Source organism: Aedes aegypti, chromosome 2 (assembly GCF_002204515.2).
Source record: "Aedes aegypti strain LVP_AGWG chromosome 2, AaegL5.0 Primary Assembly, whole genome shotgun sequence".
Classification (NCBI taxonomy): domain Eukaryota; kingdom Metazoa; phylum Arthropoda; class Insecta; order Diptera; family Culicidae; genus Aedes; species Aedes aegypti.
This window is the reverse complement of record NC_035108.1, coordinates 327,351,536-327,423,624: the sequence shown is the minus strand read 5'-3', so window position 1 is coordinate 327,423,624 and position 72,089 is coordinate 327,351,536. Positions and strand designations below refer to the sequence as shown.

General features: G+C 36.9%; 1 protein-coding gene across 1 annotated transcript; it reads left to right on the top strand.

The window, feature by feature from the left end:
• Positions 1 to 35,113: 35,113 nt before the first annotated feature.
• LOC5576637 (protein dimmed) lies at positions 35,114 to 57,618 on the top strand (the record flags this gene model as incomplete). The annotated part of the gene is made up of 3 exons (XM_021839608.1): positions 35,114 to 35,338; positions 51,467 to 51,733; positions 57,271 to 57,618. Coding segments are annotated over exons 1-3 (840 nt in total), but the record flags the coding sequence as incomplete, so codon positions are not given.
• Positions 57,619 to 72,089: the final 14,471 nt, after the last annotated feature.

Below are 72,089 nucleotides of genomic sequence, written 5' to 3'. Positions count from 1 at the left end.
CGTTAGTTCAATCTGTTTGCTCTTTCTTGGTTGATGAAGTCTTTAATCGTGCTCATTGCTCGGTGCTAAGGAATAGATAGAAAAGATGTTTGTTTGTTATTAGTTTCATTTTCATTCCAAAAGTTGAGAGCCTTAAAATGTATGAAAAGCAGCAATTTTGCTATAATTTTGTTCTATAAATATTAAAAATGGTGACTTCGTCCAAAACTTTTCTTAACCAAAAGAAGTAAAAAACTGAGAATGCGCAATTTTCCTCATGATTTTTTTTTTAATCTGGACCACCATGTGCCTTGAACTGCCACGACGACAAACTCCAGGAACCAATGGATGATGACAACAACGACATGATGATATGGCCGCTTTGCCGTTCTTGTGCCATCGCCGTCGTGTTGGATTCCTCCTCGGCGTTGTCGTTACCGGATCCGGAACAAGATCTCCTCTAGCGCGATGACGATGATGATAATGATAATGTTATACCGAATGAAGCACGGTGGTTTCCCACTTGAACCTCTTAACCTTTAACCGCGACAGTTAGCATATATTGGTTTTGCTGTTTGATTGGGTAACTTGTTGGGTTGCTATCGGAAGATCTAATTCAATGAAGCTTTCATTATTAAGAGAAAGAAAAACCAGCATGTTTCTCCTTTATATTTTTTTAGGTTGGATGTGAGCCCTCTCTTGCTCATCGCATCGTTGATGTCACTTTTTCATCTTATCAACTAGAGAGTATCCACTTCATATCGTACACGTGTTGTAGCCAATAAAAAATGTTTTATTTCCGCCAAACATTTCATGAAGCTTTACGCTTGTTGTGTTGAAGTAAATAAGGCTCAATAACACCATCCACACTGCCACAGAGAGCATTTAAATACTTTCGCGTATCGTGCGGTGCTGATGAGATCTCTGTAGTAGCCCACTCTGCCCATGTTCGCAAGGTCTACGTAAGCGCCATGGACAATTTCAACATTCTAAATACATTGTTGAGTATATAATTGCAGATACTATGTTTTTATATCGAGAGGGCGTTTCTTCTACCCTTCATCTAGATACTTGCGTAGGACAAGTATTCATTATATGTGGTTCAAACAACGACACTTCAGTGGCGCTTATGTCAACTATGCGAACATGGGTAGCTGCTCTGCTGGCGTGATGCGCCATCCTGCAGCCAGCCTATCATGATCTATCAAACAATTAAGAGGCAAACACCGCGGGTGTACATAATGAGTAAGCTCACCACATGAGTTCGCCAACAGATATGTTTGCTCTATGTTACTTGGAATTCGGTGTCGGCAGTCAAAGGCAGCAGCTTTTACTATGCCACGTGGTATTATCGATGAAACACGTGTTAAATGAATGAATGAATTTTCTTTATTTGAGAGACTTTCAGCCCTTGGCTGGTTCGTCTCTTCAACACGTGTTAGAGAAAATAGTTATTAAAGGTTAATAGGACTCACTAGTCTAATTTAAATCAAGTGATTCAGGATTTCGAAGCCATTCTCAATCAAGAGAACGTTTTCGACTATTCTTGGTGAGCTGATTATTTATAAATCAAAAACATGAATGCTTCTGGCGAGTATGTAGCTCTGTACATCCTTATAAAAAAGTTTATGGACAAAAGGTCGAAAGACAAAAGGTCGAAAGGACAAAAGGTCGAAAGACAAAAAGTCGAAAAGGATTTATTTGGTGGGAAATTTTTCCTTCTTTGAAAAAAGGTATTCGACCTTTTGTCCCTTCTTTTTTGTTCTTCGACCTTTTGTCCTTTCGAACTTTTGTCTTTCGATCTTCCGTCCTTTCGACCTTTTGTCTTTCGACCTTTTGTCATAGATTCGCCGCAGCTTCTAGTTATCGTCCAATCAGTTTGCTTTCCTCTATATCAGTGAACATTTTGGAAATTTTTTTACGGACAGTAGGGGAAAAGCACCAGTTTTCGACCCATTCATACGATTTTGGCCTACTTCGCATAGAAATCCGAAAATTGGCACAGAATTCTTGTAGGGGGTCGTCCATAAATGACGTAGCTTTTTAGGGGGGAGGGGGGGCTTCACGAATTTGTGACGATGTGTGACGAGGGGGAGGGAGGGGTCCTAGCTAGTGGACGTAGCATTTTGGATCACGCCGCTAAAATAAGAGGCGCTGAGAAAAAATGACATACATTTTTTTTTATCAAACTTCTTTTTTCATTGTTTGACTTATAATGTTGGGTTATAAAAGGATGATTCAGCTTCAAATCATTCATATGACAAGATTGAAAAAATTATAACAAAATTTTAGATTTTCTGTAGTGCAATATATTTATGTAATAAAAAATTAATTTATAAATAAAAAAATTAAAAGAAAAATAAATTAATAAAAAATCAAGGCTTTAACGACTTGGAAAACATTGTTTTAGTTTTATTCATATTTTCTGTTAGAGCTTATTTCTTTAAAAAAAAAAACATATGTTTGTTTTGGAAAATATTACATTCAAACAAGATATTCATTCCGTGAATTATGCTCTCAAGGTTGCAGAAGATCTCCACCCAATCAACTCATCGATTTGTTTTGATATATCAATGCTCTTGATGGAATAGCCTGAATAAAACTTGATGGAAAACCCTGGACAACAGATTCGAGTGTTATCGAAATTGTTCTATCATTCAATTTTCTTAATAACTCGGTAATTTGAAGGAAAATTATTTTTAGTATTTAATTGTATCGTTATAGGTTGTGTAAGATTATTTCAGTATGGGGAACGATAATGAAGTTAAGCTGAAATATCAATAAAGTTGAATTACTTGTACAATAATCGCTTAGATTTTCTGAACATTCCAAATATTTTAAGTGTAATCTTTTCTCCATCTGGCACCTGATTGATAAATGGATTTGAATTTGGATAATAATGACGAATATCAATTTCAAATCAAATATATCTTATCTTGATCATTTTCATTGAAATCTGTTTCCTAACAACGAATAATTAAAAAAACAATCCTCTAATATAACTAAATTTCTTTTCAACATATTAGAAAATCTATAATATCCCAACTCGTTACTGTTAGCTTCATCAATCCAATCAAAGATTTTTCCTTTTTTTCTATATTTTCATCTGTAAAATAATTGTTCATGGTAACAACAGCAAAAGTAATACAGTTTAGCCAACAACTTAAATAGGAAAGTTCATTTAAAACTGTTTACTTTTGAGCGCTACTGCAAATCGAACATTTATTCGTTAGATTATCCTTACGTTTCAGTCAGTAATTAATAGCAAAATCTGTATTGAACTTTTGAATTCCAATTTTTTGTTTTAACCCAATTGCTAAGGAAAACAAATAAAAAAATTTAGGGGGGGGGGTTGCTTGAAATGCTACGTATTTTCTAAGGGGGGGTATCAGCATTTGTGACGAAATGCTACGAGGGGGGAGGGGGTGTAAAAAATCAGTGAAAAAATGCTACGTCATTTATGGATGGCCCCTAGGTAGAAAATTAGTGTTTTTCCCAAATGATGGATTTTATGTCACTAATCGCTAATACCTAATAAGGTTTTCAGCCATTTGGCCAAATGCCGTTTAGAAGAACGCACAGTGGCGGGCCTTCATACAAAGGTCGGACAAAACCTCCAATACGTCCCAAATCGCTTTAAAATTGTAATCTAAGATTAAGTTATCTTGGATACCTGATATCATCCCATTGGAAATAACTGTCAAATTTAAAATTTGATTTTCTAGTGAAATTTGACCAAATTAATCTTTTTATCCAATTGAATAAATAGGGTATCATTGCAAACAAAAATTGGTTATAATGCAGGAATTTGTGTATAAACCTAAACTAGAGATACATATTTAAGTTCCTTGTAGTAATTTCAGTAAGGTTTTAAACACGTTATGATACATTTAACAGATTTCAATGATAAAATAGATAAATTATGAAGAGGAACAAGAAAAACTATTGCACGTCAGAAAGTATGGATGAATTTATCAAAATTTATAAGAGAGATTGTGAAAAACATTGTTTGCTACAAATTACAACTAAGTGTGTTAAAATGTATGTTATTATAGCCAAATCTAAAGCTTAAGATTACGCCTTCAAATGAAGCCTATTGAGCTTAAATCGGTTATGATTTCGTTAAGATACAGCTGTTTAAAGTTTGCTAGGTAAACGATAATTAAACTGAACTGAAAAAAAAAATTTGAAAAATATGGAGACACTTTCCCCAAGACACCATATATCCTAAACTGACGGTTTAGGCACAAACATTTTTGTCTCTTAGAAATGGCTATTGGTCCCATACGCAATGTCCTGATGAGTTATTGGTATATCTTCCAATATCTGTCAATTCCACAATTGATTGATCAACGCCTCAACGAAATCATAATCTCATAATTCTTATTGCCAGTAATCCCCAGAACAACCTTCTCCCGTTCAACGTATTCACGGTGTAATCGAACGCTTGTTCCATTTTTCTATTACCCCACAATGGAGAGAAAATTGAAAATGAGATAGTATAACTCGACCTCGCAGCAGCGTGACATCGATGTGATCATTCTGCAAATGCAACGCTAGAACAAGTGTGGTGAAGTGGAAAGCGCAATGATGAAGTAGTAGGAGAACAAAGTGTACAATGCGCCATCGGGGTGAAAAAATCTGGATAAAAAAAGCGTTTATTCAAAAACGTCATGTTTTTCGACGTTTTATGACCTTTCGAAATTTCTGACTCAGGTTTTATTTAACGTCGTTTTTTGATATAGAGCAAATTTTTTCCGTCGTTTTGTGAAATATCGCGTTTTTTTTTTACGCGGTATCGGCAACCGTGAGAGTAAATGATGTGGGGCAAAATGCCCATACTTGATTGCTCAGAAACCATAGGTAAAATTCGGAATATTCCGAAAAAATATTAAACTCAAACTAGATACAGATAAATAATGACGTATGCTTTTTTTTAATTCGACGATTGTTTTTAGTAATTACCAGCTTACTTATGCGACTTTCCCATAATTCATTTAGAATAAAATTTTTGTTGAAAATCACACTTAAAATGGATTTTTTCCGTATGAGGTGCCTATTACCCTGTATTCGCTTACAGTGCAATCGTAGCACTATGGAACGCCGCGTAAAAAACGTACTTGCTGATGGCGACAAAGTGAGATGTTTTATACCGTCCCCAGACACGCGACACCTACTTACTCCCTATCGAACCGAGGGGATTCATTATGAGGCAAATATTAATTTACCCGCACAGGATGTAACAGGAGATGATGTGATTTTCACTTTGCACTCTCGCTTGGCACATCGGCTAGCTGTAGTAATCGCGGGAAAAGGAATGAGATTCTGCCCCACAAATGGCCACGTGGATTGTGGTCTCGTTCCTCAATTTTTTTTTTCTTCACTCGAAGCGATTCAGCTCCGAGAATTATGATGACTGGGTTTAAAAGAGGAAAAAATGTGATTCTAATGTAAGTTGACACTTTATCAGCGACAAGGCGCCAATGGTTTATAGTATGGAGGAGCGCAACAGGAGAGAATTGATCAATGGTAGCATGAGGGGAGGAAGATAAGTAGATATAGAGAAAAAAAAGATTTCTATATTGTATCTGTTAGGGATGATAAAAACGAATGATTCTACTGACGGTCTGTATCAATTGAAAAAATACTATTGATTCAAATTCATGAATGACACTTTGACAAATACAGAAACTGCGTAAAAATCTTTGGAAAATTTTTTTGGTTTATTTAGTTTTAGTCATTTAATTCTACATCTATTAACTAGATATAACCTCGCCAATAATGTTTCGCCAATTCATTCGGTTCATGGCCGCTTCTCTCCATCCTCGACTGCGACCAACGCTCTCCAAATTCTGGGGCACCTGGTCAATCCTCCTCAATGTACTGCCAACAATATCCATATCATCCGCGAAGCAAACAAATTGGCTAGATCTTGTGAAAATCGTACCTCGGTTATTTAGCCCGGCTCTCCACATGACACCTTCTAGCGCGATGTTGAACAGCAGTCACGAAAGTCCATCACCCTGTCGAAGTTATCAGCGGGATTTGAACGAACTGGAATGTTCACCCGAAATCTTCACACTATTCTGCACACCGTCCAGGGTTTTAATCAATCCCCTGCGATTCGAAGTAGTGATTGGCAATACGGCGCCCCAGGATGAGCTATAGATGAAGTAGTAGCTTCTAGCTCCAAGAATTATGAATATATTTGGATATATATTTATTTGATAATAATATATTTTTTTCATACATTTTGAACTGATTCTCTAAATCAGGGCTGCCCAACGTACGGCCCGCGAAGGGTTCAAAGATTCTTCTCATATTTGGCCCGTTGACCTACAAACCCGAAGTTAGAACATATCAAAACTATTTAATTTCCAATTAAGGTTCAACTCAAAATTTTATTCAAATTCTTTTGTTTCCTTTAAATCTTTTTAGCTACTTAATTTTATGAATGATTCAAATTCTTAATCTCAAATTCAGTGTGTTTCAACAATGTTTCTATTATAACTTCCATTAAAAAAAATCAGCCTGAACAAAACTTATGTTTTCATACATAATTTCACTGAATCATAGCGTAATATTCTCACAGAATCCTGGAAATTAATTAAATTTTAATTTTTGGAAATTCAGATTCCTTGAAAGGATTAGAAAAAGACAGGATTTTTTAAGACTTCTGGACACGAACTTCACGGATAATATTGGCAAGATTCTTGCAGAATTTTCACTAGACTTTCATAGACTTCTAGCCTGGATTTTCAACGAAATCAAAACTATAATTTTGCTAGAACCTTAAGCGAATTTATAATACAATCTTGAGCAGCTTACTTTTGAAATACTTTTTAGTACTCTCAAAGATTTCAAGGTTGCATTTCGAAATGATTGTTGTGTGCGATTCCGAAGGAATCCTAGGCACGATTCTTGTAAAATCCTGGGCATTAGAACCAAGATTTTCAATCAGGATTTTGGCACATTTCGGATCGGATTCTTACAGAATTCGGAGTATGATTTTTATAAAATCTCAGGCATTATTTGCACAAAATCCAAAATGTTTGGGATAGATTCTTCAAAATATTCTGCAAGAGATTATTGAATAGTTTTGAAAGAAACTCTCACAATATCCAGCATAATGATTAGCAGGACTTATCTGTTTTTTTATTTCTTCAAATGAAATTTACTTGAATAACTGATTTTTGTCAGAATTTATGAACTTCATTTATTTACTTTTGTCAGACTTTATGCGAATAATTGTGTTTTTTTTTTAGTGTGGCCCGCGACCGAAATTGTTTCTGTGATTTGGCCCGCAGTTCAAAAAGGTTGGGCAGGCCTGCTCTAAATTATCATCCATTATGATGATTTTAAACGTTTTCACTGATAAACATAATTCAGGAGATAGTAGGGAAAAATGGTCCAAAATGCCACTTTAAGGATTTGTTTTGTTTTCTTGCAATAAGATTCACATTTGAAGGCCATTCGAAGTCTCAATAGTAACATTACAATATTTGCTAGATACCACAATGAAAACAGTTTTTTTTTTCACGGTTCTAAATCGTGTCAAAAAGTTGGTTGAAAATTGGGGGTGGCTCAAAATGACCAAATGGGTGGGGTAGAATGCCATTTAGTATTGAGATCGAAGAGTCAGCAATCATGCTTCCCCATCAGTTTATTCTGTGGCATGGAAATACTTATTCTTTAATAAAATCATCGGGAAAGCTTTCGACTTAGACAAAAAATTGAAAAATTGTGGAATTTCACCCCGAAGGATTGTAGCAGCTACTTTTGGTTAAACATATTTGAACATCGTTTGGCAAATTATACAAATTGAAACATGCATCATTCCTAGGATGCAATAAGTCGGGCCATTTTACTCCATCAGTGCGTATTGGACCATCTGAAGCTAAAAATTGTGACGTGCTGGAACATTTCTGAGAACGGCATCAGATTCAGCAACCCCAAATCTACTAGAGACACATAATTTGATTCTTGAGACACGCGAAAATGTCCTTTTTGTTACGCTGTGTAATGCTATTCATAGTGTTCAGTTTGTAGCATGAAGCTTCAAGTTTTCAGCTACTAAAACTTGATTGTTCAAGTTGATACAAACGAATGATGCGATTACCAAGTACTACGATGATTAACTAGTTCTGATTCTTAATGATTCACATTCGTTCCTTATGTTATATGAATGATATGTAGAATGATCCCATTAATTCCTGCAAGTACAAGTAATTTTTATTAAGGGTGCAATCCATGAAGCATAAGCAAAATGTTTCACAAGATCGTCAACAATTAAAATTTAAATTTCGTTAGAAGCATTATGGTTCTTGATAGTTTTGAGATGGCGTTAGGGTAGTTTATTTTCAGCCGATGAAGGATGCAATTTCTTTATACTGCGAGTTTATGACCAAAATTTATTTTATAAAGTTTATTTTGTAAGTTTACTATACATACGTATTGAAGTATGTATGTTTTATGGTTATTCAATTTTTGAATCCTATTTAGTTTTTGTTTTGTGTAGTAAAATATACAAACCAACTTTTGCAATAAAATAAACGCCATAAAATTAAAAACTTCTGATCAATTATGTTTATAAAACAACTATTTTCTACACTAAACTATCACAACTTTTTATGAAACATGACGATTTGATAGTTTTGTGGTGCTCCCAACAACTTTCCACCATACAGTGCACTGTGTTTTATTTTCTCGATTTCATGCGCTTTTTGAATGGCGCCCAAACCGTTGATTTTAGTGATATAGTTTGTTCGGAGAAGTTTCTTGGTATATTAAAGCGCAACTTTTGACGAAAAAAGTTTTGTCATCAATCCACCTAGCAGTGAGATAGAAAAACTATTTTTTCAAAACATTTAGATAGACATATGGTGTCTTCGGCAAAGTTGTAGAATTGGCAATTTGAAACAACTTTGTCGAAGACACAATTTTCCTATCTCTTATGCTTTTTGAGATATATGCCATTGTATGTGAATGGCCCCTAAAAATCATATTTTTTTTATCATAACTTTTTTCCAAGATTTTTAACATCTTTTGTAAAAAAAAAGCTAAGTAGGCCTTGACCGGCTGGATGGTCTTTTTTCTGCTTGTCATTTTTTTCCATTTTTCAGATACGATTTTTTCAAGAATTTCCAATTGTGAGGAATTACCTGTAAGGACCGGGTAGATTTGGTTGATCGGTGTTAAGCTTCTCCTAATAGCTGGTTGGTGTTGCAATATTTGGCGGTGTTTGAAGAAGTGAAAACAATTGGTCTTTCCGGTTTTTGTTGGTTTCATTTTGGCGTTTGTTAAGTATTCCTTTCTATTTATTTGTTATTTGATAAGTTTGTTTTTGTTATTAGTTGAATCCTCGTTCAATTTCCACTATGGAAATTGACGGAGGCTTACAAAATCCAGATACCGTAATCCGGGGTATCATTGAGCAGCGGGGTAACATTGTCGGAAGAACGTTCCAGGTGGTTGCTGAACAGTATACCAGGCTGAAACGTGAAGCAGATCGGGTTGGATTGAAGGTAAATACGTCGAAGACGAAATATCTGCTGGCTGGAGGAACCGAGCGCGATAGAGCTCGCATAGGCAGACGCGTGACGATCGACGGGGATGAGTTCGAGGTGGTGGACGAATTCGTCTACCTCGGATCATTGATAACGTCGGATAAAAACTGCAGCAGAGAAATTCGAAGACGTATCATCGCCGGAAGTCGTGCTTACTATGGACTCCACAAGACCTTGCGGTCTGGTAAACTTCACTTCCGTACTAAGTGTACCATGTATAAGACGCTAATAAGACCGGTAGTCCTCTATGGGCATGAGACGTGGACAATGCTCGAAGAGGACCTGCAAGCGCTAGGAGTTTTTGAACGACGTGTGCTTCGGACGATCTTCGGCGGAGTATGTGAGAACGGCGTATGGAGGAGAAGAATGAACCACGAGCTTGCGCAACTCTACGGTGAACCCAGTATCACGAAAGTCGCCAAAGCTGGAAGGGTACGATGGGCGGGACACGTTGTGAGAATGCCGGACAACAATCCCGCAAAAATGGTGTTCAACTTAAATCCGGCCGGTACAAGACGAAGGGGAGCGCAACGAGATAGGTGGTTTGACCAAGTGGAGCAGGATCTTGGAAGTGTGGGGCGATCGAGGAATTGGAGGTTAGCAGCAATGGACCGAGTTAGTTGGCGTAACATTGTGACGCAGGTCATGTCTTGAAGGACGTAGAGCCAGCAAAAGTAAAGTAAAGTAAGTAATGGTGCTTCTCTTTCTTATATTCATCAGCTGATAAAAGTGAAGATTTTTGAGAAAATTGCGTTCACCTTATGCGTAAATTTGGCAACTTTTCGAAACAATGATTTCAATAGTTAAGGATGACACTACCAAACATTCATGTCTCACATAAGTTCTCTAAATGATATGAGCAAGGAAAATGCGGTTCTTACTAAAAACGGCATCGCCGAAAACGATTCCGTTGTCAAAACTTGCATAAGTATGTTCAATTAGGCAACATTACCGATTTACTGTTAAGAATATAACTTTCCCTTAGGAAATTGCCTACCTTTAGGCGTATTACGTGGTTCGAGATATTTTTAATTTTAAAATAACTCAAAAAGTAAATGACTTGTAAGCATTTGGCCTTCATATTCGGCTTCAGGGGCCATGATTTTAGTAGGTAACGACATTTTCAATATTACCGAGCGTTGTTTACATAGGTGATCAATGTTACCCCATATCAGCTGAATAAAAAAATCACTTAAAACATTTTTTTAAACATGCTTAAACCTCTCAAAAAAACAAAATAAAGTGTATAGTCACGAGCTATAGGTGGCAGTACTTGTTTTAAAAATATAAAATTTGCAACTATTGCATTTTCGAACCAAATATTTAAGAAATATTCAAAAAAAATGATCAATGTTACCCCGGATTACGGTACTAATAATGATTGAGTACCGTAAAACGGGGTAACTTTGATAGTTTTTTCGAAGAAAACTTGAATATTTATGCATGCTGTTTCAAAGAATAATAATTTATATTTTTTAAAACAAGTACTGGCATCCTAGCTATCGATTGCAGTCGATAGATTTCCAAAAGATTTATTTTAAATGGATATCTAATTTTTCATATAATCGAAAGTTGGTTTTCTGTTTTGGGGTAACTTTGATAATGGAGTAAGAATCGAACAAAATTGAATGAATAACGTACATTTGTAGGGCATTGCATACCTCTAGGCGTTTAACGTTATATGGAAATTTCTGACTTAGATTACAAAAATGATCCCAGTTTGTGAAAATGCTATTCGCTAAGAGATTTGAGACCGTATTCAAGTTCTATGATAACTAGGCTGTCAAAGATAAATGGCCAACTATTCAAAACTACATCAAATAGTGATTGTAGAACAGATTGTTTGTAAGCGTTTCGAAAATGCTAAAATTGTGTCAATTTTTATTATTCGTATAAAAAGCCTCAAATGCACTTGATTCCAATGAAAATAGCTTTGACATGGAGTGTCATACTAATACTCTTTACTTTTGCATTCGTTTTGCTTAACTGATTAACAGAAACTTCGTTATTTCGTTTAATATGTTGTGGGTCTCGCACTATCAAAGTTACCCGCATTATCAAAGTTACCCCGTTTTACGGTACCGTAAAACGGGGTAACTTTGATAGTTTTTTCGAAGGAAACTTGAATATTTATGCATGCTGTTTCAAATAATTATAATTTATATTTTTAAAACAAGTACTGGCATCCTAACTATCGATTTCAGTTGATAGATTGCCAAATGATATATTCCGAATGGATTTATAATTTTTCATATAATCGAAAGTCGGTTTTCTGTTTTGGGGTAACTTTGATAATGGAATACAAATCGAACAAAATTGAATCAATTACGGAACATTTGTAGGGCGTTGCATACCTCAAGGCGTTTAACGCTATATGGAAATTTCTGACTTTGATTACAAAAATGGCCCCAGTTTGTAAAAATGGTTTTCGCTAAGAGATTTGAGACCCAATTCATGTTCTACTATAACTAGGCTATCAAGAATAAGTGACGAACGCATTATAACTTCATCAAATAGTTGTCGTAGAACAGATTGTTTGTGAACGTTTCAAAAATGCTAAAATCCTACAAATTTTTAATATTTGCTTAAAAATCCCCAAATGTATTTGATTCCAACGAAAATAGCTTTGACATGAAGTGTCATACTAAAACTCTTTCCTTTTGCATTAGTTTTGCTTAACTGATCAACAGAAACTTTGGTATTTCGTTTAGTATGTTATGTGTCTCGCACTATCAAAGTTACCCGCATTATCAAAGTTACCCCGTTTTACGGTACCTTCTACTTCTAAACCATTTCGAATAAAAATCTACCCTGCGACTTTTGCTGGTCCATTTCCTGTTTATTTCCGAAAGAAAGATCGACCCATAAATGTTTTGTTGATTTCATCGGAAGTTTATAAGAAATATAAATCAGTTAAGGAAATTAAAAAAAAATTCCTTAGACAAACTCAGAGTTGTTTTTGGAACTAGAGATGAAGCCATTTCTCTTTCAGAATCCAAATTATTTAATGATTCTTATCGTGTATATGCTCCGTGCGATTCTTGCGAAATCAGCGGAGTCATCTACGATGAATCATAAGATTGTGACGTTATTAGGTCCCATGGCTCTTGCATTTTTGGAAATCAACCGATTTCACCGGTCAAAATCTTAGATTGCGAACGTTTGTCGAAATTATCATTTGATGCAAATAGAATTTCTAAATCTGTTCATTCCAATTGTATAAAATAACTTTTTCAGGATCTGTTTTACCAGATTTTCTGAATATTGATAATGTTTTTTTTCGCGTGAGGCCTTTATTTTCCAAAGCTCCTGAATTGTAATGGATTTCTTCTATTTGGGCATACCTCTGATTTTTGCTCAAATAAACAAAAATGCTCAAAATGTGGAGATCTTCATTATACATCTGAATGTTAATTAAAATCAGATATTTGTATTTATTGCAAACAAAAACATAATTCAATTAATAATTGTTCGGTATACATATCCAATAAAAAAAACTTAATGAAAAACTAAGAAATCAAAATAAATATTCATATTCAGATATTTTAAAAACTTCTGGTGATTTTAGTTCACCAAATCTATATGAAACTTTATCTGATATTGAAAATGATAATACATTTGATAAAAATGATAAATATATTTACAAACCTCCAAGTAAAAGAAAACGTCCTAATGTTTCTGCTGTTTATAATGATCCTAAAACATATACTCATTCTTCAAAATTATTTGAACAAAATTTTCCTCCTCTAAATATTGCATCTACTTCCAAAAATATTCCCGGATTTCAGAAAATTAATGATTAAAATGGAGAAAATAATAATGATAACAATATTTCAGGCAGTGAAAAAAATGATTTCTCCATTTTGAGCATTTGAGAAGAAATATTAAACTTATTAGGTATGAGCGATTTTTGGAAAAATTCAATAAAGAAGATTTTACCTTTTCTTGTGAATCTTTTTGAAAAACTCAACTCATTTGGACCCTTTTTGTCTTCATTATTTTCCCTAATGGCTTCGGACAATTTCAAAGGATTGAATATCTTGCAATGGAATTGTCACAGTATTTCCCCAAAAATTGATAGGCTTAAAGCCATGTTGACAAATTATGATTTAGATATATTTTGTTTGAATGAGACTTGGCTCACTAAGGATAAAGTTTTTCGTATTCCATCATACCATATTGTTCGTTGTGATAGAAATGTACCATTTGGAGGGTATTGATCGGTATCCGTGATAATATTGAATTCAAATATTTGGATATATCTTTCAATACTAATATTGAATTTATTGCTATTTCCGTCAATTATGATGGTTTTAAGTTTTCAATTATTTGTATGTACATTCCTCCGAATGTTTCTTCATTATCTGAAATTAAAAATATTTTGGATAATGTGCCTTCTCCTTTTTATATTCTTGGGGATTCCAATGCACATAATTTTGCCTTGGGAAGTGATAAAATTGATGGTAGAGGTTCATTAATAATGGACCTGAATGACGAATTAAATTTAAATGTTTTGAATGATGAATCATTTACCAGAATTGCTATTCCGCCAGCTCACAATTATGTTATAGATTTATCATTTTGTTCCAGTAATTTATCATTTATTTCGTCCTGGAAAACAATTAATGATCCAAACGGTAGTGATCATTTACCAATTTTAATTCAAATTTATAGTTCTAAAAACAATTCAAAATTTGCTTTAGTAAACAAAAAAAACATGTCTCTAAATCTCCTGTTAAAAAACGTCCGACATTTGGTGGGATAATGATTGTTCATTAGCTTTAAAAAATAAATTTGATGCATTTAAAAAATTTCGAAGGTTTGGTTCTAGGGATAATTACTTTTATATTGCAAAGCTGAAGCACAATTTACTAGGATAACCAAATTTAAAAAAAGAAATTATTGGAAAAATTTTGTTCAAAATCTTGATAAAGAATCTTCATTATCCACTCTATGGAAGGTTGCAAGAAATTTAAGAAATTACGAATTTTCAACTCAACCTATTTTGGAATATTCTACAGAATGGATGGAAAAATGTGCATCAAAAATTTGTCCTAATTTTGTATGTCAAAATATTAATTTTAAAACTCATCAAACATTTAACTATTTTCCTGAACTTTGTACATTATTTTCTCTGGAAGAAATGAATATAGCTCTATCTGTTACTCATAATACTTCTCCAGGAATTGATAAATAAAATTTATTGTACTACAACATTTACCATTTGAAGGCAAAATGCATTTACTATCATTATATAATTCTTTTCTTCTTCAAAATATATTCCCACCAGAATGGCGTTTTGCAAAGTTATTAGTTTATTAAAACCAGGTAAAAATCCTACATTGGCTGACAGTAGAAGGCCTAATAGTTTATTATCATGTGTACGTAAAACTTAAGGAACGAATGATTTTGAATCGCCTTGAATTATGGGCTGAGAGGAATAACATTTTTACTTCATCACAATATGGTTTCAGGAAAGGTTGTGGTACTCGTGATTGTACTGCTCTTTTAGCATCTCAAATTCATCTTTCATTCAATAGAAAACAATACATGGTTTCCACTTTTCTTGATGTTTCTGGAGCATATGATTCTGTTCTTATTGATTTATTATATGAAAAAATGTTAAATTTTCAAAATTCCAATTGTTTTATCAAATTTCACATGTAATTTGTTTCTTTCAAAATTATGATTTTTTTCACAATGGATCTTCTAAAATGGTTCGTTATAGCTATTTTGGTTAACCTCAAGAATCTTGTTTGAGTCCTTTCTTGTACAATTTATTTACAAATGATTTAGCATCTATTATACCAAATGGTTGCTATTTTTATCAATTTGCTGATGACAAGGTTTTATCTGTCAGTGGCAAAAATAGAGAAGTGATTCGTCATTTTATGCAATGTACATTGGATAATATTTGTAGCTGGGCACATAAAAATGGTTTTACATTTTCAGTAGCTAAACCAAAATTTATAATATTTCGCGTAAACATTCTGTTATTAACATTTATTTATTTTTTCATAATATTGAAATTGAACAGGTTGATGAACATAAATACCTCGGAATATGGTTTGATTCCAAATTAACGTGGAAGTATCATATTCAGTATATTCAAAAAACGTGTTCAAAGCGAATAAATTTCCTTAAAACAATTACTGGTGCCTGGTGGGGTGCTCATCCTTCTGATTTAATAACACTTTATACAACGACAATACGTTCTGTACTAGAATATGGTTGTTTTACCTTTGGAAGTACTGCTCCTACACATTTTTCTAAAATTGAAAAAAATCAATATCGTTGTTTGAGAATTTGTTTAAAATTAATGAATTCCACTCATACAAAATCTGTGGAAGTTTTAGCAGGGATTGTTCTATTGAAAATTCGTTTTCATGAATTAAAGTGCAAATATATTACACAATGTATTTCGAATAATCATCCGATAATCACAATTTTAAAATCATTAGCTGAAATTAATCCAACAAGTTAAAATTTTAGACTACTTTAATCATTGTATAAATCAAAATATTGTAGCTGATTCGTCAAACTTTTTTTATAAATATGAAATTCAAATCCACTCGTTCCAACTTTAATTGATTTATCTTTACATGAAGAATTGAAACAAATTTCAACACAATGACTATCCTCGGTTTGCTAGTTTGTTTTTTAGGCGTCAATTTATTGTGTAAATGTTGATCAACTTCCCAAGTAGCACTGGTAACAAATGCAATATTTAAGAAAAATAAAACAAATTACATTGCCGTTTCATTTCAGATAATTTGTAGCATATCTTATTAATGATTTTCAATTTTGGTTACTAAACTATTACATTGTAACTTACGCTTTGTTTACATTACATTGGTGTTGCATTTTTACTTGCATGTAACTTAATCTAGAGCTGTCAAAATGAATAAGTTACATTGGAGTTGAATCTGTGGTTGCAAAGAAACAAACAACACGCTAGGTTACATACAGATTGCTAAGTCACATGTGTGTAACAACATGAAGTTTGTTTACCATTTGTCATAGGGGAAAAGGTGAAAAAATGAACAGGATGGAAAATGAACACCGAACTTGTTACACATGAACAACAAATTTCAATAATTTTTATTACGCACGGATGATTAAGAGCATAAATAGGAGTGTTTTTGTTGATACAGAGATAAATTGAAGTCAGAACCACGTTCAGAAATTAAAACTAATGTAATTTTAGGCACAGAGATGTTGAGGTTTTTCAATGAGGTGAATATCGTAATGATATGATGTCGAAGCAGAAACCTTTAGAACTGTTTTCGAAGGGAGTATAATCATTCATAGATGTTTTTTAGGACTGTGATAAAAAATATCAAAAATGTTTGTTTTGCTCGTGTGTTTTACCACCAACATAAAATGAACATTTCCATAATATTTTAACGACGATGAAAGTATGTGAAAATTTAGCTGCCTTAGTCTTAATTCGTATCGCTGCGTTAATCAACATCTCTATTTTTGATGTTATGCGTGTAACACTTAAATATTTTGTGCCAGTCTAAGAATATTCCTTTTTGTTCATAACCAAAAGATTAGCAAGCTTTCAGTGTAGCTTTTGTGCCCGAAGATTTAAGCTAAAGTAAGTGTTGCGCACGGTGCATAACCAAAGGCGAATGAACTGGACGCTTATTAACATTCGATAAGTTACGGAATTTTCCACTAATTAATTTGTACCTGGCCTTTTGAATTTGCTAAAATCACCAATCGGGAAAGCGAACCAGTGGAAAATTTTTAGATTCCTTCGAAGTTCTCCAGAGCTGACCAATAAAAATCATCGTACAAAAAAGAGAGTACACGATAAGGTGGAAATTGCGTCGTAGCTTTAAGGCTCGAACAAGTTTATTATGCGCTTTCCATTTTATTCTGGTGGAGTCAGTGAAAGCGAAAAGATCATTTTCCGAGATTGTGAAGCTTGGAAAGTAAAGTGAAGCCACAGTTATAAAGTGAGCTTTTAGATAATTTGGTGAACTTTTATCCGAATTCGAAGTAAGTTCGCGAGTTTTAAAAAGTTGCTCGAATAAATTAATTAATTGAGTTGTCTAGTTTTTCGATTTGAATTTACAGAGTTCAATAGTTTGACTTGGTAATATAGTGATAAAGTGAGTGGTTTATTGTGACTATTCAGGTAAGCCTTAGGTGGAGAAGAATTATGGAAATCAAATTAGTGAGAATTTATCACGTTGAATAGGCATCGTCAAGCCCATCCAACGTGGGCAGCTTGTCCAGGCTGGTGCAAGATTTCCTGGATTGACCTGAGTACCACGTGTTCCCGTGCGAAGTCCTTTCCTGCGTGTGATCGAAGACTGTTCCGACTAGTGGGCCATTGTGGGTGGAAAATCAGTTAGCTTTCCACCGGTTCGATAAGCTCGGACGTGAGCTTGTGCCCAAAGTGTGTGGCCGAGTCGTTGATCCAAAATCGAGCAGTGTTTCGACGATTGGACTCGTTTCGCCAAAGCGTGAGGCGTAGAGCATACGCAACCCGCTCTCACTCCACCAACCTCCAGGGACGCATCTACCCTGATGATCGTGCCCACGCGCGAGTCAAACTCCTAGCACACGTTCCAATTAGATTCCGACGAAGCTTTTCTGCCGTCGAGGGACGATCAAGCCATCGCCGTTGGAGCACCACACCGATGCAGCTAAGGTCAGATCCACACTAGCTCTTGAACTGATTAATAGTATCCGAAAATTGTATATATATAGAATAAGAAAGTTAAATGCGTGACGTCACCAGACTAGATACTAGGTTTTAATGAATATTCACAATAAATTGAGAGCTTGCATATTTTTTCAATAGGTCCTATGCAAATAACTCTCTAAATTCTTTTTTCTAAAATAAATTCGTTTAAATTTACTTTGTTTCATAATATTTATTTCGAGTTCGGATTGAAAACGACTCTACTTTTCTTTTACGTTTATTTTTAGTTATTATTTAGATTTGTTGGTTCCTTAAGTTAAGACTATTTCTGCCGCTCAGTTCTGGTTGACTTTTTTTTGTTTTTGGTTTAGTTTCCGGTTTTCAGTTGGTTTGTAGTTAAATTTCCGTTCATTTGTCCTTTCGTGTGTGCCATTTTGGGAGTTTTTGCTTCTGCATTGAACTATTTGCGACCTGCCCTGAGAAGGGTGGTCTCATACCGGGCTTAGACAGAGTAACGGTCCTTCGGAAATCGAAGGTGGCGCTAAAGCCGTTGCTTGAGGAGCAGAGTAGAACGTTACATTTTGGCGCCCAACGTGGGGCCTTCGAAAAGCAATAGTTTCACATTTCAAATTAAATTAATTATTTTTATTTGACTGGCTTTGTACATATTAAATTGAATTCATTGCTTAATTGAACTCTTACATAGTATATTCAGTTACTTTTCAACCTATTCTGTCAATTTCATTTTGTTTCTTCAGTACCTGCGCGGCTAGGTTTAATTTTGATTAATAATTTCGGTAATTAGTGATTAAGTTCGGTCGGTTATTAGTTTTGGTTTTCGGTTATTAGTTTCGGTTATAAGTATTATCGGTTTAGTGTAAAATTTTCAGTGAATTGTGTTTGAACTTGTTAAAAAAAATCTTTAATTTAAGTTTTTCTTCATTTGAATTGAATTTTGGTTTGTTTGACAATGGAGTGGTATAAAATAAACGCTTGTTACTTGGACGAAAGTGAACTTAATTATGAACTTTTGTTACGTGACTATTCTACGCGAGGATCGCTCGAAGAACGTAGACGAGATCTCCGTGCGTTACTTCGTGATCCACAATCGGAACGATTAGTGCGAGTAACGGAGCACATGATGGTTGATGACCTCTGCACTGTACCAAGGAAGTTGAAGGAGATTGCGGACATCTTGTTTCGTGAATCTGATCCTTCATGCCTTTCTCGCTTGGTGCACTACCATCAAAGGATTCGACGCTATCAGCCTCGTACTCGTCGTCAGCAAGAAGATGTGCAGTACTTGCTCGATCTGATTGCCAGGATAACCATGCATTATTATGGCCTTAACTTTGACGATACAGTGCGTTCAGTACCAATTGCTGAATCCACAGTTCGGGTACCTCGGTCAGACGAAAATACCGCAGGTGCACCGTCCAGTGTGATCATTGGACCTCAATCCATTTCCGAAAATACCGCCGTTGAACATGAGATTACACAGCGTAATCGAGAGTCTCCCTGGTCGATGACCTGGAATGAGGCAGAAGAAGCGGTTGGAGGAAACATGGAACGATCGGATGATACGACGGGTGTGATACCAGCACTTGTTGAAAATCTTTTGAATTTTCGGAACCAGGATCGAACACAGACCACCGGAGCGGTTCCGCGTCAAGCTAATCCACCGGGTGCCTCCCCAGAGCAGTGTGGTAATCCTTCCTCAATCGTACATGGAGATGGTCCTACATTGGACCATACACCGAATGTCCACGGAGTGGAGACTGGAGCCGTAACTAAACCAAACGTGTTCCGTCCTACAATTCCATTGCGGGGAATGTCGGCGACCATCGATCATTCAAGGTCTGGTTTGTCAACGCCAGTTCCGAACCCTATCCGGTCTAGTCCGGTATCCAATGCCGTACCTGAAAATGTAAATTTGCAGAATAATGAGTACGTCCATGTATCCGAGATTTCAACGTACGTCCAGAGATGCTTCGATCAGTTCGTTCGCCAGAGGTTCTCAACGGTTCGGTTGGACCCAGCCGTTGATGCACTTTCGAATAATCTGGCCGAAATGAATTTCCATCCTAGGACTCAAGCTCTACGTGACAATCGGAATACCAGTGTAAATCAGACATTCAGATTCCCTGATCCTTCGCCTCCGTTGCAGTTATCTGGTCCTACTTTGGAACAACGTAGTACCCCTGTGCCAAATCCAAGTGGTTGGAATACGATGAATTCAACTAGTAGACCAAGAAATGATTTCCGATCCGCAGCTAACTCTGGTGTAGGAAACGTCACGTTTGCTCCGATGAACCAGATGAATTCTGGCAGGTCGTCTGCTAGCGGTTACCCCAGACGTTTGCCGCATCAGCAGTGTAGCATAATAGAGAAGTGGCCGAAGTTCACTGGCGATACCAATTCGGTCCCTGTCACGGATTTTCTGCGACAAATAGACATTTTGTGTAGATCGTATGATATTACAAAACCAGAGTTACGAATGCACGCCCACCTACTTTTCAAAGATGGCGCGTATGTGTGGTACACAACGTATGAGGAAAAGTTTACGTCGTGGGAAATGTTAGAATCTTATCTTAAGATGCGGTATGACAATCCCAACCGGGATCGCATAATTCGCGAAGAAATGCGTGCAAGAAAACAAAAACCTACAGAGTTATTCAGCGCCTACCTTACGGAAATGGAAATGCTAGCCCAAAGAATGATGAAAAAGATGACTGAAGCTGAGAAGTTTGAAGTCATTGTGGAAAATATGAAGCAATCGTACAAACGTCGACTTGCGTTAGAACCAATTCACTCGATTGAGCATCTGGCGCAATTATGCTTCAAATTTGACGCTCTCGAGTCGAATTTGTACTCAACTGCAGCACATTCGAGGCCAGCAATCAATCAACTAGATTGTGACGAGAATTACGAAGATGAACAACGTGAACTTGAGGAGACGGAAGAATTGAACGCTCTCAAGGCGAGATTCAATAAACGATTACCAGTGACCAAACCAACCCCCGGAGATAGCAAGGATAAAACTAAGCAAACGATGTGTTGGAATTGTCAAGGCGTTGGTCACATGTGGCGAGAATGCGATAAAAGAAAGACTATCTTCTGTCACGTCTGTGGATTAGCCGATACTACGGCCTATAGGTGTCCAAACAAACACGAGTTAGGCCAGAAAGAGGAATTGCCAAAAAACGAGTAGGCGTGGGCAATTCTGGGAATCCTTGCCCTCAACGCAACGATCCAGAGGTTCCCAAACCCTTCTATAACATCTTCAATAATGTTCATCAAATCAACACAAAGTTTCATCGTTGTCCACACTTGAAAGTCAAGATACTCTCAGAAGAAATCGAAGGCCTTGCAGATACTGGCGCAAGCCTAACGATAATTAGTTCGGTTGACTTAGTTACCAAATTGGGTTTGAAAATTCATCCGATAGCTGTTAAAATCTCGACAGCTGACGGTACAGCATACCGATGTCTAGGCTTCGTCAATGCACCTTTTACATATCAGGACAAAACTCATGTGATTCAGACAGTTATTGTTCCAGAAGTTTCAAAATGCTTGATATTGGGCGTGGACTTCTTGAATAAATTTGGATTTCGACTTCTTCCTCCATCTCCAGCAACAGTAGCAAGAGGTCAAGATGAAACAAGTAGTTCAAACATCATGCCATTTGCAGATGATTACTTTGGAGATCGCAGTAAAGAAGTTTGCTTCCAGATCGTGCCTAGTTCGGATAATAATTTGTCAGATCCTACGGAAAACATCGATGAGAGTTTGGAGATGCCAACCGTAGAATTACCACAGAAGACCTTTGAAACCTTAGATGACCTAAGTACAGAACATCTCCTTTCGGACATGGAAAGAAAAGCCTTGTTTGAAGCGATCAAGCAGTTACCAGAAACTCATGAAGGCAGCTTGGGTAGGACGCAGTTGATACAGCACCGTATTGATCTGTTACCAGATGCCAAACCCAAACGTATTGCATATTATCGCTGGTCACCTAATGTCGAAAGTGTCATCGATGCCGAAGTGGAACGAATGGAAAAGTTAGGTGTTATTGAGGAGTGTCATGGTCCAGTTGACTTCCTAAATCCGCTTTTACCCATAAAAAAGGCAAACGGTAAATGGCGTATCTGCCTGGACTCCCGCAGGCTTAATCAATGTACCAAGAAAGATGACTTTCCATTCCCGAACATGATGGGAATTCTCCAGAGAATTCCCAAATCAAAATACTTTTCGGTGATTGACTTGTCGGAGTCATACTACCAAGTGCCGCTCGAGACTTCAGCGAAGGACAAGACTGCGTTCCGTACGAACAAAGGTTTATACCGATATACTGTAATGCCATTCGGGTTGACAAACGCCCCAGCAACCATGGCCCGATTGATGACGCGTGTATTAGGTCATGATTTAGAGCCATATGTATACGTTTATTTGGACGATATTATTATCGTGTCCAACAGTATCGACGAGCATATAAGGCTTATTCAGATCGTGGCAGAGAGACTACGTAGAGCAGGATTAACGATAAACCTCCAAAAAAGCAAGTTCTGCCAAAAGAAGATCAAATATCTAGGCTACGTATTATCGGAAGAAGGTCTGTCCATGGACGTAAGCAAAATTCAACCGGTTCTCGATTACCCAGCTCCGAAAACGGTTAAAGATATTCGCCGGTTATTAGGACTTGCCGGATTTTATCAGAAATTCTTGCCAAACTATTCGGAGATTACAACCCCTATTACGAATCTGCTGAGAAAGGGAATGAAAAAGTTTCAGTGGACTGAAGAGGCAGACGCTGCTCTCCAAAAACTTAAAACGGCCTTAGTATCTGCTCCCATATTGGCAAATGCAGATTTTTCATTGCCATTCATAATTGAGACTGACAGCTCTGACTTGGCTGTAGGCGCAGTGCTAGCTCAAGTTCATGACGGAGTACGCAAACCTATTGCGTACTACTCCAAAAAACTTTCGAGTACTCAGCGACGCTATAGTGCCACAGAGCGTGAATGCCTAGCAGTTCTCTTGAGCATTGAAAACTTTAAACATTTCATTGAAGGGTCGCAATTCATCATCCAAACTGACGCGATGAGTCTAACGTTCCTAAAGACTATGTCCATCGAGAGTAAGTCTCCAAGAATTGCTCGATGGGCGTTAAAACTCTCAAAATACGACATGCTCTTGCAGTATAAGAAAGGGAGCGACAACGTACCTGCCGATGTACTCTCTCGTGCAGTTAACACTATTGATGTGACATCTAGTTCGGACCCGTACATCACCCAACTAATTAAGATGGTTCAAACCGTACCCAAACGTTATCCCGATTTTCGTATATCAGACGGAAAGGTCTATAAGTATATAATTGGGTCAACTGTATCTGAAGATCCATCCTTCCGCTGGAAATACGTTGTTCCAGTTGTTGAAAGGACAGAAATCATCAGAAGAATTCACAGCGAAGCCCACCTAGGGTTCGTCAAGACACTTTCCAAAATTCGCGAAAGGCATTATTGGCCACGCTTAGCTTCAGACGTTAAGCGGTTTTGCAGCCAATGCGAGATATGTCGTGAGTCAAAAACACCCAACATTAACGTTCAACCAATCTGCGGAAAGCCCAAGCATTGCTCTCGCCCTTGGGAACTAATATCAATGGACTTCTTAGGCCCATATCCAAGGTCCAAGAGAGGTAATGTTTGGTTGCTTGTGGTTAGCGACTTTTTCTCAAAATTCGTCATGGTACAATGCTTGCGTTCTGCGACAGCTGCGTCCACTTGCAATTTCGTTGAGAATATGATTTTCAATGTATTTGGCGCACCATCAATTTGCATTACAGATAATGCAACAGTTTTCAAATCTGAGCTGTTCCAGAAAATGTTGCAAAGATTCTCCGTGACCCATTGGCCCCTGTCCGTCTACCACCCCAGCCCTAATCCGGCTGAGCGTGTCAATAGAGTCATCGTGACAGCCATAAGATGCTCGTTGAACAGAGAAAAAGATCACCGCGATTGGGATAAGGATGTACACCAAATCGCGAAAGCTATACGGACTAATGTTCACGAAAGTACGGGTTTCAGCCCCTACTTCCTTAATTTTGGGCGAAATATGATAAGTTCTGGTAGTGAGTACGAAGCCCTGCGAGAAAGCGAATCACCTAAAAGTCCCCAAGAAGTCAGCAAAGACATGGAACTTCTTTACAGCAAAGTTAAGGAAAACTTGCTTAAGGCGTACCAAAAGTACAGCCATCCATATAACTTGCGTGCTAATCGGAAACACCAGTTCGAGAAAGGAGACGTGGTGTACAAGAAGACCATGTATCTCTCAGACAAGTCACGAAATTTCGTAGGCAAGTTTGCTAACAAATTCGAGAAAGTTCGCGTGAAAGAAGTCGTTGGTACGAACACCTACGTCTTAGAACGTCTGGATGGCCAACGAATAGCAGGAAGCTATCACGGGTCATTCTTGAAACGAGTGTAAAACGTAAAGCTATGTCGGTCCTTCGCGAAAAGGTACATAAACAACGAAACTATTACTGAAAATACTCAATGAGGTTCCTAAACTACGTCCAATGTTCGAGATGTCAGCTAGTTCTGTTTCCTCACATTGTCGACTAAAAATATTCTGTCCAAAAACACAAGCTATGACTGCATTACGGCCGCGTAATGCATATACTACTTCAAATCTAAAATACACATCTGTGGTGCAACGATGCAGTCCGATCTGAGACGTCCTAGTGTTCCCTCGATCGTTGACGAACTGATAAGCAACTTTAAAACAACAAGCTATGACGGTGCATCCTAATAGGCACATAAACCAAAAGTTTGCAATGAAACACTCTTTGAGGTGAAAAATACATATTGCCGATGTTCGAGAAGTCATCCTAAAGGTTTCCTCACATCGTAGACCACTTTTAGGCAGTAGACTAAGTCAAACAAACCTAGAATAGAAATCCAATTAGAATTTTGTTTATCTCGTTCCGTTTATATTCGTGTTGAGCTGTGTTGCATTGCTTGCAACTTATATAGGTCAATGATGCACTTCGTTGACCTTGACCCAAATCGAATAATTTCAATTTGTTTACAAATTGCAATAGCCCGGAATCACAAAATCTGTGCAATTTCCTTTAATTATCTTCAACCATAGATTTCATCCACAGTTCACTCCATAGTTAGTAGAGAGTCGTTTCACAGTAGTTTCCGTCGTCGAATCGCAGTTTCAGTCCTTAATTTTGAAGAAATTATGTAGAATTAGTTTACCTCCATTTCATCAGCACAGCTCGCGTTCGTTTTTTGTGTTGATCGCTTTCGTGTTTCGCTTTTGACAGATCGTCTAAAAGCTTTCGTGTTAGAACCCGGTACTGAAAGTTCGGGATATGTGTGAAGCGTTTGTCGAGATGTTTATGCGTTCGTGATTCGTGTTTTTGCTATGACATTTTGATATGAATGATTGCGGTTAATTAATTAATGAGTGATTTTGCGTTAGGTAAGTTCTTAAGAAATCATGTATATTTTCAGACCATTGTTCTGAAGTACGTTGGTTATTCGGAAGAAAATATGCTCAGACATTTCTGAGGGTAATTCGGTTTTAGTCGGTAATTCGTTAGTTGAAGATGCTCAGACATTTCTGAGGTAAATTCGGTTTTAGGTATTAGTTTCTCAGACGTCTCTGAGGTCATTTCGGTTAAGATAAGTTGGTTGAATGAGTACGGTTGTTTGTAAAGCATGTGAGAGTTCAATATGGCATAGCAGGACCAATCATTTGTCGTATTTGTTTAGTTTACTAGTTCAGAATTATTGTATGTTCTTCGATGTAGTTTGAATTAAATTAGAGTTTTTAATCTGTGAAATTAATAAAAATTTTGAAATTAATTTCAAAATTTTTATTATTATTAGTGTAGGCGAATATGTAACACTTAAATATTTTGTGCCAGTCTAAGAATATTCCTTTTTGTTCATAACCAAAAGATTAGCAAGCTTTCAGTGTAGCTTTTGTGCCCGAAGATTTAAGCTAAAGTAAGTGTTGCGCACGGTGCATAACCAAAGGCGAATGAACTGGACGCTTATTAACATTCGATAAGTTACGGAATTTTCCACTAATTAATTTGTACCTGGCCTTTTGAATTTGCTAAAATCACCAATCGGGAAAGCGAACCAGTGGAAAATTTTTAGATTCCTTCGAAGTTCTCCAGAGCTGACCAATAAAAATCATCGTACAAAAAAGAGAGTACACGATAAGGTGGAAATTGCGTCGTAGCTTTAAGGCTCGAACAAGTTTATTATGCGCTTTCCATTTTATTCTGGTGGAGTCAGTGAAAGCGAAAAGATCATTTTCCGAGATTGTGAAGCTTGGAAAGTAAAGTGAAGCCACAGTTATAAAGTGAGCTTTTAGATAATTTGGTGAACTTTTATCCGAATTCGAAGTAAGTTCGCGAGTTTTAAAAAGTTGCTCGAATAAATTAATTAATTGAGTTGTCTAGTTTTTCGATTTGAATTTACAGAGTTCAATAGTTTGACTTGGTAATATAGTGATAAAGTGAGTGGTTTATTGTGACTATTCAGGTAAGCCTTAGGTGGAGAAGAATTATGGAAATCAAATTAGTGAGAATTTATCACGTTGAATAGGCATCGTCAAGCCCATCCAACGTGGGCAGCTTGTCCAGGCTGGTGCAAGATTTCCTGGATTGACCTGAGTACCACGTGTTCCCGTGCGAAGTCCTTTCCTGCGTGTGATCGAAGACTGTTCCGACTAGTGGGCCATTGTGGGTGGAAAATCAGTTAGCTTTCCACCGGTTCGATAAGCTCGGACGTGAGCTTGTGCCCAAAGTGTGTGGCCGAGTCGTTGATCCAAAATCGAGCAGTGTTTCGACGATTGGACTCGTTTCGCCAAAGCGTGAGGCGTAGAGCATACGCAACCCGCTCTCACTCCACCAACCTCCAGGGACGCATCTACCCTGATGATCGTGCCCACGCGCGAGTCAAACTCCTAGCACACGTTCCAATTAGATTCCGACGAAGCTTTTCTGCCGTCGAGGGACGATCAAGCCATCGCCGTTGGAGCACCACACCGATGCAGCTAAGGTCAGATCCACACTAGCTCTTGAACTGATTAATAGTATCCGAAAATTGTATATATATAGAATAAGAAAGTTAAATGCGTGACGTCACCAGACTAGATACTAGGTTTTAATGAATATTCACAATAAATTGAGAGCTTGCATATTTTTCAATAGGTCCTATGCAAATAACTCTCTAAATTCTTTTTTCTAAAATAAATTCGTTTAAATTTACTTTGTTTCATAATATTTATTTCGAGTTCGGATTGAAAACGACTCTACTTTTCTTTTACGTTTATTTTTAGTTATTATTTAGATTTGTTGGTTCCTTAAGTTAAGACTATTTCTGCCGCTCAGTTCTGGTTGACTTTTTTTTGTTTTTGGTTTAGTTTCCGGTTTTCAGTTGGTTTGTAGTTAAATTTCCGTTCATTTGTCCTTTCGTGTGTGCCATTTTGGGAGTTTTTGCTTCTGCATTGAACTATTTGCGACCTGCCCTGAGAAGGGTGGTCTCATACCGGGCTTAGACAGAGTAACGGTCCTTCGGAAATCGAAGGTGGCGCTAAAGCCGTTGCTTGAGGAGCAGAGTAGAACGTTACATGCGATAGAACTAGTTGTAATTAATAAACAAATTAATAAGTGAAGGACACTTTCTGCGAGTAGACATATCACAGAACATCGAGTTACATTTGTAATGTTCTCTTTACTACTTTTGTGGGAACGCCAATCTTTGAGCTGATGACACGGAATGACGAGAATTCGTTTAAGGGGGCAGGATCCGTCATCAACTCGATAATTTTCAAAAGCAGTTTTTTCGTTCAAAATCATGAATATATTCATGTGTTCACTGTATTTTGTTCTCCAACCGAAACACAGTGAACACATTTTCGAAAGTCAGTTTTGAATAGAAAAATTGCTGTTGAAGTTTCGATGATTACGATGACGGCTCCTTGAAAGTTAAAGTGTTTGGATCCTCTAGACGATTCGTAATAAAACGTCAACATTTCACCGGAAAATCGCTAGTGTTTGGAGGTGATGTTTAATACAAAATATCGAAATCAACATCTCCAACTTAGTTCTAATACCCTCCGTCCACGAACTATTGTGGCGCGTCGATCGTTGCAAGTTTCTCGTTAAACAGTCAATCCCGTGAATGATTGTGTTTTGTTAAGCTTGATTACTTTAAGATGAAAGCAGTCAGTGGCTGTCTTCTTTGTTGGATTTTGTTCTGGGATTCCAACTCCCACAGGGTCCACTTATGCACTTATGCAATTTATCCTTGAAAAACTTATCGAAGAACCTAAACTTTAATCAATTCGTGGGGACAAACATCCCCCCCCCCCATAACACCAAAACAGCTGCCTGAATTCAAATTCTACCAAACGTAATGCCACGCTGCAGTAACGCGCAAATAAGAACCTTACAAATGTACATTTTTCGCATCAGCAATGTATCTATTATTGAACAATAACATCAGAACAAACGCCTAGGGGCTACCATTAGTAACGCGGTTATTTTTTCTCAATTTTAGACCCACCTTCCCTCTAGTAGTCATTTGTCCATAACACAAAATTTACAATTTGTATGGACCGTGGTCATTGGACAGAATTTCTCCCTTCCCCCAATAAATGACTTCCCCCAATAGATGACCGATAAGCACGCATTTTTTAATTGATTTATTAACCCTAGAAATACTCAAAATGGATGGATGTTTGTTCTACTATTTGATAGAGAACATAATTTTTTATATCCGATTATAATAAAAAGCATGTTTTTCAATATCTAAATCTCTATTTTCCTTATCATGGCCATATTACCCTCAGTCCCTAATATTGGCACAAATTGATCAATTTCTAAATTTCTAAATTCAATTCGTTGTTTCACCTCAGGACGCAAGATTGCATTACTTCCTAGCGTATTTTAGTGAATAAATGTTAACAAACCCGCATTTTGTCACCTTTATTCACAGAAGAGAGGAACGACGAAGAGAAATCGATCATGCGACTTGCGCCCTTATTATAGCACACGCTAGAATTTGCCTTCTTTCGAGCTATTTGAGCCATTTGAGCACGTCACAAACCATGTGCTTTCTTGAACGGAGCATTTAATTTTCATACTTTTGTAAGGTTCCAGTCAATTGGCTTAGGGGATTTTTGCACGTTTTTCCCATTAAAGCAAGACGATATCGTTTAGGTGTTCATTTTAATACGCCTTCCCCTATTGACAGCAGTGTAATTTATTGGCAGTTTCAGTATAGTTACATATCAGTTTCAAATAACCTAAGATTTCTGGTAACTAATGTGTAACAAACGAGTAACTTGCTGACAGTGGTTAACACTACATGTCAAAAGTTTTCATATGTATTGTTAATTTGATATAAGAACTCTACTATTTTATTGACTAGTTATTGTTTTCATAGATATTTTTCCAGTGATTAATTAAAAATTGTTGAATTACAATTTACAGCCTCTCTAACAGCCTTTTAATAGTTGTCATCATTTTAGATTGGCTGTCCTCAAACAGTTATTCGGAAGTGTATCTGGCAGCAAGATGAAATTAAATGGCGATTTATGATAGGCAACCAGAAAATCCAACTGTGGGACACAAAACAACGTGATTTTGGAATCACAATCTTCACAAACAATTAAATTAAAATCAAAAACACTGCTGATTTGAGTAACAGTATCCAATTTCTATTTTTTGTGTCAGTTCTAATGGAATAATATCTCAACAATCCAGGTATCATGTGTTTATTCAATATAAAATTTATTATCTATTTTATAAGCGCGTCAATTTTGAGGCAAGTAAAATGATTGATTTCACCACAAATTCAAATCGGCATGTTAAATTTGTTATGTATTTGTGAATAATTACGCGTTCGAAAATCATACGTATTACTTTTATTGACATTTAATTCTAAAATGGTTGTTCGGTTTCAAAACTGTCAGAGAGTAACAACAACCTCAACGCCGTTTCATTTATTTTGTCGCAGGAAAACCCATGCGTAATCAACAAATACATAGCAGTCGCTTGTAAACTTCTTATGTAACGAACAAACAAGTTACCTAGGCTCGACTTTTTGCGCTTTTTCGGTTACATAGCAGTATTTTTTCATGTTGCAAATGTATCGTATTGTAACTATTGAATATGTGAAGTAGCCGTTGCTGTAAGCTACTTGTAACAATATGTGCTGCTTGGGTTTATTTTTCAGATGGATCTTTAATGAAGGACATTGCAGGGTTCGGAGTATACAATCATTTTGCAGCACATTTTTTTTAAATTACAATCTCCATGTTCTATTTTTATTGCCGAATTAACTGCATTATATTTTACATGCAATTTGATAAAAAATCGTTCACCAAATATATGTTTTATTTGTTCTGATAGTTTCAGTTGTCTTAAAGCCATTAGATCCGTAAATTTTCATGACAAAACTCATCATCTTATTTTAATGATAAAACAATTATTATATGAACTAAATTTACTAGGATTTATCGTTAAATTTGTATGGGTTTCATCCCATTAAAAAATTTATAATAATGAACAAGCTGATTCTTTAGCTAAATTGGGTGTTCGTTGTGGTATTACATATAACCGTAGTATTTCTGCATCTGAATATCATACAAAATTTAAGAAATCTTCCTTATACGATTGGCAAACGTCTTGGGACTCTAGTGATAAAGGACGTTGGTGTCATTCTATTCAACCAAAAGTTTGTCTAAATCCATAGTTTAAAAATCTATCAGTTAGTCGAAATTTCATTTGTAGCATTTCAAGACTGATTTCAATCATTATAATTGTAACAGTCATTTATATCGCATCGACATAAAAGATTCAAATTTATGTGATTGTGGACCATTCTATGAAGACATTGACCATATAATTTTTCATTGTTCAAGATACATTATTCCAAGGAATAAATTTTTGAAACAAATTCAAAATTTAAATCATACAACTCCAATATCTGTTAGAGATATTTTAGGAAATATGTGCCTTCCAATATTGAAACTTTTATTTCAGTTTTCGAATGAAATCTCCTATTATGTATGATACTTGTCTTTTTTTCGTACGTTTCTTTTCAGCTTTGAAGAACAGTTTTCTATATGTGGTACCTTAACTATTATGGACCTCTCCTAGGACCTTTCACTTCTTCAAGGATTTGGCTCTGCTATGGATCAATGCCGCTTGAGCCTTTTATTGTTAAGATTGTTTATTTGTAATGTTTTTAGAAAAGATAAAGAGGTTTTGTGCCTTTTTGAGAAAAGGGGTTTTTCCCTCTTCCAAAATTTCAAATTAAAAATAAATAAATAAATAAATAAATAAATAAATAAATAAAATTTTTGTTTTTTCTACAAAGTTGTTTGTCATGAAAAACCCGTGTTTTTGCTGAACATATTATCACCCTATCTTTTGAAATAACAAAGTTATTCATGAATTACTCTTTTTTCAGGTAGTTTAGGCCTCTATAACTGGCTTTGGCGCAAAATGGCGCAGACAACTCTTACAAATCATGAAAGTACCATATCTTTCCTTTCGGCAGTTGATAAAAACTTTTGTCTATAAGCGTCTTTGCATGGGTTTTTACTATCAAACAAATATGCCTTATTAAAACGAACTCGACTCATAATTCTTTTTCCTTAAGAGAAAGAGAGGTGCAATGTTCAGCAAAAACACGCGTTTAAAGATGTATAACAATTTTGTAGAAGACATGAAAAATGTTAAAAATTTAAGTAAAAAGTTATGAACAAAAATAATTTTAAACGAGTTTTTTCATACAAATTTGTGTACTTTATGTTAAAAAATTCGTAACTCTTTTACAAGATGCCGTTCTCAGAAATGTTCCAGCACGTCACATTTTTTAGCTGCAGGTCGCCAAGGTTTGATATTTACATGAAATTTAAACTATGATTTATCAAACTGTTTGGTGATCTAATCCTCCAAACATGCGAAATATTATATAACTTTTCATTTCAGATATAATTTGGTTGAAATTACTCGATTAAATTTAGATTAAATCGATTTTTCCAACATGATTGCATTCTCCATACAAAATTCTTCGTTTCTCTTATATGCCAAAATACAATATTTTTCTAAACCATCTAAAAATAACTTTTGAGCATCGAAAGTATTATGAACTTTGAGGATAATTAGTGCCAAACATTTGCAGTTTGAATTCTTTGGCAAATTAAGCGAATAAATTACCATACAAGTTGGCAAACTTGCATGCAAGTTGGCTGAAATAGTCAAATTTTGTAGTTTCAACAGCCAATATCTCAAAAACTAGACGTGCTATGATATTTTTGAAAACGGCAATGGATTCAGCAACCCTTAGTTTAGTATATAGTGGCATATTAGTTCTTGAGACAATAACGTGTTCCGCACTGTAATATTTATACTATTTATCTCTATAATAATGTTTGGTAGTAAAACGTAAAAAAAATAATTCCACAATGTTTTAATAGGAACACTAACTATGGATTATGGTTATCCATTGAAGAACCAAACTGAAAGAAATTGACTAGAATTTTTGGTTTTGTATTTGTTATAAATTTTATATTAACCAATATTCTAAAGTGTAAGATGCCGATATCCACTCGTAGCTACTCTAAAACTGATTGTTGTTTTTTGAAACTTATTCAGTATTCGCAGTTACCATTCTTAATGAAGTGATCTTGAAAAAATGTACATTATAGTTCGACTTACTAATTTTGTTTTCCAAAAACATAGAAAAAGCGATATTTTTTTTAATTTACTTAAGTTTTTAAAACATCCATTTATAAATTTTCCAAATGTACCCTATAACATCTGAACAACGTAATAAAGTACTTGAGCATAGATTATGCCCATTAAATATTAGTTTTGAGTGTTGTATGTTTGATTTTTGCTAGGTGTAAGAATATGGAATTGGTTCAGTTTTAGACACAAATTCAATGCATTATTCCTATGATTCAAGCAAATTAATACAGTTTATTTTTCTTCATCTTCCTCTTCTTTTTCTTCTACTTCTTCTTCTTCTTGGCATTAACGTCCTCACTGGGACAGAGCCTGCTTCTCAGCTTAGTGTTATTTGTAACAGCTTAGTGTTATTTGTAACAGCTTAGTGTTATTTGTAACAAATGTGGTACAATTTCGATATAATTCACTGTTTGGGATATTACAGAAGTTAACACGTTTTGCTCGAACCGTGCGCATATCGTTAATGAAAAAGGTAATAACGATTAGATACGTTCAGTCAACAAGTCTAGCATCGATCTTATGACCTTCTGATAAGTAGAATGATGCGGTGACCATTAGACCAACCGACTCTGCGCTGAGCCAATGCATGGCACTAGTCTTATTACTTATCCCTGTAAGGGAATTGATATAATAAATTCGTCCACAGAATCAGACTCATGGTTCCGCACTATTGCAACGTTGGTTATTAAATTACGTCCTTAACCTCCCTAGTTCTATATCGACTCCCAAAGCTATCGGAGGATCTTTAATTACATCAAAAATTCATCACCATCGGCCGACACAACCAAGACCGTCTTATTAAACCATTCTTGGCCGTATTGTGTCAACCCAACAACGTACGCGTGGCAGACCCAAAACAAAAAGCCAACAGAGCGTCGACAATGGCGGCGGGCAAACAATTTGATGAAAATAAATTGAATCATATCCCGCTGAGATTATATTCTTCTAATTTAGATCGCCGCTGCCGATGGTGGTGCTTGTTGTCGCTACCACCTATACTGAGACATGGGACATTTCTATTGCAACAGGACTAGCTGAACAGGAGGAACAGGATAGAGAGCAATTGATTACGATACTTAAGGCCATCTTCAACTATCCCAGTGAACCACGTATCGTATGAGAATGTGCTTCTGAAATCGTACATCAAAAATCTGAATCGCAAAATATGAAATATGCCAACTAGTACTAGTATAGGACCTCATGCTTAGGATGAGCGGTGAACCTGTATCATTGTCATAAATATTATTCGGTACTTTTATACATTTTTCACATTTTAACTTCAAGAAACCAATTTTTAACAGTTTAACACGTTGAAATGCTGTTACATGTGCGGTGCATGGCGTTTTTACGGTGGTTTTTATTATGTTTTTAGTCTTCTCTAGATAACAGTTATGAAGATTGATATATTTTATGCAAAAGCATAGTATTCACCTTCAGTACAGTGCATATTAATAACAAGAATTGCAAGTCGGGTTAATCAGTACCAATTTCTACCCTGACCCAGAAGCTCAGCTCCTAGTATAAAGCAGAATGGGCACCAAAAGGGTTCCAAACCTATGCAAAGGAAACGGGATAAGAATAACACCCAGTTCACAGGAACGGCATTTAGTAACTGCTGTGGCCATCGCAGTGGTGGCATAATCACGTCTCGGGATGCTATTTTTCCCGCTGCACAGTTTATCTCTCCACCACCAGGTTCACAGACATCCAGCCATGTCCCTTTGGTGGTCTGCAAATTAATCTTGAAATAAAAATAGATTGCAGGGAAAATTGGCGCGGAAGTGTTTTATAATCTCCCAGGGCGAGCGTAATACTCATTCCGTTTATCTCTTCTTTGGCTTTCTTTTCCGTTTACAGACATCCAGCCGAGAATAATTTCTGGGTAAAGCCGTAACCAGCACCGACGGCTGAGTGGGTAGAACCCCAACCCGGCAAGAATCCCTGCACCGAGAACATGGAAAACACGGCAACGAGAAAATTGAGTTCGATTCAGAGTTTAAAGTGGTAACCAGTGACCTAAAGTGATTAACCGAGAACCTCATCCACGTTCCTAAGCAGAGAGTGGGGTAGACATTTACGAATTATTAAAACCAGAAAAAAAAACCAATCATCAAAATGAGATCGGACCTGACAGACGATAGGAACATCCTGCAAATAGCAGCAGCCGAAATTGCCGAATCATCTGACACGAGTGGATTCTTCGAAATCAACAGCAATGGATCTAATGGACAAAACGGACACCGATCCGATGACCTGCTACAGCTTCCGGAGGAATACCTGACTGGTGGAAACGCACGGGCCACTTCCAGACCGAAACGAACGGCGAGGCGCCTTCAAACGGTGAGTTTTCGGGCAGAAGTTAAAGTGCTTTACAGAAAAATACTCAATAATTATGATTCATAATCCAGGGGACGAAATCTATCCAGAATTATTTGAAATCATAAGAAACAATACTGCCGTTATACGCATAACCAGCCCTGTCGTCCTGCTTAGTCGCGCTTAGTCGACGACTAAGAAGCTTTTCTCAGATTTGTTTTAGAATTTTTTACCCGAAGACATAAAACATAATGTATGAAATCAACAACAATCTAACGCCCCATAAGATATCAATCGAAATTTTCAACCTGTACCTACCAACGCCCTGGAGTAATTTAAACCTATTTGCATAGAATTTCATATATATCATGAGCACATCACCGCCCTGTAGAAAATCAATCGAAATTTACGAGCTGTATCAAACGCCCTAGAGTAATTTCACCACATCGAACGGAAATTCCAGGCATTATCAACGCCTTAGAATAATTTGACCTTATTCCAAATATATCAAAATCAAAAACTCCAAGCAGTATCAACGCCCTGGAGTAATTTGTCCCATATAGAGCCGTAACATCCTAACGCCCTGTATGACATCAATTAAAAATTTCAAGCTTTTTCAACGCCTTGGAGTAACTTGACCTCACCTTATGTAGACTAAGTGCATCTATCAACGCCCTAGAGTAATTTGGACTCATGCCATGTAAATCAGTTGCATATTAACGCCCTAAGGGACAAATGTCAAGATGTATAAATGCCCTTGACTAATTTTATCTTGTCTTACGTAGATGTGGTGCACCTCAATGCCCTGCATCGATTGAAAACTCCAATCTGTATTGACGCCCTGGAGTAATTTAAACTTGTCTCATATAGATCAGCTGCATTTTACGACCCTGTAGGACATTATTTAAAAAAATCAAGCTGCATAAACGCCCTGGATTAATTTGATCCCATGTAAATCAAGTGCATCTTGACGCCCTGTATGACATCAGTAGAAACTCCAAGCTCTATCCCTGGAGTAATTTTACCTTATCCCATATCGATCAAATACATCTCAATGCACTGTAGGACAACAATTGAAAATTTAAGCTTTATCAGTGCCCTGGGAAAAATTTGACCTCATTTTTCGTAGACCAAGTGCATCTTTAAGCCCTGTAGGACATCAATCGAATATTCCAAGATATAATAACGCCCTGGAGTGATTTGACCTTGTTCCATGTAAATAAGTTGCATTTTAACGCCCTGTGAGACAATTGTCAAAATGTATAAACGCCCTCCACTAATTTGACCTTGTCTTACGTAGATCAGGTGCACCTCAATGCCCTGTATCGATTGAACATTCCAATCTGTATTGATGCCCTGGAATAATTTGACCTTGTCTCGCGTAGATCTTAGATAAGGTGCATATTACGCGCTGTAGGACATCAATTGAAAATTCCATGCTGTATCATCGTCCTGAAGAAATTTGGACTCGTGTCATGTAAATCAATTTTATGTTAACGCCCTGTTCGATATCTATTTTCCTTGTATTTTGACCTTGTTTTCTAACGTAGATCAGGTGCAACTTAATGCTCTGTTTCCATTGAAAATTCCAAGCTGTATCAACGCCTTGGAGTATTTTGACCTAATTTTATGTAGATCAGGTGCATCTCAACACCCTGTAGGACATAAATTAAAAATTCCAAGCTTTAGCAACGCCTGGAGTAATTTGGCCTTCTTTCACGTAGTTCAGAAACATCTTAACGCTTTGTATGACATCAATCGATCAAGCTATATCAACGGTCTGAAGTGATTTGACTGAATTCCATATTGATCTTTGTGAGATCTGGAGCATATTTACGCCCTGTTGAAAATCAATTGAAATTTCTTAGCAGTATCAACGCCTTACAGTAATTTGACTGGAGTGACTGACTTCTTCTATGATGATCAGGTACATCTCAACGCCCTGTATGACATTAATTGAAAATTCCAAGCTCTATCAATATCCTGCAGTAATTTAACCTTAGTCCACATTAATGAATTGAATCGTAACGCCCCGTAAAAATCAATCATTTTTTTTTAATCTGTATCAACGCCCTGAAGTGATTGTACCTTGTTTCACGCAGATAAGCTGCAACTTAACGCCCTGTAGGAAACCAATTAAATTTTGTTTGCTTTATGACCTTAACTAATGTATATCAAGTGAAGAGTAGTGTTTGGTTCTTTCAGTTTTATATGTTGTTTATAATACCTATAGTTTGTCTTTACCATTTATCAAACGATTGTGACACTTTTCCTCGAATGTCCTTTCCACGAATGACAGTTTCCAGAATAACCCTTTTCCTCGAATGCCATTTTTCCGAATGGTTTGTCTCTTCGAGAAGTAATGCAGTTCATGAAGGTGCAAGAATAGTTCTCAGTGTGCGTACCAGATGACTGGTCCGTTCACTACCCTGAGTTGTGAAACGGGATCCCTTAATTTAATGGATATTACTATGGCTGTATACGCATGATCCCTAATATTCGTTATTGTTAAAGAAAATGTTGGTTAAATTATCTCTACAAATCCTTCGATAAAAGCACGTGGTCATTAAGAAGCCCAAGACCACTCTCGAAGTTTGATGAAATATGGTAACGTTTAAAAATGAAAGAATCTTCAACTTATATGTTCTTATGACAGTCAGTTAATACCCTTGTTTTTTTTCTGAACCAATAATTTTCATGTGATAGTGTTAAATTTCATAATCAAGTATGCACCACGAGCAGCATTTTTGTGTTTTTAAATTTGATGAAATAGGTTTGAAAACCATCTGTAATTGATACTTGATACACTAATATATCTATCGTAAAACTACCGTTTTGCTTCGAAATCCGGACTCCTAAGAGGCAGTGCAACTTCAAACTTGAATTTTATAAGCAAATTCTTGTATATCTTGAAGCTATAAAATATTTCCACACCGTACATAGTTCAATTTTTGTTGCTGTGCAAAGAAAAATACAATGTTTGAGGAAAATCTCACTACCGTGGTGAATCAAAATCCGCACGGTACCAATATCCGGACACTCTGGTAACTTCTATTGAATACAATGTGAATTTGAATAATTATGTGGTTTTAATGATTCACATCTGAGCTTTATAACATTGCTCATGAACATGGAACACTTTAAAACTGTGAAAACAAGTGTATAAGGACATTTTTTCGTGTGATAAGTGAGTGTCCGGATTTGTGAACCATGGATTTGAAATCCGAACGCTATATGTTTAACTTGTAGTTTGCTTGAGTGAACATCTATTTTGTAATAAAAATGCACCGAAAACTGAAATAAATGCAAGAAAAAGTGGATGGTCGTGTATGTATTATTCTGTAGTGGAAAAGTCGACTTTATGATGACGATTGTTGCAGATTATTTGCTCGCGACTACAACCAAAAGATATGAGTAACCGAAATACAGAATAATCTTGATTATTCATTTTTTAAAATATTATTATGTGCTTCCCTATATTTAACAACAAAAAATATGATAGAATAGCCACATTTAAATTGAATTTTCTTAATTTTATTTGAATTAAGCTGGCTTAAACACCGATGTCCGGAAATTGATTCAAGAATGTCCGGTTTTTTGATTCACATGTCCGAATTTGAAAACGAAACATGTGTAATAAAAAACATTATTTCCATATTATATTCGCTATTTTAACTAGAATATTTGCAATTATCATCAAGATAAAAGTCGAAACGATTCGTGACACGGTAGTGCGTTAATCAAATCTAATGCAATTATATTGATATTGGAATTAGATCATGCTGCACCGCTTAATCGTCCGGGTATTGATTCATCACGGTAAAATAAAAAAAGTTCCATTGTATGTCTTGCTTCGAAATCCGGACATCGCTTTCGAGCTGATTCAAATTCCGGACACATTTGCTTCGGATTCCGGACACTCTTATTTAATTAAAACTCAAAGATTTGTAAGTATTTTATTCGAATTGAATTTTTAGCACTTTATTTAAGGTTATATCACCAGCTTTCAGTATTGACTATTAAACAGTCATAACTGATGTGAAAAACAAAGACAAATCACACAACTCTCTTCTATCGCCGCATGAGATTCAGTGACGGGTGACATCTGGAACTTAACGAGACACATTCTTTTCAAATTATTTTTCCGAAACGGAAGGTAACAATTTAGTTTTTTTTACCGAATGTTCTCTAAATCACTTTTACCATCATCAATTGTCCATTTTGATCATTATGATTAAAATAGAGGCACATTTCAATTCACATTCTCGGATGTCCGGCTTTTGAAGCAGCTGGAAATCATGCTTCGTAATCCGGACACTTGAATTTAACCATTATTAACCTTCCAGTCGTCGCGCGGTTCGCCACCGTCAAAACCACCACGCTGCTGTTGTGAACGATAAGCGAGGTTTTTTCGATAGTGTTGTACAAAATACAACAGCGCGACGACTGAAGTGTTAAAGAAATGTTCATATAAATACCGGTAAATTTCACTAGCTGGCAACAAAACAAAAAACTCACTTTTTTCCTCCTGCTCGTCACGTTTAACAACACAGAAACGTATGTTGACTATGAAAACTTCGAGCTCATATCCGAGCACCAACCTTAAGAAATTGTTTATCAGGCGGAAAATGAACTGACGATTTCACGCGCAGTTTATTTTTATTTTTGTTTTATGATTTTAAAGCCTTCTGCAATACGTTGACATTCACAATAAACATTTTAAATCAAAGAATCGAACTGAGTGTTAACATTACAGTTACACCTTCTTAAACATGGCAAAAAATAAGAAAATGTTCAAGGTGTCCGGCTTTCGAAGCGTTCGGAAATTCGATGCAAAACGGTACAAAAGATAAAACCATTGTGAAATATATTGAAAACCAGAGAAATTGTTGACTTTTTCCATATTGTTATCAATTCAACAGCGATATTATTTGTAATTTAAGCCATATATTTGGCTGAAAATCGAACACTTCTTCTTTATGTAAAAAAATAGTTCAAATTTTCTAGATGTTCTGCTTTTGGAAAACTCAAGAAAATCTTAGTAAACTTAATTATTTGATTCATTTTTTCAAAAGAAAAAATATCATATATTTCTCTAAGTATGCTTCATATATTACTTTACGTACAAACATAATCAAACATTCGAAACATCGAATCTCAGGTATTGATTTATTTATGTTCAACTTTAAAACTTTTCTTCGCATTCTAGTCAAGTCTAAATTTTTTTCTGGTCTGACATGACCGCATAATATTTCGTTCAAAATGTTCCGAGTTATGGTTGAGTAATAATCGCTGAAACGCGGTTACCATCGACATATATAATTAGAATTACAGTTTGCGTCGTATTTTGCCTAAATTTTATAAAACTATAGGAGAAGCATTTAGGTTGACTCAAATTGTTGGACCATAGCTTGACAGTTGGCAAAATGCTCAGTTTTTGATGAATTCTATGTATTTCTTCTCGTATCTTCTTCTCATATATTCCCTGAAACACAAACAATCTTAAAAAAATTTAAATTTGAGAGAGACCCAAAAACGGTTCTATGTGGCTTTTAGATCGGCACTAGATGATTCCTTTTACACTGAGTGATAGGTTCTACAAGACTAATTTTATTTCATGGATTATGATTTCTTTTGAATGGTACATCGTAATAGGATGACTCTAGAAATAGTCACATAGCATATACAGTAGGTATTGTTAAGGTATATTCAATTGACACTAGGACAAAATAACATTCACTTTTTACATCAGAAAATTTTTCTACTAAATAATGTTTAAGTCCATGTATCTTGACTTCGTTCCATATTTCAATAGAAATGGAACTCAAACTAAATACGTGCAAATGCATTTTGGTTTTCATTCGTTAGGAATGTATGTTAAAGTATGTATTTGTGATATTTGCAATTATTATGTATTAAAATATTGCCAAGGGTTTTTGGATTTCCGTTTATGATCTATATAAACTGAAAGTCGAAAACTCATAGCAAACAACACCTCCATCACAGTTGATCCCTATATATTAAAATATTTGTGATATTTCTTATGAGCCGACATCATTAACGCCTGGGAATAGAAGCGCCCTCTGGGCTACAGCAACGCCCCCCTCAAAAAGGGACGACTAAGAACCTCAAATTTTACGACGACAGGGCTGCGCATAACTGTCCCATGTTCCAAAATATGTAATCGAGAAAAACGCGTTTAAAGATTTTAACACATTTAGGCCTCGCATTGACCAGGTGTGTGGTAAATTAAATTAAAATCATTACAATAGTATAAAGAATAGTGTGTTCATTAGAGTCAAGAGTTTGGATTATGGGAATAAAGTAAATTTAGCTACGAAATTCAAAGTGGGACTGTTATGCCTAGAAATACGAGATTTTTGGTCAATTTCTACGCATAACAGTCCCACTGAAAGTAGTGACCAATTATGTGCTAAGCATGACCGTTCTTACGTATATATTGTACCGAATGGAGAGGATGTATAACCTCAGGACTATGTTAAGGCATCTAATGAAGGCTCAAGTGACATGTGCCAAACGGAGCCACGTGTGGGGAAGTGAAGAAATACGATTTTATAGTATGGGATGGAAAGCAAAGTTTTCTGTATGTGTGATAATGAGAAAATGTATGAGTTAGTGATAGAAAGAGTGGATGTGTAAGTTAGAAAGTTTCTTCTTCTTCTTTCTGGCGTTACGTCCCCGCTGGGACAGAGCCTGCTTGTCAGCTTAGTGTTCTTATGAGCACTTCCACAGTTATTAACTGAGAGCTTACTATGCCAATGACCATTTTTGCATGTGTATATCGTGTGGCAGGTTCGAAGATACTGTATGCCCTGGGAAGTCGAGAAAATTTCCAACCCGTAACCGATGGGATTCGAACCCACGATCCTCAGCTTGATCTTACTGAATAGCTGCGCGTTTACCGCTACGGCTATGTGGGCCCCTTAAGATGTAATAAATTTCTATATCGACTCTTCCAGCTAGAGGCTTGACAGAAACTCATCTGCGAATTCAAGGTTATTCTGCGGAATTAATATTTAACTCAAAATTCACGATACAAATCACACGATTTGACATTTCTTTGGACTTAGTTTGCAAAATCATGATATTTGATACATCGCAAATTAAGTTTAAGAACCGCCAACATCCCAAGTAACAATTCCACAGCAACTTGGCTTTCGTGAGGATTTATTAATGTTTTATGACAGTTAAGTGATTGATACTTAGAGGCGAAATTTAACGTTGCCAAAAAATGATATTTTGTAATTCAGCTCTTGGCTGTTTTTCAAAACCTTTTAGAGCCAAAACATAAAGTCAAAATTTTGTGGCTACAAAACCTGCTTTATTGCAGCATACAATACCTTATTTCAACTGCTTGCCGTGGCTGAACGACTCTTATTTGTTACGGCTATGATAAAAGACTCATATAATACAGCTTGTTGTCATAAAAGCTGCTTTTAAGCTGCATTACTTCCACTTGGTTTCTGATGACTTACCTTATTTATACCTTCCAAATCAGTATTGGGACTCATAAGATGCGAAAACACAATTTGCATTGCAAATTTAATACTAACCACACCAATATAAAGTCACTAACATTGCGTTATTACCAGGGAACACTTATTTCTAATGGTAAAACAATAGAATTATTAGTAGTAGAACGCTAATGGCGTAGTTGTCACAAAACTGATTTCAATTTTTATTACCTTAAATTATGGTTTTTCATTGTTTGTTCTATACCATGATGTTGTTTTGGTTCTTGAAATTAATCTGACACTTTGAGGCCCGGTACTCACGCTGTCAGTTCGAGGCAAACTAGATGTTGGTAACACGAACAGCAGCGACATTAGCATTCTTAGGTTAATGCTTCTATTGGTAAAATGCAAAACTGATATGCGTTTTCATTTTTTTGCGTGTTTTCTTCAAAACAGCACTCCCGAACTGTCAAACTATGTTTAATGCTGCTTAGTTACCATAAAAAGCGATAAAAAGCTGAATCATCTTCAATCAGCATTTATTAAGGCATTTTTACATCCACATATGCCGAATCATAACAGTGTGCCCTTATTTATGTATTTATGATAACAAAACAGCATTTGTCGAAGGAAATCTATCAATTATGGTTCTGCCATATTAATTTCACTCCGGTTTCCACAATTTCACTTTTTCAAATCATGTTATCTCCATGAATTCGCTCATAAGACGCTATGGTGTGATGATTTAACTGACTGAATATAATTTAAAGCACATTTACTGCCCAACCAAACCAAGAAATGATGAATTTTCACCTGGCAGTTTATTTAAGCAAATGCTAAATAATTAGAAATATGTCACTTTCAGAGGGGGCACAGGCAAATTCACTTCTTTCTCATCACATTTCACAGTAAATCTCACTCGACACTAAAGATTCGAGCACTTCAAATACTGAGAAATAAATTATCACAGACGTGTTTCCAATCTTATTTTGTTTTGTTTACGTTAGAATAAATTCGGCAAGATCGATGTTCTGATAAAATCATTTTCAAGATGAAGCGACATTCATCCAGAAAAGGTGGCCTCAACATAGCTATCATAAATGCTATTATGCTTTATTCGTGTGACATAGTTATGCTCTTCATAGCCTCTTTCAGAGTGGGCCAACTAGTCTCGTTCTAATCTACAAGAGGTTTTGGGGGATGCGATGAAGGCAACAGTGTCTTGATGGTGGTTTTATCGGCGTTTATTTATAGCACCCTGGAAGTAATTCGTAAAACTAAAATTGTTACTTTGGATATTTGCCACTTGCACCGAAGAACCAGTTATCCGTAATAACCCAGTATGTGGTCAGGTCATCTCAACCTCTTTAACTATTCTTCTTTTGACTTGATTTGCAAATTCATCATGTTTGATATGTCGCAAGTCTCAAAACCGCCAATATAATAACCACTTTCTCTGGGGAACAGGGTATCCAAAACAACCTGGCATGTTATCAAGTCATCTAAGAACCTTTGAGTTACACTTCTTTGGCCTTGATTTGGGAATTTATGAAGTTCAATGTTGCCAGTTAGGTTTCAGAACCGACAGTTTAGTGGCCATTTCCCCCAGGGAACCGGGAATTCGGAACAATCCGACATGTGGTCAAGTCATTCAAATACATTTGAACCACCTTAAGACTTGACTTGATCCACCTTTGACATTGATATGTCACAAGCCAGGTTTCAGATTCGACAATATAATGGCCACTTCCACCAGTGAACCGGTATTCGGAACAACCCAGCATGTGGCCAAGTCATCCAATGTCGGTCAAACTATTTTTATTTAGACTTCGTTTGCTAAATAATGAAGTTGGTTTGTCGCAAGCCAGCCACTCGAAATTAAAGTTGTTACTGATTCTTCAAGTGGGATTATTTCAGTACTTCCCGTGATGAATCCAAAATAACGATAAATTTCTAATCGATGACCGCGGTTCAAAAAACTAGAAGAATTTTGTGATTGACCCTGAAAATACAACTGAAATTCATTGAAAAACGGATGGGAAATAATATTTTGATATTGAAAATTTCAATCAAATTTGACGTCAGGCTCGCATGAATTTATCCCGATAATTCAAACACATAAAACGGGTTGTGTTCCACATGGGATGTAAAGCCAACATAAGAAAATGTTCAAAACGATTTTCCCAAACACCAGCTAATTCAAAACTGCCTACTGAATATTTTGCTCGAGTTCAGCGCAGCGAATTGTATAGTGTGACAGTTATGCGTAGAAATACTGTAGTGGGACAGTTATGCGTGGAAATTCAACAATGGGACAAAATGACTTGGCTTGCTTTTCATTGAGTTTCCGAACAAAGTCAATTTTTGGTGGGTGTTTTCTAAAACTATACGTAAAAATAAACTGCTTGATGACAAAAAGTCAAAATGCACAAAAAGTTACATGGGACAATTATGCTCCATGACAACCGTGGAGATGTAGAGGTGATCTCGGTCTCTAGTAACAATGGATGTCACTAATATTCCTTCTCTTTCTCGATGACCATAAAGACGTTGCTGGCGCCATTATTGACTTCATAATGTTTGGAGTTCTCGAAAGTGTATAATGAAAATGGAAAGCTACTCCCAAGCTACATCTGTTGGTTCCTTGTGCAACTTATATTATTCTGGTTAATCACGGAGTAGCAGCAACAAATTTTACGGTCACACATGCTTATGCTAGCTTTAGTAAAACAAATACGTTTTGATGATAAAATAAAAATCTTCAAATTCTTCTGAACCATAATAATGATCATGATTACTGATCTAGATGTAGCCATTTTCGAGTTATGTCAAGTTACAAGCCAAAAAATGTTAATTAAACAAAAGGCAATTTTCATCAGTTAATCACGATTCTTCATCAAGTACCGTAAAACGGGGTAACTTTGATAGTTTTTTCGAAGAAAACTTGAATATTTATGCTAACTATTTGAAAGAATTATAATTTATATTTTTTAAACAAGTACTGGCATCCTAGCTATCGATTGCAGTCGAAAGATTGCCAAAAGATTTATTTTGAATGGATGATATAATTTTTCATATAATCGAAAGTTGGTTTTCTGTTTTGGGGTAACTTTGATAATGGAGTATGAGTCGAACAAAATTGAATGAATAACGAACATTTGTAGGGCATTGCATACCTCAAGGCGTTTAACGTTATATGGAAATTTTTGACTTAGATTACAAAAATGCTCCCAGTTTGTGAAAATGCTCTTCGCTAAGAGATTTGAGACCGTATTCAAGTTCTATGATAACTAGGCTGTCAAAAATAAGTAGCCGACTATTCAAACTACACCAGATAGTGATCGTAGAACAGATTGTTTGTAAGCGTTTCGAAAATGCTAAAATTGTGTCATTTTTTCATATTCGTATAAAAAGCCTCAAATGTTCTTGATTCAAATGAAAACCACTCTTGCATGAAGTGTCATACTAATTTTATTTAGTTTTGCATTCGTTTTGCTTAACTGATTAACAGAAATTATGATATTTCGTTTAGTATGTGGTGGGTTACGCACTATCAAAGTTACCCGCATTATCAAAGATACCCCGTTTTACGGTACAATAAGACAGTAAAGGGAAATATGACCTATACTCAGTGCCGTATCGTGCGGTTGGCCATGTTGGCACCCGCCAAGGGCGCCAATTCTCCAAGTGCTTGCAGGTCCTCCTCGAGCATCGTCCACGTTTCATGCCCGTAGAGGACTACCGGCCTTATGAGCGTTTTGTACATGGTACATTAGGTGCGGGCGTGAATCTTTTTTGACCGCAGCTTCTTCTGGAGGCCATAGTAGGCCCGACTTCCACTGGTGATGCGTCTCCGTATTTCACGGCTAATATTATTGTCAGCCGTCAGCAAGGATCCAAGGTAGACGAACTCGTCGACCACCTCGAACGTATCCCCGTCTATCGTAACACTGCTACCTAGGCGAGCCCTGTCGCGCTCGGCCCCTCCAGCTAGCATGTACTTTGGCCTGGTCGCATTCACCACCAGTCCAATTTTTGCTGCCTCACGTTTTCGGCCGACGATGTCCATATCATCCGCGGAGAAAAAAAAATGACTGAATCTCGTAAAAATCGTACCCCGGCTGTTAAGCCCGGCTCTCTGCATAACACCTTCTAGCGCAATATTGAACAACAGGCGCGAAAGTCCTTGTCGTAGTCCCCGGCGGGATCCAAACGAACTGGAGTGTTCGCCTGAAACCTTCACACAATTTTGCACACCTTCCATCGTCGCTCGTATCAGTCTCGTGAGCTTCCCGAGAAAGCTGTTCTCGTCCATGATTTTCCATTGCTCTACGCGGTCGATACTGTCGTATGCCGCCTTGAAATCGATGAAAAGGTGATGTGTTGGTACCTGGTATTCACGACATTTTTGGAGGATTTGCCGTACAGTAAAGATCTGGTCCGTGCTTGATAACTTCCCACGAACTCGCTTACTATAGGTGATAGACGACGGAAGATGATCTGGGAGAATACTTTGTAGGCCGCATTCAGAATGATGATCGCTCGAAAGTTCTCACAACCTAACTTGTCGCCTTTCTTGTAGATGGGGCATATAACCCCTTCCTTCCACTCCTCCGGTAGCTGTTCAGTTTCCCAGATTGTGCCTATCAGCCGGTGCAGACAAATGACCAGCCTCTCCGGGCCCATCTTTATGAATTCAGCTCCGATACCATCCTTACCAGCAGCTTTATTGTTCTTGAGCTGGTGAATGCCATCCTTAACCTCCCTCAAAGTGGGGGATGGTTGGTTTCCATCCTCCGCAGTACTGACGAAAGCATTTCCTCCATTGCTTGTGCTCTCAGCGCCATTCAGGTGCTCGTCGAAGTGCTGCTTCCACCTTTCGATCACCTCACGCTCGTCCGTCAAAATGCTCCCATCCTTATCCCTGCACATCTCGGCGCGCGGCACGAATTCGTTGTGGGATGCGTTGAGATTCTGATAGAACTTACGCGTTTCTTGAGACCGGCACAGCTGTTCCATCTCCTCGCACTCCGTCTCCTACAGGCGGCGTTTTTTCTCCCGAAAGAGGCGGGTCTGCTGTTGCCGTTTTCGTCTATAGCGTTCCACGTTCTGCCGGGTCCCTTGCTGCAGCATGACCGCCCGCGCTGCATTCTTCTCCTTCAAAACCTCCTGGCACTCCTCGTCGAACCAATCGTTCCGTCGACTCCGTCCCACGTACCCGACGTTGCTCTCAGCTGCATCGTTGATGGTTGCTTTCACTGTTCTCCAGCAGTCCTCAAGCGGGGCTTCGTCCTGCTCACCCTCTTCCGGTAATGCAGCCTCGAGGTGCTGCGCGTATGCCGCTGCGACATCCGGTTGCTTAAGCCGCTCTATGTCATACCAGGGCGGCCGTCGGTACCGTACGTTGTTAACGACGGATAGTTTTGGGCGCAGTTTGACCATCACCAGATAGTGGACAGAGTCGATGTTAGCGCCACGATAGGTCCTGACGTCGATAATGTCGGAGAAGTGCCGTCCATCAATCAGAACGTGGGCGATTTGTGATTCTGTCTGCTGTGGTGATCTCCAGGTGTATCGGTATGGGAGGCTGTGCTGAAAGTAGGTGCTGCGAATGGCCATATTCTTGGAGGCGGCGAAATCAATTAGTCGTAAGCCGTTTTCGTTCGTCAGCCAGTGGGCGTTGAACTTTCCAATCGTCGGTATGAATTCCTCCTCCTGGCCCACCTGAGCGTTTAGATCTCCTATGATGATTTTGACGTCGTGGCTTGTGCAGCTGTCGTACTCGCGTTCGAGCTGCGCGTAAAAAGCGTTCTTGTCATCATCAATGCTTCCGGAGTGAGCGCTGTGCACGTTTATTATGCTGAAGTTGAAGAAGCGGCCTTTGATCCTCAACTTGCACATTCTCTCATTGATTGGCCACTTCCCGTTCACGCGCCTCTGCATATCACCCATCACTATGAAAGCTGTGCCGAGCTCATGTGTGTTGCCGCAGCTCTGGTAGATGGTATGGTTACCTCTAAACGTTCGCACCATTGATCCTTTTCAACACACTTCCTGCAACGCTACGATGCCGAATCCGCGGTCCTTCAGCACGTCGGCGAGTATGCGTGTGCTCCCGATGAAGATGATAGATTTACAGTTCCACGTACCGAGCTTCCAATCGCTAGTCCCTTTACGTCGCTGTGGTCTTCGCCGATTGTCCCGGTTCGTATTCTCTCGTTGATTATTCGTTGCTTGATTTTTTTACGGCTGGCCTGACACCAACCCCCTAGATTTCCGGAGGACCATTCCCCCTAAATGTTCGGAGGACCATAGTGCGCAGTTTAGCTTAGAGTCCCTCTCTGGCACTCGGACGATGATCAGCCGCCCCTGACATGGGGAACAGACGCTGTTGTGAGCCGCTCCTAACATGGAGTACAGACGCTCAAGGTTTGCAGAAGCAAAAGCAAAAGCAAACCCCCCCCCCCCCTTCCCTGTCAGCATACGACCAAACTTCCCACCGGGGGTTGGTTACCCGATCTTCCCTAAGGTTACTCGTACCCCGGACAGTACCGCGAGGAGGTAGGGATAGGAGTTGCTGGGCAAGAGGCTAAGGACCGCACAGAGGGATCTATTTTATTCCTTCAGGTACGCGACGTACCAATTAAGCCCCATGCCCAGCCATTTACCAACCTTGTAACCAAGTTTGTGGAATGGTCCTTGGAAAAAAAAATCGAGACGAAAGATGAACGAATTTTTTTTAGGAAGTTTGTATAAATCATAAAAAAATTTAAAAAAAGACAAAATATCCCAAAAATTGTTGAATTATTTGAAGAAATGTCTGGATGGATAATTAGAAAATCCTTTTGAAAACTCGTATCTCCTTGATTCATTCTAATTTCATGGTTCCTATTTAGTATCTTTTTGGTCTTTTTTTTTCAAGCATGAAGTCCTTAAAGTTCCTATTTTTAAGACAAGCTACCAGCGCTTATAATGTACAGTCAATGTACAGACATTTTGAATTAAATGCAAAACACCCTCCAAATAGTGAAGTTTACTATTCAGTTTCATTTGTTTCAAGAAGCATATCATGTATCGTGTATCTTGTAGAAAATCTTTCGCATTATATTCCTTATTTTCATGAGATAATTTCAACAACAAAAAAACATACTCCTTCATTTTTTTTTGAAATAACTGTATAAATTTCTTTGGAAAAAAAAAGAAATTACTATATTGAACCTTCAAGTATTGATTTAGGAATTCCACTGATGACACCTCCAGGTGTACAGGATTTACAACCCAAACTCAGCAAAAACTGAATTGTGATATCACGTCATTTAATTTTCTTCCTAAATAATTTATATAATATTTGATTAATTTTATTTCAGAAAGACCCTTACAATTTTGCCAAAGAAAGCAAGGAAATTATTTTTTTTAAGTTGTTACCCTTCACATGTGTTCCGGTGGATGTGTGGTGAACAGGGTTGGGAAAAATCTTGAAATTCATTCTACGGTAACCAAGCAAAACAAATCACAGTCAGCGTAGCCAGTGACTCGCGAACAGCGCTCCTGTAGGCAAAAAGCCTTCAAAATAGCAAAACACTTGTTGCTGAGAGCAACCCAAAATGACTGTACAAAAATGTTCTATTTCCCGCTGCATTTCCAGCATTTAGGGCCTTCAATGACACTAATGATTTAGAAAATTCATACACCCAACATAGGCTCCGTTTCTGAACTACTGTACTGGAAATAGCCACGTGACTTTCTCGAAATTCAAGCCTACTACTATTACCATTCCCAGCACTGGTGGTGAAACTGGCAGCACTGAGGTTGTTGTATGTAGATATATTAAATTTGTTTGCATTAGTTGTGATTTAAAATAGAGTAAGAAAGGCTGGCGAGTTTGTTCCTCAAGGTAATATGAAGTAGAACTAGAATGTAAGTTATTTTAAATGTATTCCCAGTAAAATAATTATATGTAATATTTTCAATAAATATTAGCTTTGAAGCTGTTTACTATATACATTGCTGTTGAGAGGTTTTCATTCAAATCAGTGGTCGGCTCCCAAAAACAGGTTTTTGATGCTGATAATATGCAAATTGGAAATCGCGTAGATAAAGTACGTTCTACAGGATAAAATAGCTATAGTATATTGATTTGGAAAACTGTCACCATAGATAAACATATGGTTTAAAATTTCTTTCTTTCTTGGCATTACGTCCCCACAGGGATAGAGCCTTCTTCTTAGCTTCTGAGCACTTCCACAGTTTTTAACTGAGAGCTTTCTTTGCCGAATTTGCCATTTCCGCATTCATATATCGTGTGGCAAGTACAATGATACTCTATGCCAAGGAAAGTCAAAGACATCTCCATTACGAGAAGATCCTGGACCGACCGAGAATCGAACCCGTACACCTTCGACATGGCTTTGCTTGACAGCCGAGGACTTTACCACTAGACTAAGAAAGGCCTCAATTTCGATCTCAGCCTTAATTCCACATCGGCTAACTCAAATCTCACTTTGTTCAATCTGTTGCCTACTTATTTTTATAACCATGGAATATCTTCATTCCAGAACTATGTGACCTAATTGCAACGTAGGAACTTCTTCAATTAGACTGCTCAAAAATAGCCGCTAAGCACTGAGGCTTCGCTTGCACTAACCTCCACCGCCCATTGTTTCTGTGTCTTTCCCAGCAGGAGTGCACCCTAGATCCGGATATGACCGACTCGAGTTCACAGAGTGACGACACTAGTTGCGGAAGTAGCCGCAATGGAAGCCGCACAGGAAGCAGCCATGGGGGTCGTCACGTTTCTTCCCATTCCGGCCATCATCTGCAAACCAGCACGGCAGCCGCACGACGCCGAAAAGGCGTCCTCAATGCCAAGGAACGAAATCTGCGACGGCTCGAGTCCAACGAGCGGGAACGGATGAGAATGCACAGCCTCAATGACGCATTTCAGGTGAGTCTGTGTGGTGCAACGAGGATGTTTTTTTTTTGGCGTGGGTTCTATTCCGACACAATTGTAGGTCAGCGGATATGATAGAAACATGGCCGTAGTCAGGAATTACATAGATTGTTTGATTTATTGATTTGACAACCAGAGTTACTTCAAAGAAAATGTTCAGAACTTTCAGAAGTAGGTATTAAAAAGTGTATGGATGATCTTTTTTTGTGGTAATCGCAAGGCTGACGTTTACGCTATCTTTTTTATTTGGGACGAACTCTGTATAGTGGTTAGAACATTTTACTGTGTATTAAAAAATAAATTATAATATCACGTCATTTTAGCTGCACATCAATTCCGTCGCAAATATGGTGTACAATTACACCATTTAAACATATAAAACCAGCCAGCTATTGCTAAAAATCAAGGTCTAGCAAGTTTGACAAGTTTATCAAAAAGATGGTAAAATCCTGAGAGAGACTCGCGAAGAGGAAAAATACACTGCGGAACACGTTTTTGTCTCCAGCACCAAAATACCGCTATTCACTTAATTAAGGGTTGCTGAATCCATTGCCGTTTTCAGAAGCACGTCTAGTTTTTGAGGTATTGACTGTTGAAAATGCAAAAATTGACTATTTCAGCCAACTTGCATGCAAGTTTGCCAGCTTGTAAGGTAATATATTGGCTTAATTTGCCACAGAATTCAAACTTTATGTGTATAACAATACTTATCATCAAAGTTTGTATTACTTTCGATAAGGAAAAGTTATTTTTTGATGGTTTAGAGAATTGTTGTATTTTGCCATATAGAAGAAACGAAGAATTTTGTATGGAGACTGCAAGCATGTTGAAAAAATCGGTTTAATCGAAATTTAATCGCGCAATTTCAATCAAATTATGTCTGAAATGAAAGTTCAAGTTCTATTTTGCATGTATGGTGGATTAGATTACAAAAAAGTATGATAAATTGTACTTTAAATTTTTGTTTTATACAACTTTATACAGGTCGCCATGTAGCTAAAAATTGTGACGTGCTGGAACATTTCTGAGAATGGCACCAGATTCAGCAACCCCAAATCTACTAGAGACACATAATTTGATCCTTGAGACACGCAAAAATGTCATTTTTGTTACGCTGTGATATCAACGTCATTTGCAGCCCACATTCCGCTGTCACGAAACGTCAAATGCAGCCCATCGTTTTTGAAGCTGAAAAAGTGAAAAGTATTGTATTCAAAATAAACTGTAATTCAAATCCTCAGTCAGCGGAGCAGTTTTTCCAAAGATGCTGATAAATGTAACCACAAGGCTTGTTATTTCTAATGTCTGCTACGTTTGCTGGCATGAAATTTCACTCAAAAGGCTGTTTATGCTTCGGTGTGATGAAAACACAATAATTTTTTGCTGGGATGTTCATATGAGAGTTTGAACAGCTTGCGCATGATTTATGAAAACATAGAGTGGAATAAGAAAAAAAAACTAAGCAATCACAGAAAAAGAAGACCGTCTCCGCGAGTCTCGTCTCAGGTGAAATCTAACCGGGTCTCTGCGTCTCTGGTCTAGTTAGTAAAAGCTGCGTTCGATACCTCTCGGCCATCACACCACACTCGAAGAAATGAGTTAAACAAGCTTCGTATTGCTACTAGAAATGAGTTTCTTGGCATTTTCATCGATCGAATCCGATTACGTTTTGAGTGGGATTTTGAGTTGTATAATTGGTGTAATCAAAATCAATTACGTCCGATTCTTGATACTTTGCCGAAAACTACTTCGGCCATCTTTAATTATTGTTTTGTTATTTTTATCTGCACAGCAGAAAGGGAGATCGCAGTAGGCAGCGCGCGCGAAAAATTTATCTGTCACGTTTTTATCGTCTCCGCAAATGACTAGATTCGGCTAGTGAAACCAGTGCACAATGGTCCAGATAGCAAGTTTAGGCGGACATGAACTTTTCGACGTCATTTTGTGGTTTTAGAGTATAGGTTGCTTCCCAGAAGTGTCTCGAAATTAGTTGTACTACAATTCGTACGAAAGTGATTTTTTCTCTGCACTAATCGCAAAGTGTCCTATACGCCAACTTTTTTATGTTAATAGATAGCAAGTTGGTATGTTCAGCAAAGTTGTAGCATATTTCAATACAAAAAACTTTGTAGAACAAACTTTAAACGAGTTTAAATGAAAAATATATTATGGAACATTTTTTAATTATAACAACGGTGGGAATGTTACTTAAATGAATTAACTTAACAAAATATGAACAGTTCGTCACTGTAAGTGTCGACATAGGCTCTTGTACATTAACATTAAAAAGCCCATACCTTTCCTTTTACCTAATTTTTGTCATTTCAAAAAATAACCTTTGAATGGTTCGACGCTAAGAGAGTTGACTTTTCGTATGTTCACGTTGTCTTTAGAGTACTGATAGGTGATTTTTTGAACTGAGGTTGCATGCATGATCAGGATTCATAAGAATTGAATTATATATGTTTTATAATTATTCACTTAATCCTTTGTTTACTTTTCATTGTGTTTTACTTTATAATAAAATATGAGTCGTAAAATTAAGACATTTGATCATTTATTATTATAAAACAACAAATAGCAAATGTTTTATAGCTTGTGAATATTTGTTTGGACTTTTTTGATTTGGTGTTGTTCCAAAAAAAATCATGTCTGATTGTAGAGCATATATTGGTTAATTAAAATCCTGAAGACCCAAAATGGCTCAGATTAATATTTATGCTGGTAATAAATTCAAAACGTGAGTGTCAAAAGTATCCCCCGGAATCAAAAGTCCCCGTCTGGCGGTACGTGATAATTGGACTGTTTTCAAATTTTTAATCATTCTGTGTGTTTTAGTAGTTTTATATCAAATGAATCTTGATGCTAAAACATTCAAGAATATTCAAAATTTGAAAGTTTTCGCGAAACACATATTGCCAAATAGGGAACCACTATAGCCATAACTGGTAGACATTCCCTATTTTGAATGAATTTTCGCAGAAAGATCCATGCGATAAATTATTTGTCTTTTAGAAAAAAATATTCTAGAATTCCAAGACTGATTTTTGGAGGAGTCTTTCGGTAACCATTTTTTTTTTCACTAAGATTATCGCAGAAATTCATGGAAGATTTCATGGTAGCATTCTTATAGAAATTCCTGTGAGGATACCTAGAGGTATTATAAGTTAGGGGTTTGCCAAGGCTAGTAGAAAACATGCAGACTTACCCGAATCTCATCCCAGGGGCTGCCTAGCCTACAGTTTCTGATTTACGGCGGCCCAAAGCCGTCGGATGCTGGACGCCTGGTTCACCCTGGTCCGTTATAGGGGCTTCTCTCCGGCGGGCTTGGAGGTTAACCGCCACACACTTCACACACGCGAATCGCGGGATCCCAATCTTAGGTGGTTTGGGATATGTTTCGGTTCTCGATTCGTTCACGCAGTCACTTTGAGATTTAACGACCTTGGTGGATACCGTCACTGGCCGGGTTCACGTGGTCACCGACGTAGATTTCTTCACGTGGCACTTCACCGACCGGGTTTTCACGGGTTCGCGAGTAACGATTCTTAATTACGTTGGCCTTCACAACACCTGCCAACTTTCAGTGTCTAGCCGATTGATTAAGGCTAGCAAAAGGTCATTAATTTTTTTAAAGGGTTTTCACTTTCACTTGCGGGGATACTTTATATCGTGGATCGTACCGAGCACAACTTGCTTCTACGAGCACCAAGCACCAAGAGAGGGAGCCTTGGTTGGGCAATCCGAGTCGGAAATACGACTCGTCTAAATTTTTGTGCTCGTTTTTTTTTTCCATTCTTGCCGCGAGTGGGGTTTAGTACAACGGGGGGAGTTGGCGGTTTTCCGACGGCGTGTCGATGGGCAAGTTTTGTAAAATAAATTAGCTCCTATTTTCATTTTAATCATTTATGTGTTTTAATGTTTTTTTTTATATATTTTAGTTAATTTTTTATGGGACATTCTCAAATGTAACAGTATTGCTGTGGATTCTCTGCAAAATATTCATCGCCCTGAAAAAATCGGATAAAAAGTACTTGGAAAAAAACGTATGGAGGAGTATTTCATGGACATCGTTGAGAGATTCCTGAATAAGTCAACCATCCATCCTACCTAAACAAATTTATTTTGAAAAAAAAGTTGTTCTGCTTGCAAGATATGTAGCATAAATCGGGTAAATTTCATAATAATAATTGTAGAATTCCTCATAATCCTGTGGCACATTCTTGACAAAATCTTTGATGAACTTTAGCAAAAACTTGAATTGCTGTAGGGACTCCAACATATTCATAATGACTCAATTTTTAATTACCGTAATCCGGGGTATCATTGATCAGCGGGGTAACATTGATCGGAATGACTCATCCCATCAAAAGATCGTGTTATCATTTATTGATGAAACATTTCCAAATCATGAATGGTGCTTCTCTTTCTTATATTAATGAGCTAATAAAAGTTACTATTTTTGCGAAAATTGCGTTTACCTTATGCGTAAATTTATCAACTTTTCGAAATAATGATTTTAATTGTTAAGGATGGCACTACCGAAGATTTATGTCTCACATAAGTTCTGCAAACGGTATAAGTAAGAAAAATGTGATTCTTACTAAAAACCCCATCGCCGAAAACGATTCCGCTGTCAACACTTTTATAAGTATGCTCAATCAGGCAACATTACCGAATAACTATTAAGAATGTAAAATTCCCTTAGGAAATTGCCTACCTTTAGGCGTATTCCTTGGTTCGAGGTGTTTTTCATTTTAAAATAACTTAAAAAGTAAATGACTTGTAAGCGTTTGGCCTTCATATTCGGCTTCAGGGGCCATGATTTAGGTAAGTAACGACATTTTCAGTATTACCGAATCTTTTTTACATAGGTGATCAATGTTACCCCATATCAGTTAACACAAATAACCACTTAAAACATTTTTTTAACATGCTTAAATCTTTTAATAAACAAAATACAGTATATAGTCTCAAGGTATGGGTGGCAGTACTTGTTTTAAAAATATAAAATTTGCAGTATTTACATTTTCCAACGAAATATTAAAGAAACATTCAAAAATATGATCAATGTTACCCCGGATTACGGTACTTGAACTATGGAGGCAATCTTTGAAAAAAATCAGAAATCTTATTAATCTTTGTAATGACCTATTTTTCCCTCTGGATACGCCCATAAATGTAAATACCTACGAGGTATTTCTTCCGGACTGCTGGCCGAACAAACTTTCAAATCTTTTTTTTTTTAAAGACTGTAAAAGTTCTCTAGCGCAAGTAGGATCTGCGACAACTATTGAAATTTGTAAGCTTGATTGAAATCAAACTTGATGAACTACTCGTTTCTTTAGTACCATTCAAGTAGATAAGTGTGTATAAAACGGCCAAACACGTAGCATAAAATGAGAATCTTCTAACCACTTTCCACGATGACAGTCTATTTAATTTTCTCGGTTCTTGACGACAGTAATTGATACCAACAGCACCAGTAATTAAACCCATGCTCTTTTCTGCTTCCATCTCTTCGCCAACAGTCATTAAGAGAAGTCATCCCGCACGTCAAGAAAGAACGTCGTCTGTCCAAGATAGAAACGCTAACCCTGGCCAAGAACTACATTACCGCCCTGACCGATGTCATCATCGTCATGCGAGGCGAAGGGGAAACCTCTGCCAACGGTGCTGCGGGTACATCAACGATGGTCTCGGTGACAACCAACGCTCTGCAGAACAATTGCATCCTCAAGACGGACTCCGATCTTCGACACTCGCTGCAGCACCATCACGCCGATCAAATTTCGTCCAATATATCGATACTTGACGGACTGAACAACGGCATCAGCCAGCATCAACTTCTCACCCAACACAACCACAGGGCTAGTGATAACAACGGTAGTAGTAACAACAACAACATCAATATGGTGGATTTCAACAGTATTGCCAGTGCCAGCAGTAGCAGAAGCAGCTGCAATGGCGGCAACACCCACGGTAATAGTAATAATAACAGCATCACCAATAACAACAACAACAATGGCAGCAACAACAATGCAAGTAGTATAGACATTGATAACAGCTTCTACGAGGATCCATTTCAAATGATGTAAACGCCCACTTTTAGGAACCAACCCGGAGATGGTTTCCAATGTTGTCTTTCTTTTACAATGCACCAACAAAGGAAAGCGATCGGAATTTTCTTTTCAAACTTGGTTGATTGAGAATGGGTGCTCTATTATGTGAGATGTGTCTGAAAAGTGCGGGTCACTGAATTCAATCTGAGCCTGGTAACGAATGGATTACATATGAAGATTGGTTAATTTGGATATTTAATGGAAGCAGTACATCTTTAGAGCTATAAGCATTTGTTGTATGACATTTATTTCTCCTGGGTTTCTCATGGGTTCGGTAATCTAATGGCTATCGTTTCTGCTTATTATTATAGCATAGCGTCGACTGACTGTACATGGCAATGGTGGTTACTCCGTGATTGATCGAAACTGGTAAGAATTGCACTTCGATCCAAATTAATAAGCGATGGGACTTTCTGCTTATCTCTGCAGCTCTCAAAGTATTGGTCAATAACGGCGCCGGCCAAGTCCTTACAGTCAGTTGGGATGGGGACGGAATGTTAGTGTGTGATGATTGTTGCTGCTAGAGATCGAGAATACCTCTTCATCTCCCTAATCACCACGGAAGGGGTGTTTACTAGTGAAGGAGGAAGAAGATATGGGAGTCAACCATTATTTGAAAATTATTCACAAAATCATAAGTTCAAATCCAGTTCAGTCGGTCATACAAAAAGTCTCAACGTTAGTTTAACGTATCTTATGCAGAATATTTTTCATATAGATCAACTTCAGACCGCAGTTTATAAGAATAAATGAACCCAAATAACACTAACCACCTAAAGCTTCAAATCAATAAAACGGTGCTAGTTCAGGGCTAATAAATCGTTAATTACACGCTCAAAAAAGAGTTCTGAAAAACGTGAACTGTCAAAAATACACTATAAACTATCATCATGTTTACGCATAAACATGATTTAGTTCACGGTGTATTTTTGCTTGTTGACGAGTTCACGTCTGCTGTTCACGGATACGAGAACGGATTTTTTTTTCTGTGTAGCTCTACACAGAGCCGTAGCGTAGTCTCATTGCGCCCTTGGCGAACCTCCACTTCAGCGCCCCTTATGGTCGAAACGCAATGATAGCAGAACGGTAACGAAAGCGGAGCCAGTTCAGCCAGAATGGACCGTACTTTCTAGAGCTTGTCTAAACACATCATTTAAATTTCTTTGAAAATTATTTTTGAAAAGTTTTGAGCGATATCTACAAGACACTTTTTATGAAAATTGTGAAAAGTGACGTAGATAGTAAAAATATCTTACGTTCGAGATATTCTCGAGAAATCAATAATTTTGTCATTGAGCAATAGAAAATTATTTGGAATATATCAGCCTTTCAGAAATTGTTTTATTTTTATTTGTCTTTATTATGTCTGATAAGTCTTTTGAAATTGTTACTAATTATTCCTAATTCAATGTACATGCAACGTCCAAAAGTTTTACCAAGTGATTCACGCATTTAGGCACCCCCTTTAGGATGGTGCCCTTGGCGGGTACCAACCTCGTCAACCGCACGCTACGGCACTATTCATACTGAGTACTAAAACATCGACGAAGACAGTACTGTGCTATCTCTTAAGCTGACGAATTCCATCCAGAATTAGTCGAAAAAAATAAAAATCGTGCTCGATAGTCTTCGATTAGGATTAAATTTTGCACATGTTTTTGGTATGTTAGAATAAGTGTTTTCCATAGAAAAATTGATCATTTTGACTCAAGCGTAACTTTTGAAAATGGCCTATAAATTTTTGCATGCAACTTATTTGAAAAATTCTAACTCGGAAACTGTTGATTTCAGAGAAAAATGTTGTATGAAGAAGTTGTAGTGAACAGTTTGGACTATGAGAAAAAAATATACACTGAAAAAATATTTTATTAATTTTCATAAAAAAATCAAAAATAAAAATTAAATTTAAAATTACACAAAAACCCCATTTTAATATTTTTTTAATTTTCACCATAGAATTTTGATAGTAAACAGATGTTTGGGACAAAGTTTCATGATGGAGAAATTTTTAATAAAAAAGTTTTTCTAAGAACAACTTTTGATCGATTTTAAAAATTTTGATTTTTTGTCAAAATAAATACGTTCCGATGATATAGTAAGCATCTTTAAATGATTCTAAGCCATGATGATTATATGAATAATTTATCTAGGAGTAGCTATTTTCGAATTATATCGAGTTTAATGCAAAAAAATATTATTTAAATATTAAAATAGGCCATTTTCATTAGTTATTCGCGATTTTCCATCAAGGAAAATAAATAAGTGGAAAGTAATATGGTCTTTGCTCTCTAAAACGATTCTACCCCATTACCCCGAAAGCCATTTCCCAGAATGACATCACCCCGAATTCCATTACCCCGAGTGTACCATTACCCCGAATTCCATCACCCCGAATGCTATTTCCCCGAATTTACAATGATGATACTGCCAACATTTCCCCATGATATTGAAATTCGGGGTAATGTCATTCGGGGTGATGGGTCGTTCGGGGTTTTGGAATTCGGGGTAATGGCGTTCGGGTTAATGACATTTGGGGTAATGGGATTCGGGGTAATGGGGTAGAATCCTCGAAAACGTATTATTATTAATGAAGAAATGCGAATCACTTATGAAAATGGCCTATTTTATTATTTAAACAATATATTTTGCATTAAACTTGATATACCGTCAAACGAGGCTTCTTTTGACATTATTTTCACATTCTTTAACTTTGAGGATTAAATATGAGGCAAATCAAAATCAAGACAAAAAAGGGGCTACTTTGGACATTTTCACAATTTGCTAATGAAATGATTTTTCCTTATAACTTTCAAACTGATTCAATAAATTGTCGTCCACTGTGATGTTATGGAACGTTTTTCATTGATAAACCTAATGTAGACAATTGCAAAGCTAGAATCAATTACACATATATACCAAATTTCAACGAAACATGTCATTCACTATTCTCAGTTTGCAGTATGAAACTCAAATTTTCATCTTCCTCTTAAATTTAACAATCAGTTACGAATGCTCGATTTTCAAGTTGACATAAACGAACGACGTAACTACTAGGTACTGCGATGATAAATGAGTTATGTAAAAAAACTCTTTTTTTCTATTCTTACTGTTATATGAACGATATGTTGAAGAATCACATTAATACCGGTAACTAATTTAATACCAGTAAGTAACTTTCATTAAAAACGCAATCTATGAAGTAAAGTTTAGCAAGATCGTAAAGAAGTAAGTTTGCTCTTGTAATATGCTTTTAGCTTCTAAGCAGTTTAGAGCTGGCTTAAGAGTAGTTTAATTTAGGCATTTGAAGGATGCAACTGTTCTGTACTACAAATTCATGTAAAATATGACGAAACATAGTTTTTTAGAGATTATGTTGTCAATTTGGCTTTGGTACGTATTGAAATATATGTGTTTTATGTCTATTCACTTTAACAAACATTTATTTTATTTTTTTTAAGTTGTAAAATACATAAACCAAAACATTATAATAAAATAAAAGTCGCAAAAATAAGACCTTTGATCAATTATTTTAATAAAACAACAATTTTAAGCAAAACAATTACAAGATTTTCATGAAACATGACGATTTGATAGTTTTGTGATGCTCCCAATAAGTTTCCAAGACATGGGTAAAATTCAAACAATGTTTGTATAGCCAATGTTTTATACCTTGTGAATATTTATTCGGGCTTTTTTTAAATGTTTTCTTGTTTATCTTGTTATTGTTGATGTTGTTCCAAGAAAAAAATCATGCCTAGTGGTAGAGCATATATTGGTTAATAAAAGTGCTGAAGACACAAAATTGCTCAGATTAATATTTACGCTGCTAATAAATACAAAAGGTGAATGTCCAAAGTAGCCCCTGGAATCAAAAGTAGCCCCATCCGACGGTAATTCGAAAATGGCTACTTGTAGAGAAATTATTCATATAATCATTATGGCTTAGAATCATTCAAAGATGCTTGCTGTATCACCAGAACGTATTTATTTTGACAAAAATTCAAAATTTTGAAAGTCGACCAAAAGTTGTTCTTAGAAAAACTTTTTTATTAAAAATTTCTCCATTAAGAAACTTTGTCCCTAACATCTGTTTACTATCAAGATTCTATGGTGAAAATTTAAAAAATATTAAAAATGGGATTTTTGTGTAATTTTAAATTTAAGTTTTATTTTTGATTTTTTATGAAAATTAATAAAATATTTTTTCAGTGTATATTTTTTTCTCATAGTCCAAACGGTTCACATAGAACATGTTTCTCTAAAATCAACAGTTTCCGAGTTAGAATTTTTCAAATAAGTTGCATGCATAAATTTATAGGCCATTTTCAAAAGTTACACTTGAGTCCAAATGATCAATTTTTCTATGGAAAACACTTATTCTACCATACCAAAAACATGTGCAAAATTTAATCCAAATCGAAGATGGTCGAGTTCTGTGACTGACCGATTTGACATGGAATTCGTCAGCTGTACTGTATCTTACTGGAGCACACGTAGTAGCACTGCGAATGCGTTTAATAGGAGACCCAACCGTATCTTCTTCATCTCTTTCTTCTTCTTGATATTACATCCTCACTGAGACAGAGCCTGCTTCTCAGCTTAGTATTAAATGAGCACTTCCACAGTTTTTAACTGGGAGCTTTCTTTGCCAAAGTTTCCATGTTTGCATTCGTATATCGTGTGGCAAGTAGATGATATTCTATGCCCAGGGAAGTACCCAACTGTATACATTTCTGAAATTTTGATATTTGCGTCGGCTATTGTCATATTATAATGCGTGGAAATTTGAACCTGCTGTCCTTTGCACTGTTTTCGATATTTGGCTTCTAAGTATGTACGTATTTTGAAATTTTTCTTCTTCCTAAGAAAATTTCAAAAACATATGATAAAACCAGAGACAAAACTCGCGAAGATAAAACATTTCAATGTCATATTCAGCCCAGATTTCGCTGTCACGAAATGTCAAATGCAGCCAATCGCTTTTATGGCTGAAAAAGCGTACAGTGTTGTATTCGAAATAAATTGGCTTAGAATAAAAGCATTTTTATTACGGCACAACAGGGCATATTCGCTCAGCTATTGGAGTGAGTTCAGGACCACCCGCAGCTGTCAAAGTCAGTCAGCCAAGCATAGACGTCAAGGAGTACAGAACGTGGCGAACTGTCACAAGGAGCATAAAACAATTCAACAATATGTGATGCACAACAGTCATTTGAAACAAATCGATTGAAAATCAGTAGTGAAGTTAATGTGTATATAATACCCAAGTAATCAATAAGCATTTAAAAAGCATTTACTCAGCATAATATGAGTCTACACGACAGGGCATTAAATGCCATTCAAACGTATATGCTCCAGTAGTGCTTCCCCAGTGCAGGTTTTGGCGAAATAACGGGCTGTTCCAGTGCTGCACCTTCAGGAACGTTGCGTTTGACCGTCAAAAAATGTAACGCCTCCGTGAAGAGTGGACCAAAACAAAAATATATTCCCCTCCTTCTCTCTTTTTGTCGTCGCGGCTGCCTTCGAACTTTTGTATTTTTATCTTATTTCATTAGCGCGTTTTGAAACTACAATCTCATGATTGAGACACTTGCCTATGGACCGATGCACGAGTTCACTAATTTGACGTTTGAGCGGTGCCGAATTCACTCGTTGTCATGGTCACGTAAATAACACGGCACCGCTCAAACGTCAGATAGTGAACCCGTGCATAGGTCCATGGTGATGCTCTGTGCTGCTACAGGATAGTCTGCAGATGGTCAGGTGCCGGGCGATGAATTAAAGCCCTACTTAAAAAACGCATACTTCTCGTGTATGGTGGCTTCGATACGTTGCACCGTAATTTATGATTAAGATGTTTTCTATCAATGATAATGTTGATGAGCACTGATCCAAAAAAAAAAGTGATCAAAGGATTAGGATCATTTTGACTCTCTATGGCTGATCATATGGTGGCATATATTTCTTCAAGGTTACGAAGCTAATAAATCCAAATAGTTGTATGTTTGGGCTGGCGTTTTGCCGAGTCGAGTCCATCATGTTTGCTTTGAAAATCCGCTTCTCGATATCAACATTTCGAGGCTGTCAAAACTATCGTACAGTATGAGAGAGACGAAATGATCTATCAAATTAGTAACCCATTTCCTGTACTCCTCTTTCGTGGCATTCGAACAGCAATTAAAAAGCTTTTCGATTGCTTCCAACTAAATCAGCCCGTGCAATGGAAATGCTTCTTAACAACTGAGTGAATTTGAAAAGCAGTGCTTCTGCTGATTACGGACAGCTAAGCAATCGAACTGCTCTGATAGAACATCAAGCAGTTCAAATGCTTAAAACTGTCTGCTACGAGGCTTATTTAAATGCTCATTGGTTACCTGGGTAATATCAGTTCTTACAGTGATGATTTTAAAAAAATTATTTATTTTTTTATTTATTTATAATTATCTTTTTCATCTGACAGTAGTCTCCATGAATTTCCTTAAGACTAAAACCTAATTACTATTAATAAAACATTCTTGATCTTTCCAGCCTTCTTCTGAAGGAACTAGGCCTTTCTCCAAAATCAAACAAATTATCCACTAAAGAGAATGTTCGAACACATGAGGTAAGCGGTTCATGAAAACCATACGATGTTCGGTGAAATCTGGTCATCAATAAAGAAGAGGACCGCAGCTGTCTACCAATGGCTCGAAATTCACAGGGGACCGACACGGCTGTCATTCTGCATACATTTCGGCTCTTCCTCACCTCATTTTGGTACTTCGCGTTTTGGTACCCACTTTCTGGTCGGTTTGCCCTAAGCTTGCTCCTGATTTTCGAGTATACGGCTCATACGTTGCTAGTGCTAGATTCTGGCAATTGAACATATCGCATTGAATCGTCGTATTTGATGACGCTTTCCATTGATTCATCATTTTGTTTAATGTTTTACGCATCAGCGGGGTATCATTGATGTCTCCTACCCATAAAAACATAAGTTTTGTCCCGCCCAAAATAATCAAAACAAGAACACTGGACGCCATGTTGAATTGATGTTGGGTTGTTGAATATTGGCTCATGCCACCCCCTTGGAAATTCAAATAGAAGTGCTGAAGCGTCAATCTCACCAGTCAAAATATTAGCAACAAATGTAGCTTGCTGGAACTGTCGGCGTCGTTGCAGTGTATCGAGTCCTAGAAGCCGACAACGCTCGCCATAGGGCGGGAGATTTTGCGGGTCTCTCCAGGGTAGATCTCTGAGCGCAATGCGGATAAACCTACGTTGAACACGTTCAATCCTGATGATCCACAAGAGATGGTAAGGAGTCCACACTACAGCAGCGTTTTCAAGAATTGGTCGAACCAAAGCGCAATATAGTGCTTTGAGGCAGTGAGGATCAGTAAAATCCCTAGAAACTTTCGTAATAAAGCCCAATTGTCGTGTTGCTTTAGTTATGATTGACGTGATGTGATGGTTGAATGTTAGTTTTGCGTCTAGAACAACGCCCAAATCGCTGACTTGATCAACGCGCTCGAGGACATTACCGTCAATACAGTAATCGAAAGCGATTGGACACTTCGATCGATGGAACGTGATCACTAAGCATTTAGCGACGCTAACAACGAGCCGATTTAACCTACACCATTCAACGAAAGTATCCAGTAGTTCTTGAAGTCGGATACAATCTTCTCTTGTCTTGACTACCAGATAAATCTTTAAATCATCGGCGTATACCAGCACACATTTTGATCCTAGCAGTAGGGTAACATCATTGAAAAATATTACAAATAGCAAAGGGCCCAAATTGCTGCCTTGTGGGACGCCTGAACTGCTGCTGAACATACCGGAAACGCACGACTCAAGTTTGACTCGCAGAACTCGATTCGAAAGGTAACTTTCCAACCACATCGTAAAACGCTCAGATGCACCTAGGCGGGACAGCTTAGACAGCAGTATTCGGTGATCAATTAAATCAAAGGCAGCTTTCAAATCCGTGTACACTGCATCCACTTGTGCATTTTCCTCAATCTGCGATATACAGGTGCTGGTAAATTCTATGAGATTGGTAGTAACGGAACGGCCGGGCATAAATCCGTGTTGATTGGGTGAAATGTAGCTCTTGGTAGCATTAACCTTTACAATACCAACATAAAAAATCGATCAAATTTTTATTTTCAACTTGCGATAACTTTGTCAATTTTTAACCGATTTCGTTGATTCAACCACGGTTAGATCAGGAATCTAATATAGTTTTCAAAACAGTTCAAGAAATTTTGAAAACTGGCGTTATTTCCAAATAGGGCCAAAGTCCCGTGGGGTACCTACGGTAGCAAAAACAGAATAATCAACAAAAATTTCATTGAATGTCTTTCAAACTTTATAGTAAGTGTTGTACGATGGACTCTTGGGCATAAGAATACTGTCCTCAGCAATTTAAGAACATATGGGACAGTTACGGTCAACTGGTCTTCTGGTATAGGTTCCGGTAGGGAACCTAAGGGGACACTTAGAGAATGTTACATATTGGTAGCGTTCGACGGCTTAAAATTCATGATTTTTCATTTAGAAGCAAACCGAAATGCTGCTGCAGTCCAATAAGAATAAATGGCCATGCCAGATGTTTCAAAAACAGTTCCGGCGGGGCTCCAGCGGAATAATTTTAGAACATTCTGTATGTATCGATATCTTGTGACGGCTAGAAGTTCATGATTTTTCATGACGAATTGGAATAACATAATGCCATAAATCAAAAGTATGCCTTGTCCATATGCCAATATTCCGAAAGCGACCCAGGTAAACACTAATGCCGTTTACTCAATTTTGAATTGAAGGAACTTTTTCTTTGGGTAGTATGATTTCTCCGTGTATAGCCGTCTGACAGCGAATCCTTTCATCTGACGTCACGATTATTTCACATCATTCATGTTTCTGTTCAGTGATGCCACATACACAGATTTATCTGTAATTACACAGATTTTTTCCTGTTCTTACCTACAGATATCTGTGATCATAGATCACAGATTTTTGAGATAAAAAAAGATTTTTAAGATTTTAGGAACTTTTACTGGTTAAGGACATGGTTTTGGAAGATACAAATCAAAAATGCCATTATTCTGTTTAGTTTTTCAAGTATTTCGATTTATTTAGAAACAATTAAGTATCTTCAACTTACTTTTTACAATAAGTTAAAATTAAAAATCTTTGACATGCCAAGAACAGCAAAAATATGTTTGCAAAGGTTTTTTTTTATCTAAAATATTAAAAGTTTGGATTTTTTGCGACACAGATTTTTACCAAGATTTTTGGAGGTTGACTTAAGATAAAAAAGATTTTTTCAGCTGAAAACACAGATGAGATTCGGAAAAAATGTGGCGACACTGTTTCTGTTCCCTTTTTCAACGGTGGCATTTTTTTTCTTCAAGGTTCGGCCGTTCCATTCAGAGTTACCGTAATTTGATAAAAACTGTGAGAATATCATTCCGAATTTAGTTGTTTGCTGTTGTATGAGTGATACATACTAACAATTGGTTGGATTGTATTTTTTGTGTTTCAAGTATTCGAAAGTTCAAAAATGAGTGACGAATCGGATGTTTCAAGTGTGGTAGATTTTGAAACAGCGGACCTGGAAGACGATGTGAATGTTGTTGATTTGGAAAACGATTTTTTTTTTTGAGAACCTAGTTGACGATGATTCAAATATTTACACATCATAATGTGGAACTATAGAGTGGACATAGAATTCCAAACAAGGTCCTATTGTGATGGAAAATCTTGCCGAGAACGTTGAGGATTTCAAATTTTTGATTGATATACGACAAGTGAAGAGCACAAAAGATGCATTTTCTGTGTTTTGCGATGATAAAGTGTTAGAAACTATCTGAAAATTCACGAATAATGAGGCGAAATCAGATGAAAATTTCAAACCTTTGGGGAAAACCAAACTGTTAGCATGGATGGGGATTGTCATTGCGGCGGGGAAAAATCACGATTCAAAAACCCGGTTGAAAGATATGTGGTCATCTGATGAAATGACGCGTCGGCTATTTTACAGTGCTGTTATGGGAAGACATAGGTATTTCCTAAAGATACTTCATAATTTCATAATAATTATCAGAAGTATTTTTCCTTAGATTTGAAGACATTTATAAATATATGAGATTTGACGACTCGATTTCTAGACGGCCACCTCAAAACCGACCAAAAGAGGAACAATCATCCCGATCTAGATCGCGAGAACGAAAAAGTGCAGAGATTCCTCAAGAATCATTGCTTCCTCAGCAAACTAAAAAATTGCGACTCATCCGAGCTGTTTCAGACAGAATTCAGCAAAATATGCTCAATGCATACAATCCTTCAAAAGATTTGACCGTAGATGAACGCATGATTCCATTCAGGGGCCATTGTGCATTTAAAGTCTACATGAAGAATAAACCATGCAAATATGGCATTAAGATGTGGTGCTGTGTCGATCCAAAGACATCGATGCTGGTGAATTTTGACATATATGCTGGTGACTATATCAAATCTACATCTGTTAACGTTTCTGGTTTATATTTAATACATATAAACTTTAAACTTTTTTTTTATTTCTATGTATTTTTACAAAAGTCATTTTATATAAAGGGGGTTCCTCCAGGAATCGGTGGAAGTTTTGAGGGATTGATTAACGCCGGAGTTCCTCTAGGAATTACACCGAAGATTTCTTTATGGATTTCTTCCAGGAATTCATTTAGGCTGTATATGCTTCAGGGAATTCACCCAAGCTATCCCTCCAGAAATTTCTCTAAGCTGTTTGTCCAGGAGTTTTTGAGATGATTATAGTACAGAAATTTCTAAAGTATTTCTATTTGGTGAGACAAATTGGAGGAATACCTGGAGCCAGTTCTGGAGGCATTCATGGAGGGATCCTTCGAAGGATTCCTGGAGAAAAATCTTAAAGAAACTCATGTAGGAATTTCTAAAGGAATCCCTACAGATATTTCTGGTCAAATTTCTGTTGGAACTCCAAAACGAATTTCTGAAGTAATTCCTGGTGCTATTTCTGGTGAGAAATGCCTTGGGAAATTCCTAGAAGAATCCCAAGTGAAATTTCGGGTTGAATCGGAAGTAATCCCTGGAAAAATCGTCGGAGTAATGGTGGAATATTCAAAGCAATATTTGGTGGAATCGTTGGAGGAATTCCTTGTGGAAATTGAGGAGAATTTACATAACGGGTTAAATGTTGCTCATGAGGTTGTAATCGCCTTAGAAAAAATCATTTTCATTTCCGTAGGAAAAATAAACAACGAACCGGAAGTTAACCAAGGAAAACGAGTAGTCACGCAACTAGTCGAACCGTTCTACAATTCGAGACGACGTGTTACGTTCGATAACTTTTTCACGAGTATTCCTCTCGCAGAAGATCTCCGATCTAATGGGTTTTACTCAATTGGAACGCTTAGATCAAATAAGAGAGAGCTTCCGAAAGAATTTCTACCGGATAAGAAAACTCCAGCCGGCACTGTGAAGTACGCATATCATAATCGAATGATGATCGCGTCTTGGACCGAGAAAAAGGGAAAATCAGTTTTATTCTTGTCGACCGATCCAGCTACCCTGCCAGACGGCAACATAAATATTGAAAACATGCCTCCGGTAAAATCCACAAATGTTCAGCAACCTACACTAATGGTAACATTTATTTCTATTATCAATGGATTGATTATAATCAAATTTTATTTCCTAGGTGAAACCAAATGTCGTAAAAGTATACAACTCCTTGAAGGGAGGAGTTGATACTTTGGACAAAGCAACTGGCGGGTATTCATGTAAACAACGAACGAATAGATACTCGATGAGTATTATTTTCAATCTCATTGATCTGTGTTCCCACAACGCCTTTCATACATTTAGGTCTGCACATCAAGATTTTCTACCAAAAGATCGTAGCAGTAAGTACAAGTTCCCAGATTGGCTATCAAAAGAATTGGCTCTAGAGTACGTGAAAGAATGAAGCAAAAATGACAAACTGCCACCTGAAACGCGAGCAAAAATCGAAAGTTACCTGTGATGCACCAGTTACGCTGGATGCATGACTGTAGCATGTGGCAATCATTATCACACTATCGATGTATATCAATGTCCGGAATGCGAAGATCAAACGGTAAAATTAAATAAGTTCGAACGCTCGCCATTGGTGAATAAAAGGTGTGCATTTTGTCAACGATCGAAGGATGTGAAGACAAAAGTACATTGTATAAATTGTGGGAAACCAGTGTGCAATCGTTTCTGTAGATATTTGTAATATTTGCTATAGCAAGAAATGTTTACCTATTTTCATAGAACACATTTTGAAATAACAGTACGTTGGAACACAAATTGAAATCCTCCATTTTATCACAGTAGAAGTTATCAATATTTCTACACATTTTGTATTATTTTCTGACGAACATGACTTCTTTTACAGTTACTACCTAAAAGTTATTCGCAGTTCATTTTTGAAAGAAAACTTATATGTTGTCATATAAAATGGTATAGAAGTTTCTGAATAGTATGCTGAAATGTGATGAACATGCTTTATTGTAAATAAAAACTCTTGTGCTATTGAACAGTATTGGTACAAAGATTTTGGAAACACAACTGTGTAAGTCTTAATTAGTAGAGTAACTTTTGATTTATGGCATTATGTAATTCCAATTCGTCATGAAAAATCATAAATTTCTAGCCGTCACAAGATATCGATACAGACAGAATGTTCTAAAATTGTTTCGCTGGAGCCCTGCCGGAACTGGTTTCGAAACATCTGGCATGGCCATTTATTCTTATTGGACTGCAGCAGCATTTCGGTTTGCTTCTAAATGAAAAATCATGAATTTTAAGCCGTCGAACGCTACCAATATGTAACATTCTTTAAGTGTCCCCTTAGGTTCCCTACCGTAACCTATACCAGAAGACCAGTTGACCGTAACTGTCCCATATGTTCTTAAATTGCTGAGGACAGTATTCTTATGCCTAAGAGTCCATCGTACAACACTTACTATAAAGTTTGAAAGACATTCAATGAAATTTATGTTGATTATTCTGTTTTCGATATCGTAGGTACCCCACGGGACTTTGGCCCTATTTGGAAATAACGCCAGTTTTCAAAATTTCTTGAATTGTTTTGAAAACTATATTAGATTCCTGATCTAACCGTGGTTGAATCATCGAAATCGGTTAAAAATTGACAAAGTTATCGCAAGTTGAAAATAAAAATTTGATCGATTTTCTATGTTGGTACTGTGAAGGTTAAGAGCCAGTTCGCGAGAGCCGCAACCCCTTCTTGTATCGATGTTCTTCGATCAGGCTGAAATTTTCAGGGATCGTTCTATTATATAAAAGAAGATGTTTTGCAAAATATTAGAATTTTATATTAGGGGAAAGTGGGTCAAAATGACCCCCAATGATTTCATGTCACTAAACATGCAAAATCACAAAAACTTATATAACTTTAGTAAAAGTTCACGGATTATGTTGAAATTCGGCATGATTACTTTATGCTATATAAACTTTAAGATAAGCATGGTATATGAATTTTAAAAGTACTTCAAATCGAAAAAAACAAGTTTTTTATAAAAATTTTAGTGATTTTCAAATTGATTTTTTTCTTGCCAACCGAACTAGGTCGAAAAACTAAATATGACGTTTTTTAGGGAAACTTATGGGCTTTCATTTGAGGTGTAATCCAGATATGCCGTTTCACAAACTTTCGAAAAAAAATTTTTTTTCGGGGTAGTGTTTGAACTTGAGCCATTTTGCGAGAACCGCAACCCCCTTACCTAGAGAGGTTGTATTGATGTTCTCCGATCGAGCTGAAATTTACAGGAGCTGTTTTCCTATATAAAAGAAGATACTTCGCAAAATTTCAGATTTTTATGTTAGGGGGAAGTGGTACAAAATAACCACTAATCATTTATATATTTTTTTATACAAAATCAATTAAACTGCTTATAGCTATAGTAAAAATGCTCGGATTTGTATGAAATTTAGCATGTTTACTTAACGTTATATGAACTTCAAAATAAACATGGTATTTGTTTAAAAATGTTTCAAATTGAATAAAAACTGAAAAATCGACTTATTTTTTGTTAACCAAACTAGGTCAACAAACTAAATATGAAGTTTTGTAGGACAACTCAAGAGCAGTCCTGGAAATGGTAATAGTAGTAGGCTTGAATTTCGAGAAACTCACTTTAGTTATCCCAGTACAGTAGTTCAAAAATGTGAATCTC